The 71,203-nt window shown below is 42.7% G+C and overlaps 3 protein-coding genes across 7 annotated transcripts; 1 reads left to right on the forward strand and 2 right to left on the reverse strand.

Moving 5' to 3' along the window:
• Positions 1–2,312: 2,312 nt before the first annotated feature.
• LAYN (layilin) lies at positions 2,313–22,568 on the reverse strand. Of its 2 annotated transcripts, XM_027036473.2 has the most exons (8): positions 22,217–22,568; positions 21,545–21,568; positions 18,955–19,252; positions 12,876–13,033; positions 8,437–8,469; positions 7,735–7,818; positions 5,539–5,635; positions 2,313–3,039 (listed from the first exon to the last, which is right to left on the reverse strand). In XM_027036473.2, exons 1-8 carry the CDS (start codon positions 22,299–22,301, stop codon positions 2,676–2,678), a joined length of 1,143 nt encoding a protein of 380 aa, XP_026892274.1. In that variant the 5' UTR covers positions 22,302–22,568; the 3' UTR covers positions 2,313–2,675. The 2 variants fall into 2 exon arrangements, with proteins under 2 accessions (XP_026892274.1, XP_026892275.1); XM_027036474.2 differs by lacking the exon at positions 21,545–21,568 and having other exon boundaries at positions 22,217–22,567.
• A 3,245-nt stretch (positions 22,569–25,813) lies between these two features.
• Positions 25,814–51,269, reverse strand: HOATZ (HOATZ cilia and flagella associated protein). Of its 4 annotated transcripts, XR_003413239.2 has the most exons (8): positions 51,127–51,269; positions 48,555–49,028; positions 47,478–47,548; positions 39,357–39,455; positions 28,987–29,046; positions 28,348–28,400; positions 26,258–26,355; positions 25,814–26,025 (listed from the first exon to the last, which is right to left on the reverse strand). XR_003413239.2 is itself a non-coding variant. In XM_027036469.2 (7 exons), the coding sequence occupies exons 2-7, from the start codon at positions 48,781–48,783 to the stop codon at positions 25,968–25,970; spliced, it is 570 nt and encodes a 189-aa protein (XP_026892270.1). In that variant the 5' UTR covers positions 48,784–49,028; positions 51,127–51,269; the 3' UTR covers positions 25,814–25,967. The 4 variants fall into 4 exon arrangements, 3 of the variants coding, with proteins under 3 accessions (XP_026892270.1, XP_026892272.1, XP_026892273.1); XM_027036469.2 differs by lacking the exon at positions 26,258–26,355; XM_027036471.2 differs by lacking the exons at positions 26,258–26,355; positions 51,127–51,269 and adding an exon at positions 50,358–50,639.
• A 10,832-nt stretch (positions 51,270–62,101) lies between these two features.
• On the forward strand, positions 62,102–68,185 carry BTG4 (BTG anti-proliferation factor 4). The gene is made up of 4 exons (XM_027036378.2): positions 62,102–64,476; positions 64,934–65,071; positions 65,877–66,075; positions 67,730–68,185. The coding sequence occupies exons 1-4, from the start codon at positions 64,304–64,306 to the stop codon at positions 67,907–67,909; spliced, it is 690 nt and encodes a 229-aa protein (XP_026892179.2). The 5' UTR covers positions 62,102–64,303; the 3' UTR covers positions 67,910–68,185.
• Positions 68,186–71,203: the final 3,018 nt, after the last annotated feature.

Genomic DNA, 71,203 nt, shown 5'->3' on the forward strand with positions numbered 1-71,203 from the left:
AAATAAATAAAAAATTAAAAAAGATTGTCCAAATTTGGAGAATACAGCCCAAAGGCAGCATGTGGGGATCAAACGGTCATTTCTCATTTCCCAGTTAGAACATGGCTAGCGTTATCCAAAGATACCAAAAGTTGCAACGACACACAAGCCAAATGAAGCCCAGAGTTCCTCTGTGAGCCCTGGTTCCTCCCCAAAAGTCAGAGCTTCACCGATTGAACCAAGAGGGAGGAAGACATAAGGTCACATGCCATTGCACACAAAGTAATCACCAAGAGCCATCCGTCCAACCCAAACTCAAAACGATTTCCTTGCCGCAGGAGCTAAATTTGGTGCCGAAGTTTGGTGCACCAGTTGGGGTGAGTCCCCTAGGATCAAAAGCCTAAGCAGCTGCTTGGACTCACCGGACTTCCCTTGTTGGCTGGGAGCAGATGAACGGTGGGCAAGGAGCTCCTGGACGGCTTGCCAAATTTGTAACTGAACCCCAGTTCGTCCGCCTGAGGCACAGCTAAGATAATCACTGAGACAGCGAGTATGCGACACCGAAAGGACTTATCTGAGAGGTGACCGAACCAGGAGAGCAGAGCAAAATCCTAAGATCTACCTCCTTCAAGGAGAGTCAGGGAAATGTAAAGGCAAATATAAAGGGCCTGGGTAAAAAGCTGCAGCTGCACTTGAGTCCCGTGAACCTTTAGTTACCAGCTTCAGCGACTTAAAGCAAGTTGTTGACACAATTCACCAACTTCTGTTTGTTGTTGCCATACTTCCTTCTTCCTAGGCAATAGGAATGCTTTTTAAACTAAAATAACTGTTACCTCCCCCACCCAGTTGGAGTATGAACTTTTAAGTTCTGCAAACTTTTCAGCTGACCTATATAGACTATGCTGTATCAGCCTGAAAAATGAATTGCTCATCCATTCAACAAATATTGATGGTCTACTCTGTGCAAGGTGCTGTCTGGAGTGTGGGAGTTACAATGCTGACAGGGCCGATTGGATCCCCACCCTGATGGGGGTGCAGCCTAACAGGGGCCCCAGTAGGTGACACAGGGGAGGATAAAGGGATAGATTATAGACCCAGGACATCTGAAGCAAAATGGGAGCTTTGATGTTTTGGAGCAACGAATCGGTCCTTCAGACCACGGGGTCACTCATTTTGCTTATATGTTGTGAGTCCACAAAATACACTTCCTGGGAGCAGGCGTAAGTGATGTTTCTGTTGTCCACCCTACTCCCTGCCCCCGTGTAGCCGGCCATTGGGCAGTGATTACAACTGACTGCACGTGATACTGCTTGGACCCAGACCAGCTAACTCTGTCTAGTTCGGGGCTCCGTGTGTGAGACAAAGTGACAAACTATGAAAAAAGTAAGATATATGATCAAAGGTTACGGGGCGCCTGGGTGGCTCAGTCAGTTGACCGTCCGACTTCAGCTCAGGTCATGATCTCCCAGTTCGTGGGTTCGAGCCCCGCATCGGGCTCTGTGCTGACAGCTCGGAGCCGGGAGCCTGCTTCGGAGTCTGTGTCTCCCTCTCTCTCTGCCCCTCTCCCACTCACACTCTGTCTCTCTCCCTCAAAAATAAATAAGCATTGGAAAATTTAACATAATAAGCTAGAAGGGGTTTGCTGATGATATTAGATAAGAGCCTGCAGACCTTCAAAGTGTAAACAGCTGATGTTGGGCCAAGAAACTTTTCTGTGGATTTGAGTCCAAAAGTATTTGAGATAAGTCCCATAACACAAAGGAAGAATCATTATCATCATCAGCCAAACCATGTTGCTGCTGCCGTAAAACAAACATATGAGGAGAATAAGAGCACTACCAGGGCTGGGCACACAAAGAAGCCTAGAAGCCGAGACTCACATTCCAGTTTTAGTTTGTAACGTATTTCCAAGTTGGATATGTCCAAGTTTGGATGCGAGGAGAAAGAAAAAGAGGTCCCCTGAGGTTACATGCAGAGGAAGGGCTGTAGACACAGACAGACTAACATTCTGCTTCCTGCTTTTGATTTGATTTGATTCTTTGAAAAACAAAACAAAACAAAACAGATCTAAGATTTGTCCGTACACTGGCCAGCCTGATGCCACAGTACGTGGGCTTTGAAAAGATTCTGTAATTTCTGTCTCGTTGTGATTATATCTGCTGCCGAGATATAATATATATATGTATATATATATATATATATATATATATATATATATATATACACACACACATACACACACACACACACACACACACACACACACACACACATATATATATATATATATATATATATATATATATATATATATATATATATATAAAACAGAGCAGAGCGAGAAAACCAGAACCCAGAGATGGCTTTCCCAAGTCCCACAGCCTCAAACTTATCCCTGCCAGGGAAGTCACTCTCCCTTGAAAGTCAGATAGAACCAGTCGATTGACATTTCTTTTCTACTATGTGCCTGACCGTGGGCAAGGTGCTTTCTCATAAGGCTGATCTGGGTGAGGAGCTGGGGTTGGGGATTTGGCCAAACTTGGGGATCCAACAGGGGCTAACCGGGGGTCACATGCTTACCCCCAAGACCCGAACTGAGCATTTTCATACACATTCTCTTTTCCTCACAGAAAATAGGAGAGTTTTGCTCCTCTTTTCGTTCCCATTTCCATTTGTTCAAGTGTTTTTCATGTGCCCTAATAACCATATATTTCATTTTCCACCCATCCAGACTCCTTGCTCCTCCCCGTTCGGTCTGAGGAGAACTCGTAAATGTCATTGGTCACAAAGCCACTCTCCACGCTCGCCAGAGTCACGAATCCACTTTCGGATGGGTTCACGGCCATGTTGTCATAGTCACAAGACAGGTCATCGGGAGTGGCTTCTCCCGAACACACTCGGAATGAAATGTTCTTCAGGTCTGGCCGGGTCTCAGCCAAATCGGCTTCACTTTGTTTTCGAATGATGTTGTAAACCTCTAGGTCTGGGCTGTTCCCCGCATGAGGAGAGGGCCAGATGGTGTGCTGCTCCTTCGTGCTGGGGCCTGGCTGCTCCCCTTTCCTAGGAGGAGACAAAAGCAGGGCCAAGTATTTTAGACAAGGGGACTGAGAATATCCCCGTGTCTCCTGTTCAGGCAGGAGAAAGCCAGCCTGGGCAATCACTACACTGTCTTTCTCACCTACCGAAACTTACAGGTCAGGGCTTCGGGGTGGGGTGAGGTGGGGTAACAAAACGGGAAGTGTTGTATTCAAAGCGATTGTGTAGCTATCGTTCACTGCTGCAAGAGCATAGAACGAGGTGGTTATCCTGGGATCCTCAGAGCTCCCAGTGGGGTCCATGGATAGAATTGGATGGGGAAAAATATCACATTAAAAAAAACTCATCTCCAAGTGAAAGTGAGCCTGTCCTTCAATTCTGAATGTAGGCAACAAACTAGAGTAGAATTAGTAGTACCTTTGACTCGATCACCAACAGAAATCACAGGTTATTTTCATATCACATCACAGTTGCCATAGAGGCCTTAAAATATTTTACACTCATCTCTGTTTCAAAATTATGGTAATCATATCCACTACTAGATAAGGAAGCATTAATAAAGAAATGCATGTATTACCAGATCACAATCATTTTTGGAAATATTTTGCTAAACTGTTATATCAGTATAATGGCTTCCCTTGTAATCCAATATATTTTATTGTAATATATTTAAAGATATTGTTCTGGGAAGGAGTCCATAGGCTTCATTTGACTGTTACAGATGTCTGTGGCACACAAAAAAGGTAAAGCCCCCTGAGATAGACTCCAGCTTCAAAGCCACAATTCCCAAATCCTGGCGAGGTGTTAAATAGGTAGAGTAAGGAAGGGAAATTAAAACCAACCAACCAACCAACCAACCAACCAACCAACCAACCAAAACAAAACAAACAAAAACAACTGCGGAGTTAACAGTTGGAAAATATATTTGTAACTTTTAACTGAATTCTCTTTTTAGATCAAAGAGAATCAATTAATAAAAATAATCATAGTAAGACCTAATATTTTTGAATGCTTACTATAAGCCCATTCTGCATGAATTAATCCTTCTAATGATCCTATAAGGAAGTTATTATTAAATGAAGCAGGTTCTACTTCTGACCCTTGAATGATGAAGGGGTTAGGGGTGCCAACCCCCCACACAGTTGAAAATCTTCATGTAACTTTTGACTCCCCGGCAAACTGAACCATTGATAGCCTACTGCCGACCTGAAGCCTTAATGATACTGTAAACAGTTGATTAACACATATTTTGCATGTTATATGTATTATGTATTGTTTCCTTACAATAAAGTAAGGGAGAGAAAAGAAAATGTTATTAAGAAAATCACAGGGCGCCTGGGTGGCTCAGTCGATTAAGCGTCCAACTTCAGCTCAGGTCATGATCTCATAGTTTGTGGGTTCAAGCCCCATGTTGGGCTCTGTGATGACAGCATGGAGCCCACTTGGGATTCTCTCTCTCCCTCTCTTCGTGCTCCTCCCCTGCTTGTGCTTGTGATCTCTCTCTCTCTCTCAAAAATAAATAAACATTAAAAAAAAGAAAGTGATAAAGAAGAAAAAAAAAACATTTACAGTACTATACTGTATTTACTGGAAAAAACCCCACAACATGTATAAGTGGACCCACACAGTTCAGAACCTTGTTGTTATAGGGTCAACTCTGCATTGATATCTTACTCATTCACCTTAAAATAGTCATCAAAGGGAGTCAAATCTTAAAGTCCAATCAAGACTATAAACTTAAAAAGTCAAATCTTAAACAAGTCAAAACTTAAAGCAAATACAAAGGTGTGCACAAGTCAAATCTTAAGCATTGGTATTTTACTAATTCATCTTAAAATGGTCATCAAAGGGAGCCAAATCTTAAACTGGACCTTAGTTTTTCTGTTGTAAAATGGGCATACTGGCCTTCTTCTATGTATGGCATGATGATGGGGAATAAAAAACCAACTGAGAATAGCTGTGGGTCCCTCAAAAATGGTGGCCCATGATTCATAAATAGAGGTCCTCTAGGCTACTTAGTGGAGCTATTTGGTAGCAATCTATAATTGTATATTGAATTAAAAGAAAGTCCATTTAAGAGACTGAGATATTTCATTTTTAATAAAGTGATTTCATTGCAGATGCTTGCCAGAAGGCTCTGGAACAGTCATATTTCAATGGCTCACTATTTATTCCTTCCCCCAACTAACAAACATTTTTGGAGTGAGAGTACTCATTCATGGAAGTACTGTGCTGAGTGATGTGTGTATACAAAGTAGGCAAATAACACAGTTTCACCCCTCAAGTGTGTAAAATCTTCCTTACACAAAAATGAAAGAATATAAGATCACTCTCTTAGTCACAACTAAGCACAAATGCTTAGTACTTCTGAATGTCCTGAGCCCATCGGAGAATATACTCTCAAATCTGCAATGGTGATTCTCTTGGAGCCGCTATGGCTTTTTAATGAAGTAAACAGAGCAATGTCCAAATCTCAAAGAGTCCAGAAGATACAAAGACTCACACAACGACAGTTTTACTTGCCTCCTTCTATAGATCCAAACCCAACACACAACTGTGATGACCACAAGGAGAAGGACGATGCTGGGGATTAGAATGTAAGCAAGATTTAAGGCAGCTTCTGAAAAGAAAATTGCATATTATCAGCATCAGTGGTTTTTACGTGCTTCAAAACAGGCTTAAAAAAGCATAATCAACATAGAGTATTTCAAAGAGCGCATTCCTGGAAGGAAATTGGTATACAGTTACCCAGTTGGCAAAGTCTTCTAGTTTCAATAAGTGAGTGTTTTCTACCTATCTTGTTATCCTAAGTAATAGAGAAAAGAAGTTTAAGTGTTGGAGTCTCTTGCAAAATATCAGAGAGGCATTTTTTGAATTAAATTTGTTTTTTTTCCCCAAAGGAAAGAGATACTCTCTTTTCTTGTCCTTCCTGTCCCTTAACAAAGCAGGGGCTGCTTGGGCAGTGTTGATGTCTTTGGCTCTCGGGACAGAAATGGTAGTTCCCAAGGTGGGGTGGGGAAGAGGGAGGGAAGAAGAATTGAGTCTCAGTGCTGTTACCAGGAAAGAGAAGGTCACATGAAGCCCATGAATCAGACTGTAACCTTCCAACAAATATGACTAAGACTAATTGGATCCAGTTGGGACCAAGAGCAGTGACTGTGGAGGACATTCAGAGGTCTGTTATCCCGACCTATCCTTTAAGACTTAGAACCAAAGAATTTTCTGTCATGGGGCTTGAGAGGAATCAAGAACTGGGGCCTGACCCCTTTCTTACTCCCACTGGTCCAAGGTTCCCAACCTTCTGGAAGCTGTTGCTTTGTTTTCCTGTGCGGCTGCAAACCTAACAACCACACAAACAAAGAGCCCAAAGCAAAACCCACTTTAAATGACGCCATAAAACTGATGAGCACTGAAAATGCCACCTACCTCTGTAGAGCCCTTTGTACTTTTTTCAAAGCATTTTAACACATTTTATCGGTTGTATAATAAAATTTGACCTTGCTTCTGGAAGAGAGGCCCTAAATCTTTGGAATTTTGCAGGTAATAGGGGTAACTTTATTATTCAGGAGCCCCTCCGACCATATCAGAGTTTATGCTGGTAAGATGTCTCAGGAAGGGGGCTCCTCGGGGGTCTCAGGACAGGAGGGGGCGTGAAGAGTGAGTTCAATTTCATGGCCAATGACCAAATCAATCATGCCTATGTAATGAACACGTTGATGTGCCAGGAGGGTGATTATGCATCCTGATGCCCCAGGGAGACGACACAGAAACTCCCCACATAGGACCCTCCCGGACCTTACCCTACCTGTTTCTTCAGCTGGCTGGTGGTGATCTGTATCCTTTACAATAAAATGCAGTCCTACGTATGGTATTTTCCTGAATTCTGTGAGTTGTTCTAGTGAGCTATCAAACCTGAGGGGGTTGTGGGCATCCTCTGGATTTGTAGCCAACTGACCAGAAGTGGGGGTGGCCTGGGGACCCCTGAACTTGTGACTGACGTCTGAAGTGACTTGCTGTAGACTGTGCCCTTAACGTGTGGGCTCTGTCCTAGCTTGGCGTGGCTAATGCCAGAACTGAACTGCAGTATTACAATATCCGATTTCATTTGACGGCCACAGTGAGGCTCTCGGATACGTGAGACACATGGTGTCACTTCCGTCACGCAGAGCATGAAAACTAAAGCGCAGAGAAATGAAGTGGTTTTTAAAAGTTTCCCAGCCACATAAAAACCCAGATCTCCCTCTTTGAGACTCCAGGTGAGAGCCCAGGTGGAAATTCCATCAGCGCTCCCAGTTATCACCCCCCTTTTCTCTGATCCTTCTTGATTCCAGTTGTGAAATGTTTGTGTCCATTTCCTCTATTTGTTTCACAAGTGAATGTCAAGGTCGGACTTGTTGGCTTCACGGCCTGGGTTTTTCCCCTTTGTTCCTCTACAGCCATTCTCTCGGTACCCCGCCCCCACCCACAACTGCTGGGCGTCCTCCAGCCCTATCTATCCTCATCCTCAGGCAGGCATTTCACCTCCTGGCCGACTAATCTCCCCCTGTGGTTTCACTACAAACCCCAAAACTTCGTGCACTTTCTGCAAAGTCACAGATGCCCTGTCTAGTTCATTTTTTAAGTGGTTACAGGACAGAACAAAGTAGAAAGTGTAACCTTGGTCATCTGTGATCGGGAGAGTCCCATCATCTATTTCCCCCAGAAGAGTTGGGTCCATACCTTTGTTTCCTTTAAAAGTCTCTCTGGCATCTTCTTTCCCTGTGTCTTCTGGAAGCATGGGTGTTGCTGGCTCTGTTCCTTCACCTGGAGACAGACACACCAACTTGAGACCCCAGAGAAAAGGCCTCATAATCCAGATAGTCTCTGAGGGTGGCCAGGTTGTGGGTGGGATCCCCCAAAAAGAGGAGCAGTTTGACTTGGGCCATTTAAAAGCATAGAAAAGTTAAGGGTTGAGTTTGCCGGCCTACAGGTTTAACTGCCTTCATCTTCCTAGGGAGATCTTTGCTGCCAAGAATCATGTACTGAAATGGACAGCAGGCAGTTGGCGTCAAGGCACATAAGATACAGAGGTGCCAAAGGGAAGGGCCAATGACTCACTTCTAGGAGCATAAATTATCCGTTTGGCTCACTTCTTTTCTCATTAGATGGAATTATTCCTCTCAGATTGTCAGTAATGACAAGTCACATCCCAAAGTGAATTTGTGGTTGTTGCTTTTCAGCTTTGGGAGAAATCGGCAACACCAGGGAGACATTAATGAACTACTCGACAGGGCTGCACGCGGCATCTACCTCTCCGAGAGGCATGACTTAACACTCGCGCTCTTTCTGTTGGAAAATCTGGTCTAAAGAACCTATGGTTCTAAACCCATAAAGGGGGCCTGTGAAACAGTCCAAATGAACCCAACTCAAATGATAGCTTACCTCCAGGCTTTGTAGAAGGAGCTGTTGGCTTCTCTGTGGCAGAAAGAAACAAATATGAAAATAATAAGTAAATTTCCATGCCATCTGAATGAAACTGGCCAAATCATGGCATCCACTTATTTACTCAGTCTTCCGATAAACTTTATTTTGTGTTACTCAATGCTAGGAACTGGGTTAGCAAGCCAAAATAATCACTTTTTCACCAAGACTAGCCTTCCCCCAGCTTTACTTGGGTATTTTTAAAAAAGTATTTTAAAATTTTATTTATTTCATTAAGTTTATTTTTGAGAGAGAAAGAGGAGGGGAGGAGGGACAGAGAGAGAGAGAGAGATAGAGAGAGAGAGAGAGTCCCAAGCAGCCTCTTCGCTGTCAGCACAGAGCCTGATGCAGGCAGTCATGACCGTAAGATTATGACCTGGGCTGAAATCAAGGGTCAGACGTAACTGACTGAGCTACCCAGGCACCCCAAAGTATTTTAAAATTTTAAATATGGGAATTTCCAAATATAAACAAGAATAGAAAGGCTGGTATAATGAACTTCTATGTACCATCACCCAACATATGGCTAATCCAGTTTCAACAGTAATCCCTATCCCTCCCCAGCTACACTCAGGCCTCAATTTTAAAACAATCTAAAAAAAAAGAAGAAGAAAAGCAAAGAAAAGAAAAAGCAATCCAAGACATTTTAACAACTCTCACTAGGGATGTTTTAGAGGGTAACAAACACGATGTTCAAGCAGTGGAAGTGGTTGTAGGGGGGTAGGTAAGCAGACCACTGCCAGCCCCAACGCAGACATTGGTGATCCAGAACCTGAGTCATTCAAAATGTTGCAAAGAGCCTCAGGACAATCAGGTTGCACAGAACATCTACACTGAATACTTTTACCTTTGGCTGAGAGTGTGTGACCCTCAGGTACTGGTAGTAAATCTCTCATGCTAATCAGATGCTCTGGCATTCATAGGGATGGGGTCCTTAAGGGTGTGATTTCGGAATTCACAGTCCTAAGCCCAGGATGCCAAGGCCATTCTGAAGTTTCATTCAGAAAGGAAACTTTTAATCATCTTCCTGTAAGTGTGTGTGCAATGCAAATCCATTCATTTATTTAAAAAAAAAACACTTATATAGTTCCTGCTATATGATAGAAACATCATGTTCTAAGTGTTTTATAAAAACAAACATGATTTACCCTGATAACAGCCTAATGAGGTGGTTGCTCTTACTACGGTGATTTTGTACACGAGGTGCCTGAGGTACAGGGAGAGTAAATAACTTATCCGAATCTCATAGCTATTGAGTAGCTGAACTGGGATTTGACCCAAACGACTCAAGTGAAAATTAAAATTGCAAGGGCACAAACTCAGCTAGGTACTGGAGACGCAACAGCAAACGAGAAGAGTCCTTACGCTCTCTGGGATGGCCATAGCATATGGAAACACAGGATGATATTAACAAATACTAATTTGTGACATTACATGATAATACATAGTGTATTCAAGAACATCACATGATGTATTCATTTTCTTGTCCCTCCATGGTCCCATCCACGGTGCAAAACTGCATTAAACATGGCACAACACGAACGCAGCATTCCATCACTTCCTACGATGTATCTGCAACGCACTGCCTCAGATGATTTGTCTCTCATTTTCACTGGATACACCTACGCCTTTCGCACACCTCAGACGTAAGCCAGAGTTCAGCCCTGGCTAGCGTGCCACCTGCTCTACGTGGTCATGCTGACTAGTTTTAGATGTTATTCAACCAGTCTCATGCTACTCTGGCATAATAGATGGTGTGCCTTCCTGTTGGGACCGCCCTGGACGACCTTCCCCTAGCCCATCAGGTGCAGGGATTCATTGCTCCAAAGTGCATGTTTCCAGACCTCATGTCAATCAGGTAGTGAAAGGCAGAAACTTATAAATAGGCAGTTAAAATACTGTGCGTGTGAGGTGCTCTGATCCTCCCAGGAGGAACACCTAACTTGGTTTTGAGGGGCCCTTGGGAGGTTTCCCAGAGGAGATTTCTTTTTAACTTCTTATTTTGAAAAAATGCAGATTTATGAAAATTTGCTAGGATACTACAAGGAATACCCATATAGCCTTCACCCATAAGTTACAATTTTATCATATTTCATTTATTTAATTATTCTGTCTCTCTGTATCTCTCTATGTCTATCTATATTCTTACTTATACCTACATATACACCCACATATGTACAAAGAACACATACAGGACATATGCATATGTGGGGGGGGTTCTCTTACATAACCACAGTAACAGTGATCAGAACCAAGATATTGTCATTGATAGTCTATTACCTAATCTATGCACCTTATGCAAATTCTGCCAATTGTCCTAAAGCTGCGCTTTATACAAAACCATCATCATCCTCCAGGATCCAATTCACAATCACCCGTTGCACTTAGTCTTCTGAGAGGTGATGTTCAACGTGAACCCCAAAGGCGAGGATGAGTTGTCTGGGAAAGGGGAGGAGTGTTTCAAGCACAGGGAACAGCAGTCAAGAGCTCTTGGGCAACTTCACAGAGTGCAGAGGGGAATTGGGGGGGGGGGTGGGTGGACAGCCTCACAACGTGCACAGGGGAATGGGGGAGTGGAGGTGAAGAGAGCTGCTCGTGCAGCTTCTTGTATGGCTAAGGTGCGTGAACTCATCCTGCAGATGGGTGGCCACATAAAGACAACGTGTTAGTTTTTCTCCACGTGCTCACCTCCCTCTGCCAGATCTAGTCTGCCCTCCTCTGTGTCCCAGGAGGCTGACGTCTATGCACTGTGTTATTGGGACTCCCTTGCCTTTTCACTTCTGACTGGGCTTAGCTGATGGGAGGCAGAGGCAGGAGAGCAGAGAGAGGTCCCAGGCTTTACTCCCCAGGCTCCCTTCCTGCATCACCACCACGGTTTGACAGTCGCTGCATTTTATGGTTATGGCTTCTGGTGGGTGGCTCCTATTCCATGACTCCAAGCTCATGGGAGCTCGGGGTTCTGCTAAAACCATTCTCTCCACTTGCTCCTTTGGGCTCAGGGGTAGTAACAGCGTCCTACTGTGGCTAATCCCTGGGCACCTCACCGTCTCTTTCTCTTTGCCACACTTCTGTAAATATCCTTTTATTATACTCTCCTCATTAATCCTGTACATCTTTTTTTTTAATCTTTTTCCTGTCAGGACTCGGTGTCATTCGAGTAATAGCAAAAGCAACAAAGAATAGTGTGTATATATATGAATATTATATTATGAATATTTCATATATGTACATACATGTACATATATGCACATATATGTATATATGTATGTATATGTATATATACGCATATACACATATACACATATATACACGCTAGGTTCAAAATCCAAAAATTAAAAGGTATGAAAAGAACTTTTAAAATCTCACCTTTCCTTCAAAAAATGTTTAAAAATTACAACATTTTAAACCACAGAGCTGATAGGACAATTAACAGAGCGATGGAAAGTTTTGCTTTCACTGCTCTAAAGAGGCAACTTGCTAAGCCAGCCCCGTCTCAGCCACCTCCCTGCCTGAGTCAGCTCTGTGTGGCAGGAAGGGCCAGGTCTCTGTGGGGAGGAGTTCACCTGGGGTGGGGTGGAGGTGGGGGAGAGAGAGGAAAAACACCTTAAGCAGCAAAAACCAGAGCAAGAGCATAGTCCAATTCAAAGAGTTTAGAATGACAGGATTATTCTCACCAGGAAAGGTGAGGGCTGGGACCCAGCTGTTGGCTTTAGGGATCTGAGAAACTTCAGGGACAGATAAAAAAAATCACGAAAGTTTAGATCTAAGCCAGTTATGGTGGGGGAGTTTGGGAAACCCCAGGAGAGTGAGACTGCAGGCTTATAGCCAATTTGAAAACCTTAACAGACCTAGAAGCCAACGCCAGGTGAATCTGCAAGGTGGTTTAAGCCTGCTCCTCAAGGTGACCGCTATCTGTCCAAGGCCAGTGAAATCGGTGTACTCCATTATCTACCTCCTCGGGTCATTATTCTGTTTCCTTAAAGCCCCAGAAAATAATGTCACATGGCTGTTAGAAGACTTGCAGGAACAATGGCCAGCTTCCTTTCATATTTCTTTTTTTCCAAGTTCCTACAGCCAACCTCACATGTGGAAAGAATAAGAATTTGTCCACTTAGAGGGCTTTTTGTTTCCTGAACTTGTCATGATTCTCGCTTTGTCAGACATAAATTAGACCCCTTCTTTTCTTCATCCCTTCTCCTTAGCATCAGACACTCCTCTCCTTTGCTAGAAGTACTCCTCCACGAGGAACTGTCACTGCATTCCCCAGTGTTCAACACCGCTGGCATTCCCAACAAGCTTTCTCAGAGACCACATAACAAATTCTGGGAACTAGCAGCTGCTTATGAAGTAAGAGAGGCAGCTGGGGATTCAGCCACATGACTTGGGGAAGGATTCATTACCATCAGAATATTTGCAAATGAAATTGTTCTTCATGTTGCATTGGTCGTCATTCCACTGGAACATGTAGCGGCCCCCGATGCCAGCAGGTGCCGATGGCTGATGGTACATGACCACGCAGACCTCGCTGCCGCAAGAAGGCTCATCCACGTACCAGTTCCTGCAGGAAAGGGGTCAACAATGGAGACAATTGGAGAAGGAAGCCCCAGACTTTTCCCATCGAGTTCCAGTGAACCATGGACGTAGGATTCTGCGTCAGGAGACAGTAACGCAGGGAGGAATTGAAGTGTTGCCAGTACGTAGAACCACGTGCTTTCTAAGATGGACATCACAACCAATCATCTGACAGTTGCCACAGGCTCTCTGCGGGGAGGAATATATTACCATATGATGTCTGCAAAGCAATTATGAGAAGAAGCAGTCTGGGATGATCTTATTGCTTGCTTTTTGCGAACCGGCTTTTGTTTCTCTTTGTTGTAGAAATCAGACGCACTGACAAGAGGCATGGCTCCTCTCAGCCAGAGCTTGCCTCGCTCATATCTCTTTATGCTTTTCAACCGTCATAACTGCCTTTCTAGCCCTAGGAGGTAGAGGGAAAATTCGAGCACCTGAGCAAGACTTTCCAAAATGGAGAGGCTGTCAAGGCAGGTGAGGGGGTAGGGACAGAGCAGAGGGCCCACCTAGTCTAATTTCAGCTTTTATCTTGTTTTCCCTTCATCAGGCGGATGAGCCCCTCCTTCAGCCTCTGCTGCCACATTTCTTGCCTTTGTCTTCCTAGCTCCGTTAGCAGCCTGAGCTCCACTATCCTGTGGTACTTGGAATTAAATGGTGCCGCCACCCAGTTGAGTATATGGGTCCCATTGTAGGGCCTTGGATTCCACAGAGAGTCTGAATGCTGTGAGCACTCACTGCATGCAGTGATTCAGGGCTGGGTTTTATAGTCTGCGTGGTTACCCACCTGAGCTGCTTCCTTCTGAGGCCCCGATCTCACCCTCATGCTCAGATTATTTAGCTGGGCCCTGCTGCTTTGCCTGGACCTTGTCAGAGCCCCTCCTTAAGAGGCAGCTGAGAGACAGGTCTCCTTGCAGCACCTCAGTACGGCTCTGCTCGAGGGCTGTGTTGCCCTCCACCAAAGGGAAGGTCCTTTGCTATGCCTACGGGGTTGAATTTGCCTGGACAATAACTGAACTTGCAGCACTATTTGGACAATGTGCCTGGGCAGTTGGGGGCCCTGACTTGGGCTGGGCTCTACCCCATTAGTTACCTCCAGGCCATTTTCCAACCCAGTTGGTGGACCTCCTAACTTGACTTGCCTTGTTCTCTTCCCCACTGGCCTTATGGCTTTATGTTATTTCATTTCACTGATGATGGAATGGGTGGAATTTTATGCCTGGCACCTGGTTTGTGGACTTGAGCCAGGTCTCAGGCTTGGAATTCACTGATAGAAGAAGAGGCCAGGTCGTCAGGAGGAAGGACCCTGCAACGCCATGGTTGGTACACATGGGGATAATTTTCCTGTTCTCCCAAAGGTGCCTATGGCCATTTAGTAGAGTAACCATACACTGGGGGAAAGGAGATCCCCAAATGTCATCAGGACTGTTGGGCACAGGATGCAAGGTGACATTGATATTCAAAGACTTGAAACATCATCAAGACTACCCATTAGAGTGGGAGCATATTGAGCCCAGGTATTGAGTAGAGCTCTGGCCCAGGACCAGCTCACAGTGGGACCCACCCAGCAGTCATTTACCAGTCTGCAGATATATGACTTGAACAGCCATAATTGGTAGTTGGTATAGTCCCACGTTGGTTCCTTAGCCTATGAGGTAAGAGCTGTAATAGTGGACAAGGTCAAGTAGAAGCTTCTGAGACTTTGCTTTTCCCCAACATCTCCAAAGCAGTAAATAAAAAAACCAGTATCTTACCGAGGGGAAGATCACAGAAAATGGTACCACCATTCTAGACAATGCGAGGGTGTTATTCGCCATCGTACCTTTATTTAATTCACTAGTCCGGCTCCTACAAAAACCAGATGGATCCTGAAGGATGACACTAGAATAGCATAAATACAACTAAGTAGGAGCCTCAATTACAGCTTCTGTGCCATCTACGGTGTCTTTGCTAGAGCAGGTTAACTTGCCCTTGGGTACCCACAATACAGATCTGGTAAACACAATATTTTCCACCAGAAAGAGAATAAAAAACCATTTGCATTCACTTGGAATGGACAACAATACACATTTGTCATCTTGCCTGAGAACTATATTAATTTTCCAACCCTCCGTCATAATGTGGTATGAAGAGATTTGGACTACCTACACATTTTGCAGAAAATCACACTGGTCTGCTATATTTCTGACATCATGCTAATTGAACCAGAAGAGCTTAGGAAGACTCATGTGCTCCAGAGGATTACATGTCAACGCTATGAAGATTCAAGAGCTTGCCACTTCCATGAAAATGTGTAGGTTTCTAGTGATCTAGGGAATTCCAGATCATCCCTTTCATATTAAAGGACAAATATTGCATCTTGAAGCATCTTAGAATAATGTGAAGTAGGAAGCGTAACACCTTTGGGTGCTGGAGACAGCATACTTCACACTTGGACAGACAGCTCTGGCCCATATATCAGCTGACACGAAAGACGGCCAGCTTTGAGTGAGGTCAAGAGCAGAAAAAGGACCCTGAAGCAGGTCTAGGCTGTAGTGCAAGCAGACTTATTATGTAGCAGATCCTATTAGCAGAGGTATCCAGATGGGAAAAATAATGCCACACAGAATTTGTAACAAGCCCCAATGCGAGAATCACAATGTAAACCCCTAGGATTCTATAGCAAGGTCATGTCTTCTGAAACGGAGAGATAATCACCTTTTGCAAAGCAGCTCCTGGCTTGCTACTAGGCAGGGAGCACCAAGAGACCGTGCAATTCAACTTACCCATTGTGAGTGAGGTACTATCGGACACACCCAGTCCTGGGATGGGAAGGCCCAGAATCAATATATATTCAGGACCAAAGGGCACTGTATGAGCACGTAGAGCAGGCTGCCATAGCCTCTAGCACTGTCATTCCAAAGACTCTCCATCAGCTTACACCAATAGCTGCATAAGGGAACCCCTTATGACTAGTTGATAGAGGTGCCTGAGTTCGGTTCATGGATAGATCAGCCAAGAATGTGAGTACAATTCCAAATGGACGGCTGCTGCACTACAACCCCACTCAGAGTTGGCCTTGAAAGACCGAGTGGTAATGGGACATCCTCCCATTGGCCAGAGCTTAGATGGTATACTTAGTCAACTACCTGGCACAGAAAGAGAAGTTACTGGAGGTCAGAATATATAGGGACTCAGGGGTAAGGCACAGCACTTGGCCAGCTGATCAGGAGTCTAAAAGGAGAAAGAGGGGAAGTTTGGGGATAGGGAACTCTCAGCTAGGGAGATGTGAACAGACATACGGGAATAGGCATGAAGTATGAGGATCTATCACACGTTAAAACCCGGCAGAAAGCCTCTAGCACTGAAGAGGCACTAAACGACCAGGGAGACAAACGACTCGGCCCGTTGATGTCAGCTAGCCTGGTATCAGCTGCCTTGGGGCCGGCACAACAGACACTCACTACAGTAGCCGTGGTGGCAGGGATGGAGGCTATGCATGGGTTCAACAGTACCCACTCCCACTCACCAAGGCTGATCTAGCTACTGCCAAACATTGACCCTTCCAGCAACGGAGACCAAAGCTAAGTCCCTAAAGGAACACCAATCCTAGAACACCAGCCTGGCGTTCGGTGGCAAGTTGACTGCACTGGACTCCTTCCATCCTGAAAGGGGCAAGGATTCACTTTGACAGGGATAGACGTACAACCTGGGTACGGGGTTGCCTTTCCTGCCGCAGGGCCTCAGTCAGCACCGCTATCCAGAGCTTACGTAGTATTAGATCTACCAGGACACAATCCCAAATGACACCTCATTGGACCATGGGACCTACTTTATAGCAAAGGAGGTGTGGCAGGGGCTCGTTGCTGGGGCATTTACTAGTCATATGACATGTTGCAGCATCTGGAAGTTGCCAGCCTGACAGAATGATGGACGACACAGCTGAAGCACTAGCTTAGAGGCAATACTTTTGCAGGGAGGCAGGATCATCCTCCAAAACATCCTCCAAGGCTCAAGTATCATACCGTGTCCCCAAGAGCAAGAACACATGGATCTGGGAGCCAGGGGGTGGAAACAGGAGGAGGCTTGCTTACCATCACTGGTAGTGACCCTCTGGGGAATCCGTGCTTCTTGTCTCTGCAATGCTGGGCTCTGTGGGTTTTAGATGTCCCAGGACCCAAAGGGGAAATACTTCCCCCAGGAGATCTAGGAAAAGTCTTTTTTTTTTTTTAATATTTATTTATTTTTGGGAGAGTGCAATGGGGGGACAGGCAAAGAGAGGGGCCAGAGGATCTAAAGCAGGCTCTGTGCTGACAGGCTAACAGCAGCGAGCCTGATGTGGACCTCGAACTTACAAATCGCGAGATCATGACCTGAGCCGAAGGTGGACGCTCAACCGACTGAGCCACCCAGACACCCCTGGAAAAGTCTTATTAAACTAGGAGTGATGGCTGCCACTTGGGCAAGAGGAGCAGTGATTACCTTTGTAGGAGGAAACGGGCCCCCATTGCAGGAGGATGTAGCTATGCTATCACCTATCCTGGGCAGGGAGAAATGTTTGGCATCCAGGTTGTCTCCTTGGGTTCCTGTGGGTATTCACACACCCATTTTGGATGGCAGATGTAAAAGTGCAGTCACTCCAGCCTCAGAAGTGCACATTGACTGGGGCTTCACATTCCTCAGGGCTGAGGGTCTGGGTCCCTGCCACGAGGTAAGCCATGGAGGTTCCCTGAGCAGAGAGAGAGGGGAATCTGGGCTGCAGTAGAGGAGGGAGGTCACTGAGTATCAGCTGTGGCCCTGGGACTAGCGACAGTGATGGGAAGTACAGTTCATCCTAAGAACTTGCCTTTTTCAAGTTTCTCCCAGGAAGAGAGGCCCAGAACCCTGTAGGGGCTACTCCTACTCCTGGAAGGTGTGGATGTGGTCAGCACAATGGGTAGACTTTGATAGAGGATGATCAGCTGTCTTAAATGTAACAGGTAAAATCATGTATTTTAACCTGCATTCTTTGTTTTTTTTTTTGGGGGGGGGGGTTAGGGGAGGGGCAGAGGGAGATGGAGAGAGAGAATCTTAAGCAGGCTCCACGCCCAGCTCAGGGCTCGATTCCATGAGATCATGAATGACCTGAGCTGAAATCAAGAGTCAGACGCTTAACCGACTGAGCCACCCAGGCTCCTCTAATCCGCATTCTTTTGACTGATCATGAGTTCAAACTTTTTTCCCCCATGTGACTGTTCACCAGTTAGATTTTCTATTTTTCAACGGTCTGCTCAGGTCTTTGGCCTCTTTATATTTTGGGCTTTTACTGACTTACAGAAATTCTTAGCGTGTTAATGACTTCTATAAACTCTTTATCTAGTAACACTGTAGTTTGTTACACTTTTCCAGTCTATATCTGCCTCTTGACTTTGCTATCTTTTGATGTTTATCCATGTCACTGCATTTCTCAGGGAGGGACCGTGGCAAAGCCATGGTGCCAGGGTGCGGTGTGAAATCAGTAAGTCCTGGTGCTGTGGGTTTACAAGGGCCCTCCAAAATGCAGGATCCCTCAAGTCCCCTCTTGGTCCATCTGGGCCCTGTGGTCGGGAGCCCTATATTGAGTCTTAGCTCCACAGACCTTCAATTTCACATTGGGGTTCTAATCCAAAAGGCTGGACAGCCAGAACCATTTCACTTCAAGCATCACCTGCTATTAAAACAACGCTTCCGGGCCACGGCCACCTGGACAGAGCTCTTGGGACATGAGTTGGGCACAGATCCCACCACCTTCACCACACTGCTTTGGTCAGTGGCTGCTCTGGTGCTGTCCCCTCAGGGTTCTGCCTGGCTGGGTCTTCTCCTCTTCCCCACTGACCTGGCACCATGGATTCAGCCCAATCCCTTTCTGAGTTACGTCAAGTGAGTTGGCTGCCGTGGATTCCACACACTTACCTGAATGTTGACGTGCTGCCATCGGTCCAAGCATAAAGGTCCTGGCAGGCTGTGCCATTGCTCTGTTTCTCCTCACGCCTCCTGAGCCCGATCCAGAAATCGCCGTCAGACGCCAGGAGGTTTTCAATGAACTTTTCTATCAGTCTCTGCTCATCCTCAGACTCGATGCTCACCAGCTGGCCTCCATCCCTCCTGCAGGCTGCCTTGGCTTCCTCAAAGTTCAGTCTTCGAGAAGCGTCGTGGAAGTAAATGACTTTATAGCAAGGCTTCTGTGTCCCTCCCCGGCAGACCGGCTGCCCTAGAGAAAATAGAAGCCAACCTATTTCAGGACTCCCCGAAGTATACCAGGGCATGGGAATGGAGCTATCCCTGGGCAGGGATTCTGATTACTCATCGGTGGACTGTGTAATGTCATTTAGCTTCTCAGAGCAAATTAACACCCCTTCCGGCATGGAGATGCAGTGATGTAAACCCTGACGCTTATATTGTGTAAGAACTCCACGTTTCGTTCGTCCCATTACAGATTCTTGAAAAGCAGACATTGTTGACTCTCCTTTAGAACACAGGTAGATGAAGATTTATGGTTTCACCCCAAGCCACACATCTAACACTGGCACATCCTCGGGAAGCCTCAGGGGATAGTGTGGTTCAGCGTGAGCTACCTCTGTTTGGTGCTTCCTTCAGGTAAGAGAGGTATTCTGAAGTTGGGTGTGGGCTCCTCTATCCTGGAACCCTCTGCCTAGGTAGTAGGACTGAGATGTCACCCAGGCTGTGGTGTGAGCGGAAGCTAAGAGCATCAGGTCGGTGCGGGTTGTCTGTTGTTGAACTTGCCTCAAGACACAGCTAAGTTGTACTGAATTCCTACCATGTGGCATGAACTACGCTGAGGGCTTTTGCATTTACATATGTTATCTCACTGAACTCTCCTGATCATCCTGTGCTGTAGATTTGCTTATGCCCCATTTTACAGATGGGAAAACGGAGGCTCAGAGACATTAAATAATTTGGCTAAAGTCACATAGCTATCAGTATCTTCACTGGAGTCGGAAGGCCATTCTGGTTACAGAGTCAAGCCCATAACCATCGAACTATGCTGCCCAGTGCCCACGCCACCGCAGTTTCAGGCTGCACTGGGAGCCTATGTGATGTGTGGTATCTGACCAACACGAGAAGGACTGAGCACCACCTCAGACAAATGTGTGGGATTCTACTGAGGAGGAACAACACCCCACCCTAGCTTGCGTTTGGGTGCCTGAAGCCTTGCTGCACTGGAACTTTGTTCGACCAGCATGTACTGAGTGTCCACTCTGTGCCTGGCACTGTGCTAGGGCCTGGGAATACAGATACAAATACGAGCTCCTAGCCTGCAGAAGCACACAGCGTATGTTTCTGGACCCAAGCGTACAAGTGAAAACCACATTTCAACAAGGGGAGTCCCTCGCAATGTCAGAGCCAGACTGTGGGCTGTGGGTGTGAATTTCTACCACAGACAGAAGGATGAAGGATTCTGGTTTGGGAGCCTCTTCCCAGCCCTCAAGGAACGTTCTCATCTTCCTAATTTGTTTTGCAGCCGTGCAGCGAACAGAGAGCTTTCGTTATTCCCAATAGCGTCCAGAATATGGGGCAAAGGCTACACTTAACGGCATTTTCAGCGCTAAATGGGAAGGGAGCACATACAGATAACCCAGAAGACTCCTGCGAATTCTTGTTTCTATTGCTTCTTTTACCGCTTTTGTAAGGACATCCTCAATAAGCAACAAGTTATAAGAGTTTTGCATCTTCTCCCTTTTCTTTGTTATTCTTCTGTTATTGCTAGAACTCTAAGAGGACTGGCACATTAGCAAATTAGGAGGCCTCAAAAGCAAGACATTTCGCACTAAGAAGGTGTTCCAGGGAGGGTGAGGGCAGAGAGGCTGTGGCTGGAATGCTGCCTGGAGAGGATATCGGCCCAGCCCAGCTCTTGTGATTCTTTAAAGGTGGCTCCAAATGAGGGGGCGGACGGAAAATGAGCCCCAGGGACCTACAACCTGGCCACAGCATGACAGAAACTGGAGTTGAATTTACTGGCAGTCCCCACTTTTCTGCCCTTGGTTTACCAAGGGAAAAAATAACACCTTAAACGAATTTCCTGGATGGGCCAGCCTGGCTCCTCAGCGCAAGTCAGCGGGTGAGTGCCAGACAGAGAGCCAGAGCTGGAAGGATGCCTGAGGCGCATCTGGTTCCCCTGCCTTCAGGAAGTGTCTCTCTCTTCTCTTTTGCAGGAAGGGGAAGGGCGAGGGCTTCTGTTCCCCACGACCTAGGACAAAGCCTATGCAGCCCTGATCCAGGCAGCTTTATTCAGATGCACTCCCACCCCCCACCTTCTGCCACCAGGCAGTCCACCCCCATCCTGAAACCAACTGCGGGTCCTTTCCATCGGCTCCGCAAGCAGGGATAACGCAGTGGCGGCTGCAATTCTCAGCCACCCTCTACGGCCAATCTGTCGGCGCCCGGGAGACCTGAGAAAGGGGCACGGACATTCTCTCCGCCCCCCCCCCCCACCCCCGACATGCAGAACAAACGCAAGAGGCTAGAAGCCAGATCACTGTACCTCCTCTGAGGTCCAAGTCCGAGGCTGCAGTGGCACGACAGGAGGAAGGAAGCAGACAGTCATTCCCCTGAGTCAGGCGGGGCTTGTCCCGCGCTAACTAGGGTTCTTTCCCGATCTCTAAGCGCTCTGGTTCCAGAGCTGGATCTGGCCATCCTCCCCCCACCGCGCCCCCCATCACCCCGAGAAGAGACTAGAGGTGCCAGGCTGGGTGCCCCGCGCACAGCCGATCCAGAATCCCCACTGTACCCGCCGTCTCCAGGAGCAAGAGATCTCCCCAGTGGGCTGGAGGAGAGTTGGTGAGCCCGGCCAGCGCCGGGGTCCTGGCAACTATTGGGCTGCACTCAGAAGGGGGGCCGAGGGGGCACCTCCTGGGGCAGATTTGCGCCCCCACCTCCCGCCTATGTCCCCCACCGCCCGGAACTCAGGGCGGGGAACGGCCTTTGGGGGTTCCGGGATACCCAGGGACTCGCGCTGGTCTTAGCCGCTGGGCTAAGCAAGCCGGGCGCGCAGGAGGGCTGGGTCCACCAGCGGGGCGGGGACGCCCCCAGCCCCTGCAGTGGGCCGGAGGAGAGGCGCCGCCGCCTCGAAGACGGCCAGCAGCAGGTGGAGTGCAGGCGGTGCCTCTGCGGAACCGGACCTGGAACCAGCCCCCGCCCCAGCGCGCTCACTCACCGCTTAGCAGGCGACCGGTGGCGCCCCGGGGCCCCGCCAGCAGCGCGGCCAACAGCATGGCTTGCAGCGCGGCTCCCGGCTGCATGGCTCGGCTCGGGTGCGCCCTCGTTCGCCGCGGCGCCTCGGCGGTGGAGCGGAGGGACCCGCAGCTGCGTGCACGGAAACCGCAAAGGCGGCGGCGGCGGCGGCAGCATCTCCCGAGGACCCACGGAGCCGGCACCCGAAGGAGGCGGGGAGGGCGCGGAGCCAGCGCACCGCCCCCCGCCCCTTGGGACGTCACCGAGCCCGCCCCCCGACGGCCTCCTCCGGAGAGCTCAGTGCCAAAGACCCGGCTGGCCGGAGAGGAGCGAGCCGGGGAGCGGAGACCGCTCCCCGCTCCCACCCCCATCCCCCCCCGCCGGCCCCGCCCCGAGCTGCCCACGGAGATCCTGCGTTTGCCCAGGGCGCAGGGCCGAGGACCGTCCCAGTCTGGTTTATCGGAAATCTGATGAAGAGAGCACTGTGGCTAAGATCACGACCGCATCTCAACCCCACGCCCGGGAGACTTGGCCAGATTCACCCAGCGCCCTAGGCTCTGCAGTGTGGCCCAGTGGGACAGGCGAGGCACCGAAAACCTCCCTGGGGCTGCGTAGGCTGCAGTCCGGGTGCTCAGGGCTACCCCCGAGAGAGGAAGGGTGGGTGCAGAGAACAGATGCTCAAGTGGGCAGTGTGCCAGTGGTCGGACAAGTTACGGGGCAGAGTGGATAATGTCCAGAGGCGGTGGCTAAGTTGGAGTTCTGGCTGAGAAGAGTGTCGCTGCACCTGAAGCCAGTGAGTGTCCCTGAACCCAACCCCGGAAAAAATACCGCTCTTTGCAGAGCACCTGTTGAGGGTGGGGGCGGATAGTAGGAGAGGGAGGAGCCTCCCTAGGACAGAGCGATCCCTCTGTGAAGATTTCCTCACCAACTCAGCCTCGATGCGTGTGCTCCCTCTTCTAAACTGCGCAGTAGTCGTGTTTCACATTTGCTGCTTATAGTAAACAGTGTTTTCAAACGTACTCCAGTAACGAGGCGAGCCTCCTGTACCGAAACTAAAGTGCTACTAAGTGGCCGAAGGTGCTTCGGATTTCCTTGCCTTCTCCCCCGTGCAGCTGTGGAGCCATGCAGAAGCCCTGTGTTGGCCGCGGACTTCGGGTTTTGGTTTCAGCTGGAGCCACCGCAATTCTGGAGGAAAAGGACTGAATATAGCCCCTGGGTGGGTGGGTGTGGGTGTGGGTGGGAGGGAATCTATTTCAGTCTCAGCTGCTAATGTAAGGAAGCCCTACCACTGTAGAAAAAAGGGTCAGCAGGAGGAGGACTGACCTTTCATGGCAAGCTTATTTACAGCAGTCTTTATGTCTGAATTAGATCTCACATCCAACCTTCATCCTTTCTAGAAATTCCTGGTTCTCAAAATGAGGAGGGGACTGCTACCGTGAACAGCAGCGCTGGACGTGGCATCTGATATTCTGCTTTTCCTGAAAGTCTGTGTGGCCTTTGGCAGCTCCTTTGTCTAAGTATCAGTGAACTCCTGGTGTCACTAAAGGTTACCTTAAGAGATCTGAGAAGGTCTGACGGGGCAAACAGACATGTAAGTGTGCAGATACCAGGTTTTTAAATGTCCATTGAAAAGGATTTCTTTCCAGTATTACAGCATCTGTTACAACATAGGGGAGCTGTTATGTTGGCTCCAATAATTAAATTGTGCCCTGACTTCTCCCTTTGATGCTCTGGCCCTTGGTTCACATTGCCTTTGTTAAGGTACGTGGTCAGCCTAATGTGATAGATTACAACAGCAGCTCCGATTCTCCAGAGGCCCTGTGTCCACACCCTTCACCGTGTGACTTTGCACTTCTACTAAAGGGGCTGAGTGGATTTCCCTACCCCTTGTCTTTGTGTTTGACATGTGACTTCTCTGGCCAAAGGAATAAGTCAGAGGTTTCTGAACCTAGCCTGGAAAAGGCCTCGCATGTTTTTGTTTGTTCTTTTGTTTCTCTGCCACAGTCTGAGAGGAACCTGGCTCAAATATCCCACTGGTCCATGTACATCCCAAAGAAGATGACCCATGGAACAAAGCTGCGTCAGTCAATGGACAGACCTGAGAAGCAGACCTCCCCGGTAGAGCCGTCAGCCCCCGCCCCCCACCCCCACAGCTACCCTGCTGATGTGTGAGCTGTAATAAATGTTGCAGATCACTTTGCTATATTGTTGCAGCAAATACCAGCCATTACACCAGGTAATGCAGAGCCCTGCCAACTGGGGAAGGCTGGCTGGCTCACTTGCAAGAATTTTTCTTGGTGAAATTATCTTGGTCCAGGGTCCCATCCTTAGATTGACAAGCCCAAACACAATCTAACAGACGATATACATACACACTTATATACATACATGTATATATATTACCCATATATATACATATACACACACACACACACATTGAGAAATATTATCGTCAAGCAAACCGATCTTGGCATTAGTGTGTTGAGAACATACTCTACCTCCAGGCAAGAGATTTCTCAGCGAGCATGGAATCACAACAAAGGGAGTTAGTTATGTGATTTGAAAGTTTAGGCTTTGACAGCTTGCAATGTCCAACTTTACAAGAGATACATGTCTGTCTGGCAGACAAATCTATCAATCACCCTGAGGGGGTACCTTTCATTCTTGATAGTGCTGAGATGGGATTGCCAATCGGTCATTTTCTAAATTTCCCTTTTCTAGGCCTGGCTACCTTCCTTGGTTCAAAACATTTTTCTCCAAAGAGTGTTGTGGCAGAAACAACTAGTTGTCCACCAGTATCCATTTGCCACTTCTTTTAGTGAGAGTCCTAAATATTAACGAGGCAGATGGTCCCCCACTTAAAGACCATTTCCCAGTCTCCCTTGCAGTTTGGCGTGTCCCTGTGATTGGGTTCTGACCAGTGGGTCAGCCACTCTTCTGTGGGTGCTGTTGGGTGGGAGTCGCCTCTGATGGGGGTCATGTCCATTAGTGGCAGGTGGGGGCCAAGAGCGAAGTGAATGGTGGTCCTTAATAGAGCAGGGAGCTTCGGCTGAGCACGGAGCACAGCGTACAACCCTAAGACTGCCAGTTAGGCAACACAGAAGGGACGAATCAAATACCTAACCCTCTCTTTTCCAGTATGTGCCTTTGAAAGTGAGGGAGGTTGGCAATGGGATTACGTGCATGTGTATTAGATCTCTCAATGTTAAGCCAGCTATTTACAGAACTAGACATAATTTCTGACTTCAGACATGTTCCAGAAACTGAGTAAACTAAATTTTTGAAAATGGATTTTATTTTTATTTATATGTATTTTTTACAGCAAGAAGACTTTAAGGTTTTCAGGAAGGCCCTTTCATCCCCATGTCCTTACGGTTTTTACTAATGGTCTCAAGCTGGGGCATGTGAAGCCCCTGTTTCTTGTTTATCTGATATTCATAATACAGAATCAAATCTGGCAGTTCTGGATATACCCTTCAGATGAGAACAAGATACATAGGAGTTAGAGAAGTGTAAGATGGGAGAGATGATCGTGTAATGCCAAACACAGAAGGAGCCACCAAGTAAAACAGACACAAGCTTTCAATAACTGGTAACATCCCTAGAAGCCTGTGCATTTAACTTTTATTTCTTTGTCTATCTTAGCAAGGTGATCCGAATGATCCTGACTTAAGAGAAGGTTGTTTCAAAAGTAAAGATCTATGTGAGCCATCCTCTCCCATTTGTCCATCAAGTTAGTCCAAGGCTTTGACCTCCTGTTGGTCTTCCTTGTCTGACTCTGGTATCACTTTCCTGTGGGCAGTAACATGAATCAGTTTTAATACACAGAACTCTGTAGTTGTAAACACAATGTAGCAGGGAAAGGCTTTTCAAAGTTTCCCCAGTAACTGTCTTGGATTCTGGGGATGCATTAGATTTTGCAACCAAGTATCAATGTGCAAGTGGGAGGAGGGGTCATTATGCAGTGAGGTGGGATTTGAAGGGCTTGGGAGAAGACTGCCCACCCTAAATATATTTTGCTCACCTGAGAGTGACACTTCTGAGATTTCATCATTGATTATTGATTTCTTTGGATTACCCATTGCTTCTTCTAGTCAGACCTCTTTTGAGATGCAAATATTTCTGGGGTGGGCAATAAACATATTGACACTAAAACCTTACCAGGAACACACTTTCTAGTTCTTTCTGCCCTAAGAGGACCTAGATTATCATCAGATCTGTTGCAGGAGCATGGTGAAGGTGTATCTGTGTGTGCGGGGGGGGGGGGGGGGGGGGGGGCAGGCTGGGCGGACACGAAAGGATGGAGGGAGGAGGAAGAGGGCAAATTTAAGTACTTTACGATTGTATCTAAAATATTTCAAAAATTTTTAAATGTTTACAATGTGCACTATAAAAGCATCACCTTCTAAATTAGCTAATACTGAACTACATGCTCTTTTTGAGCTAAAATTTTTTGTTAACAAATATTTTCTGAATTCCCACCTGCAGCCAGTGTGTCAGGCACTTTGGGTGGCCCAGTTTCTCACTGAGCTTACAATGCAGTGGCAGACAAACCCACAGTACGTGAAAAGTTAAATAATTTAGGAGTTAATGAGTTGGGTTGATTATAAAACACGGGTGCAAAGTAGCGTGTGGTTATTTGCCAAAAGAATGGTACAGACAGTGACTGCAGAAGAAGCTCAGGAAAGGAAGATCCCCGTGAACAGAATGACATTTAAGGCTCCAGGGCTGAGGAGGGAAAATGGGTAAGCTCAAATACAAAAGGAGTTAGGCAGACATGTAAAGCATTATCTGCTCAAGCCTGAAATGATTTTGTAGGTGAATCAACATGGGTGGTAGCAGGAATGTTCTGAGCATTCCTGTAAAAATATGCACAGAAACCTGAAGTGTCCAGACCCATGAGCCGATGCTAGTTAAGTACCAGTCTTCACCCATTATTTGAATCAGATAAATGAATCTTCCCCTCGGACTAGTTTTGCTTCACCCTTAGAAGCTAATTCAAATCATCTGGCTAAAAAGTAAGAAATTAAGTTGCTGAGTATTATGTGGACAACAAAGCCAGGTGACTAAATGATCTTTTCATTTCTTTCAGAACTTAAAAAAAAAAACAAAAACTAGTGTGGACATATTTATTTTTATTTATTTATTAAAAAAATTTTAAATGTTTTTATTTTTGAGACAGAGCATGAGCAGGGGAGGGGCAGAGAGAGAGGGAGACACAAAATCTGAAGCAGGCTCCAGACTCTGAGCTGTCAGCACAGAGCCTGACACGGGGCTCAAACTCATGGACTATGAGATCATGACCTGAGCTGAAGTTGGACACTTAACCGACTAAGCCACCCAGGCGCCCCTAGATATATTTATTTTTAAAAGAGCATTCCTTTGATAATATTAAAGGGAGTTAGCCTCAATACCAGTAGGATAAGAACCAAAATTCTATTACTCTCTGTTCTTCCTTGAATACAGTATGCAAATAAATATTTATAAAATTAATGTTGAGTTAGCCACATTAGTTTTCAGTCATAATAACAAAAAAATGTAGAGTTTTTTTTTTAAATAGGGCTTCTTTTTTTAAATAGGGTGTTTCCTTTAAACTCTTCGGGACCAAGTGTCTCCTCCTGCTCCAACATGATTGCAGGGATAAGGCTATTAACCCCTCACCGTGAGGCTAAAGCCCCCACTACATGAACCCAGGTTTCGCATCCTTCGATGTGGCTTTGGTGGGATCAGAGCTGGTAATCGAAAAGACCCGCTGAGTTGTTAAAGATGACAGGGCTGGACGTGGGGAAGGGAGTGGGGAGCTGAGAGGGCGTGGTGGCGGGTGGGTACCGTAGCCCGGAATGAGAAAGGAGGGGAAGGGAATGTGTACAGAGATTCAGGCTTCATTTGTTGTCCTGATTGCACCACTTCCTGCTGGCATATTGCGCAGATACGCAAGTGGGCACACAGGCTTTAAAGTGGAGGGGGAGAAGGTTTATTCAAGGCCCCGTAAATACAGTGGGTGGGTTTTTAGAAGATTTGAGGGCAGGGGGCAACGGGAGTACGAAAAAAGAAGTGCTTGTCTATGGGAGGAATCTAGAAAGGTAAGAATATTTTTGACAGAAGTAAACTTACTTTGCTTTGTGTCCTTTGGCCTTTGGCTTGTAAGGAAGGGAAACCAGCTCTTTCTGAAAACAAAAACAAAACAGAACTCAGAAAGGAAAATTTTTAATTCTTGCGCTGACTGAAATTTCCTTACTTGAAAAAAAAAATCTGAGGGAGAGTTACCATGGAGTTTACACAGACTAGCTTCTTAAATCTGGAGACTGTGAGGTTAGAAATGTTCCAGATTAAGAGAGTTAGGGTTCATTCACGAGAGCAGGTGTTTGTACATCCGTAAGTTTAGGGGGTGCTATTATTGTTTTCCTATTTTTATTATGTTTCTCTTCATTTAGCATTTGTTTTGGTATGATCTAAGCAAGACCGATCACTGGAAAACAAAGATCAGCACTGCGGGGGCCCATGGGAATATCCTATAGCCTTATAATGCGTGATGGCAGACCCACTGACCATAACACCTTGCTTCTATGCCAGCAGACCTGCGTTCTCTGGAGATGGCAAAACTACCTGATGTCTATATCCTGCCCTCACTCCAGTAGATAGAAGGCTCTGGGCCATGAGTATCTACATATCTGGGGACAATCTATAAACCTCTGGGAATGTGCCATAATTCGCCCCTCCAGACCAATGTATCCGAGAGCCTATCGATCTCACCGAGATCCTTTCTTCTCTTTGTTTTCTTAAGAGTTGGAGAATCTCATCTCTCCTTTTAGCCTGTTTAAAGGAAAAAAAAAAAAAGTGAGTGAGTCTTTGACTCAATAATAAAGGTTTTGCCTGTGAAGGGTGGATATCATTGCATTTGCCTTCCGGTGTTCTTCGGAAGAATTTAAAAGTATTTAATTTCCATGATAGATTTATACTTTTCATGTGTAACACAGTTTATTCCAGAAGATGCTACTTCACAAGATAATACGATTTTCATACTAAATGGAAGGGGTTTTTTTTTGTGCCCATCTAATAATCTAATGATAACCTTTATTAAGACTTTGCTACACAAACTATGCTGAGAACTTCATGTACATAATGCCATTATTTTCTTGTAATAACCCAGAAGTTCGTCACTACTGTTACCCCACTTGATAAAGGAGGTAACAAGGTTTAGTAAGGTTCAATAACTTACCCAAGCCACGAAATGGCAGATCTGGAGTCAGTCCCAGCTCTATTGGACAACAAAGCCCAAGCTATCGTCCACCCCACTAAATTGCCATCAAGTGGTAGTAAGCCGCAAGATCAGCAAACTCAGACAGCAGGCCACAACCTAAGTCTGTGACAAGACGGCTCTCAGCAGTGCGCACATGGAATGGAGCCTCAGTCTCATCTCTCCTCTGCCTTAGACACTGAGACAAGGACACCCTCAGGTAAGTTTTCCTATGTCTCAAAACACTAATTTAGTGCAGGCATGAAGACTTACCAACATATAGACTATATAAAAAGGGGCAAGTATGGGTACAAAATTTCTTTCATAAAATCCAGTTATGTTCAGTCTTGGAGACAGCCAGGGAGAACATTGCATCTAGAGCATTTGAGAACGAAAGAAGGACCTGAAAATCAGACAAATAAAACTTGTGGCTCTGAGTGGCCGAATAAAATGAAAGCAGCTCTGTTCAGATCAAGGCTACAACCAGGAAATAACTGGGAACAGACACAGATTTGTCATAGCCAGGTAAAAACTCGGAAGTCACCCATCCATCCGAATTGACTGACCACTGCGCTCTTTTCCTAGGGCTGGGGTAACGAAGCACCATGAACCGGCTGACTTAGAACCACAGATATTTATCGTCTCACAATTCTGGAGGCCGTCTCGCCATTCTGTCAAAAATCAAGGGGCTGGTGGGGCCAAGCTCCCTCTGGGGCGTGTAGGGGATCCCCCTGGCCTCTGCCCAGCCTCTGGTAGCCGCTGGCCGTCTGTGGCGCTCCTTGCTTGCAGTTCTAGAGCTCCAATCTCTGCCTTCATAGGCATGTTGCTGTCTCGCTGTGTATCTCTGTCTTCACGTCTTAGAAGGACACTTATAAGGCCCACTTTACTCCGGTAATAGCTTACCTTAACTAATTTCATCTACAGCGACTCTATTTCCAAATAATTTCACATTCTGCAGAATACTGGGGGTTAGGACTCGAACATATCTTTTTTTCAGGGGAGACGCGTTTCCATCCGTGACGAGCACCTGTGATGTAACATCGCTGTGCTAGGGGCTAACAGCACAATTCCTGCTTGCAAGGTAATTGCAGACGATGCTTTCAACTGTGCCATGAAGGCGTTTGTATAGGCTGCAATCAAGAGACCTGACAAGGGACCCTTAATTCAGACTCGGGGGGTGTGTGTCTCTAGGGGAGACTCAAAGATGTCCCAGAGGCGACAAGCTTGTTCCTCCAAGTGGTGGTCACCAGAAAGCAACAGACGCAGGATGGGGATGAAAGCTTTTGAGGCGGAGGAAGCTGGGTGTGCCAAGCCCTGGAGGCTGCTGCATTGCTAAGCAGTAGTTCTTCAGGACGAGTCTTCGGCCGGGACCCCGCTGGCAGGCGAAGCTACAACCGTGGGGTGAGCTCCACAGAGACTGGAGGAAAGGAGCCCAGGGGGCAGGAGACATCAGCAGCTGGGCCAGGTCCACCTGTGCCTTGGCTTTGCCTCGTTTTGCTCCCGGCATGTGAATCTTGCCTCTTATAAGCCTATGAAGTTCTTATTTGGGGACAGGATTTCTACCTTCCACTTGAATTTTAGGTCTCACATAACATCACGGTTATTGAAAGAAAACTAATTCAGGATACTTGCAAAAACGAAGCTGAATTTCGTAACACCTGTCAAACTTGCTAGGGACTGGATAAAATAATGTCTGTGCATAAGGACCGGGGATGTTTTTAATGCAGATGTTCAGTGTTGATTTCTTCTCCAACTTTCCCATTACACATGTGCTCGACGGGAATCAATGGCTCCCGTACTGTGATTACACAGCACTTTGTACCTTTATGAAGGTATGGATCTTACTTTCCTTGTTTTATCTCACAGTTGCTACCATGACTCTTTCAGGGGATTATCCTTCTTTTTATCCTTCTTTAGAGCCTAGCGGTGCCTTGCAGATGATACTCCATGAGGTTTTGTTACGCTGAATTGATTGAGTCACAACATGTGAAGGAAACTATTGCTCTAATGCACAATTATTGGCCTAAGGGGGAAATTTAAAAAAAAAAAAAGAAGAGGAAGAAAAAGAAAAATGTTTTAGAAAGTCAAATTAAACAATGGATAGTTCTGAAGATTCTTTATGGACAAAACTACATGATTATTTTGTGTGTAACAATGGGGTAGCCATAGGCAAGTTGTATTGACATAATGCTTCTCACGTACAGACACATATTTAGTTACAAGATCTAAAATGATAGTAAAATTAAAAATTCACCTGTCTTAAAAAGAGAGATGCGTTTATTCTATGATCAGTCCAGACCAAGTGCATATTCGTGGTAGGAGAGTCACTGGCTCTGGAGTTTGGCCAGCACTGAGGCACCAGCACCATGGTGTAGAGTGTGCTCTCACGGCATATGTAACATCACCCAGGGCTTTAATTATAGAATTTTTTTTTTTAAGTGAGGGATGGAGCAACTTGGCTGGGCTGGTCAGCTGGGCACCTGCTAGGGGGCCCCTACCTCACTCATATGGTGGCTCCCAGCACCCCCTTCCTTGAATCCCTGCTCACCTCCTTCCCTGGCCCTGACTTTCTTGGTAAAAAAAAAAAAAAAAAAAAAAAAAAACTCAAATAGATTTTATGTTAAAAAAGACATTGATTTGTCCTTTTATTTCAGGTCCTTTTTTTACTATAATGGATTTTAGTGCCTGATCAGTTTTATAATATAATGCACCAGAAACAAAGCTTTCAGATAGGATTTGATTTCTGCTTTCTGGATGTGCTTCCTGGGAATGAATAAGAAAAAACTACCACAGGCAACCGTGTCATCAGAACAAAAACAGTGCCAACTATTCTAATAAATCTCTGCCTTGATAATTAAACAAATACAGCGGTAAGAGAAAATCTCTACAATTTAGCCTACTAGTAGGGATAAATAATTTACTTGTTAATTTCATAACAACAAAAGACTAATCATTTCTACGCACAGTGTTCTGGTTGTATTCATTAATGGGATAAGAAATTTTAGGCATATGATTTATTAGTTCTTCAAATAATAATATAGGGAGATCAGAATTTAAATTTAAATATTTAAAAAAAAATTTTTTTAACGTTTATTTATTTTTGAGACAGAGAGAGACAGAGCATGAACGGGGGAGGGTCAGAGAGAGGGAGACACAGAATCTGAAACAGGCTCCAGGCTCTGAGCGGTCAGCACAGAGCCCGACGCGGGGCTCGAACTCACGGACCACGAGATCATGACCTGAGCCGAAGTCGGCCGCTTAACCGACTGAGCCACCCAGGCGCCCCTAAATTTAAATATTTTAACATAGTATTTTTTTCTATATTTATACATTTAATTTATATACTATTCTTAAAAAAATAAATTATGGACTAAAACTTGGTTCCAGGAAACTAGGATACTTAATATCTCATAGATGGTTAATACATTTTGGTGTCACTTCAAGAATTAAAGGGCTTAGCTTTCTCTTTTTGGCTTTTCAGAGCCAAACAACATGGGCAGCTCCACAGACTATGGAGTCAAACACTTGGGTTGGAATCTCAGTTCTGCTGTATGATTAATGGCAAGTAGTACCTTCACTAGCCCTCCCTGTTCTTCCTTTCTTCCCTCTGACAGTAATCACTAACCCACAGGTTAGAGGTTTGTGATCCTGGGCAAAACCAAGAGCCACTTTCTGAGTCTTGGATTTCTCATTTCCAAGCAAGGTTGTTGTGAAAACTGGAGATCATACAAACTGCTTTACCGAATGCATGGCATATGGTAAACATTTAATAAGCGGTAGTCATTATTATTGTTATTATTACTCTTATTAGAGAAAAATTTTCTTCCAATGCTTTCAAAATGTGGAAAAGTGGGAAAAAGAGGATGGATTGCCCATCCTCTGTGGACAGGAGGATACTGATGATTCCATCTCTGGCCTATGGGTGAGCTGCTGGATAGAGTTGAATGGAAGAAAGGGAAGATGAGGAGGGTTAGTGAAGAGATTATTTGCCCTTAATTATGCAGTGCAAATTCCTCTGCCCACAAATTTCCAGTGCATTATAAACTTTCTCCCTAGTTAATCTTCAGTTATACAAGAAACTCTTAATAAATACTAGTCTTTGAAAGAAAGGTCCTTTCTTCTCAAGACCTGGTTCTCATATGAACAATCCATTTCTTCTTTGGATTATGATTGAAATTTTTTGACTGAAACATTCATCAGAAATAGCATACGTGTGTAATTCTCTGATTACTTATCTACATTACCAAAAGAATATAGATGACCACAGCATAAGCTGAACTACTGAATTTAATCTTAAGATGATTTTAGAAGATTACTGAATTGATTTTAAAACCAATTCTTTGCCTAGTTGCCTGGCAACCATCCCAATACTTAGAGAATCTAGAAACTCTTGGAACCAGTAGGGTATAGTAGTTAAGCACCTTGGTTCCATTGACAGATAGACCTGGGTTCCAACTGCCTTTGCTAGATTTTAGCTGTGTGACTTTGAAAAAGTCACTTACATGTTTCAGCCTAAGCTTCTTCATCTATAAAATAGGGGTAATTGTGGTAATTCTCCGAGTTGTTCTGAGGATTACATAAGGAGGTGAATAAAGGATTTACAGCATATGTGCTTTCTTTAGTTCCCAAAATATTATATTATACAATGATTTTCCTTTCCTTCTGAAAGGAAAAAAAAAACATGAAGAAAATAGCCTAAAAAATACTGGAGTAAATATATTAATTTACATGGAAATTTAAATTTTTTACAAATTCTTTCCATTGAATATAAATGCAATATATACTCATGGTCTAAACATCAGAAAATGAAAAAAAGTACATAAAAATAATATTTGAACATATCCATTGCTGGATCTAAAATCTTAATATAAGTTTAGAATTTTAAAACATGTAGAAAGTTTCATGAGAACCTTAAAGGAGCTCCAAAATAAGCAATCTAAGGACTTAAAAAATTATGCATCAAAGGGCTTAGAAAGGCAGCCAGAGCAGCATTGGGGTAACTTAATGACCACAGTAGAAAAAGCATGCTCAGCAATGGCACGAAGGTAACAGGCCAAGTAAAAATAAATGGAGACATGGAAATAGGAATGAGCTGAAAGATGCTTAAAGATGATGATAAGCTTGTCTTTCCTGGGGCAAGATGCGTGTTTTGGGGGAAGAGGAGTATAAAGCGTAGGATAGTTGAATGGCATCATATTGAGGAACTTGACATAAAGACAGCTCTGGTTAAGCTTGGTTTAGTAGAAAATGGGAACTATGTTTCTGACCACAATATAATTTAGAAAATAAAAAGAGATATCTTAAGAATATTTCAAACATTTGGAAATTAAAAAGTATACTTCTAGATGTGATACACACACACACACACACACACACACACACACACTGGAATATTAGTGATCAAAAAGAATGAAATCTTGCCATTCGCAACAACATGGATGGAACTAGAGTATATTATGCTAAGCGAAATAAGTGAGTCAGAGAAAGATGCAGATCATATGATTTCACTCATGTGGAATTTAAGAAACAAAACAGATGAACATAGGGGAAAGGAAGGAAAAATAAAATAAAAACAGTTTTGTATGTTTTTTTTTTTTTTTAGTTTATTTGAGACAGAGAGAGAAAGAGAGGCTGAGAAAGAGGGAGAGAGAGAATCCTAAGCAGGCTGTGCACTGTCAGTGCAGAGCCCAACATGGGGTTCAAACCCACGAACTGTGAGATCATGACCTGCGCTGAGATCAAGAGTAGGACACTTAACCTACCGAGCCACCCAGGTGCCCCACAAACCATAAGAGACTCTTAAATACAGAGAACAAACTGAGGGTAGCTGGAGAGGAGGTGGGTGGGGGGATGGGCTAAATGGGGGATGGGCATTGAGGAGGCCACTTGTGATGAGCACTCAGTGTTGTATGTATGTGATGAATCACCGGGTTCTCCTCCTGAAACCAATATTACACTGTATGTTAACTAACTTGAATTTAAATAAATAATTTTTTTAAAAAGGCATATTTCTAAATAATTCTTGGGACAAATTAGAAATCAAAATAGAAATTTAGAAATACTTAAAATGGAATAATAATGAAAATACTATCCAGCTTGTGAGGTGAAGCAAAAATAGTATTTTGAGGGATATTTATAGTTGTGCTTATGTTAGAAAAGACATAAAATGGACAATTAAGAAACAAACTGAAAAGAGAAGGAAGGTAGAAAGAAAATAAGAACAAACCCAAAATTGAAGGAAGAAGTGACACAAATCAATAGTAAGGTAGAAGCCAAAAATATGATGGAGAATAGTAAAGCCAAATGTTGGTTTTTGGAAAAAGACTATTAAAATAGATAATCTTTTGGAAAAACCATTGAGAAAAATATACAAATGATTACAAATGAAAAGAAGCAATAACTAGAGCTATAGCAGAGATTAAAAAGATGACTAAAGGGGAGCCTGGGTGGCTCAGTCAGTTGAGCGTCCAACTTCAGCTCAGGTCATGATCTCACAGCTCGTGAGTTCGAGCCCCGCGTCGGTCTCTGTGCTGACAGCTCAGAGCCTGGAGCCTGCTTTGGATTCTGTGTCTCCCCCACTCTCTGCCCCTCCCCTGCTCCCACTCTGTCTCTCTTGCTCTCAAAAATAAATAAGCATAAACAAATTTTTAAAAATGATGAAAAAACACTATGAATCCTTTACACCAAGAAATTTGCAAATGTAGACGAAATGGACAATTTCCTAGGGAAAAAAAAAAAAAACTTAGCAAACAGATCCAAGAAATAACAAACCGTCTCATCCATCTAAAACCCAAAAACAAAATTAACAAGCAAACCAAACCTATACTACTCGCTCAGTTTAGGGTCATATTTGTAATTTAAATTTTAATGATGACTGTAACGTTGGTCACCATTTAGCTCATCAGTCGGGTTTGCCTTGGCTTGAGTTGGGTCTAATTGTCGTTGCTATTTACCACCTCTAATAGCGTGTTGGCTTCACTTAGTTAGCTTCTATACTAGAGTCTTTTTCTAGGTTTCCAAGAACTATTGCAAAGGGTCTGTATAGCTGAAAATATTCCTGTCCCAGTGGATTTTTTGATAGGGTTCTGGTCGAGAACCACTGATCCAGACCTTCACCATGATGTTCACCTCTTAATCTATACTTGCATAGAGAGGCAGTATTTACCTGCAAGGGTTAACTAACTTTGGCCACACGTTTTTGGTGAACTTTCCATAGTTGATATTTCCAAATTTATTTTCAGTGACAATTTTTTTTTCAGGTGGTACATAAAATAGGATTATGGGGAAACATTACGAGAGTCTCCTTAACAGTATGGGCAAACCAATCTTGATTGTGTCTTTTAATTGGGACATGGGTACCTGGGGGACGGCGCCTTTTGTCATCTACTCATCATGTCTGGATGACAATCTACATCATTTGATAATCTGTATCATCACCCTTTCTCATTTAATCCTAAAGCTTGGTTTATACCTGGCTGTACTCTAACCTTTCAATTAGGGGTTAAAAGAAAATAGAAAGGGAGACCAGAGAAGATAAAACAGACTTTCACTGAGTCACTGCTGGATGACAGGCTTGTGCAAGGGATTACTCATTAAACCCTCATAACACAGTGAAATGGGTATTATTATTATTATTACTGCTTTACAGCTAGAAAGAACTCAACCACATAAAAATTAACCACTTTTCTTGGGGTCACGTAACTAACTAGTAACTGGCAGGACCAAGGATTCAAGCTCATTCCCAACACTGTTTGTTTGACTCCATATCCTCTGCTTCTTTTGCTACAGTACTTCGAACACATCCTGGAGATTTTGGAACACTGACACACACACACATTTGTGACAGATGGTTTCTTCATTCAGTCTTCATTTTGAAAATGAAGAATTAATTCAGATTAACCATGGTGAATAAGACAAATGTAGTCTGCTCTCAGAAAAACTTTATATTCTAGTAGAAAATGGGAACACACAGAGTGGGGAGCTAACCCAGCTTGAGGTCAGCTTTGATCAAAGTTATTTATTTTATGCTACCATGTAGCACTTTGCAAAAAGTGGTTGAAGGGCAACGAATAGTTGAATTACAGTAGTACTTTTAAACTGATGAGCTAAGATCCTATTTAATATAAATATAATTTTTATAATATATTATAAAAATAATATAAATTCATGATAGGATTTTTGATTAAAAGTTAACTATTAAATGGGAATCACACTCCAAATTTATAATATTCAGCCAAGGCTCTATAGTTTAACACAAGTTAAGGACATTAGCTGATCTTTTTTCTTGAGACTCCTAAATTTAACTTTTAATTCTATGCCTATGATTGGGAGTCCAACAGGAGCACTAGGGAATTCTAGTTCTTGTTCTACAGATGCAATCCTCAGTAGGTTCCGTGTCTCTTCCACGTGCCATGCCAACTTGAGGAAGGTGCAAATTACCAGTGGCTTTAGGTACAACTAGGTATGGGTAAAAAGTCTCACATCTCGGCTGATTCCAAAAGGCGGTATGTAACTGCTAGCATGTTGATTTTGATAACAGAATGCTTCAACTATGAATTTACTCTATAAATTTACTACCATCCCCTGTGCCTATGAATTGAACTCTGCTCTGTAGATTCTATGATTTCTGTATAGTAAATTTATACCTGCTATGTAGTAAGATACTGAACTGTTGGACCTCAAATGATCTACTATGTACTTTCAAAGACAGCGTGAATAATCAAGGAAAAGGCTTTCTCCAGTCTGAATTTTAGGAGGCAAACCCACCAGCAGTAATCCACGAGAGTGGATGGAGGATGTCAGAGGGCTATTAACTGGAGAAAGAACGCTGACTGGCAGGAAAAAGATGCATATCTAAGCACCTTTCCATACCTCCTGGAAATTGCTTGATCCTGGCTCAGTTCCAAGCTCTGACATATATAATTTTCATTAAAAAATGACAGCTTACTAAAATGAGAAAAACATATCAGTCATTACATAAGAGACAGTCAATACACAGTTTTTCTTAAATGTAGATTCCAATAAAATATTAACTTATCTATTGTGAAGAATAAAAAGAAATCTATTTTCTTGGTTCTGTTACACATATTTTAATGCAAATCAGTACTAATTATCTGTAGAGCATAGCTCTTGTTTTAAAACATTCACGCAAAACAAACGCACGAAAGTACAAGTGATTTTTAAAACTGCTTAATGTTGCTTTCAAAGGCACTTATTTTTTTAAAAAAGCAATAAGTGAATTTGAATTTTAATGTTGGGGAAAATAGGAGCACAAAATGAACATTGCATTTGAAAACTCACTAGAGCATAGATGTATTAAGGGTACTTCTACATGTGATTGAATTATAGACTATTGATGGCTCAGTCTGCGATAATTATTAAGGTTTGTCTTCAGCAAACAAGTAACTACTGAGTCTCTAAGGTTTTCATCATATTGATGTGTATAGATAAGGTGAGTGTGTTCATAGCGCTGGCCTCCTCTTTCAGGAGTGTCTTTCCTGTCCTGCCCATTAGGCTGCAAGAAGGAGGGGGTGGGGGACTTCCCACTGGATGGCTCTCCAATCTCATCCCTGGCCCTTAACTTCCCTGAGTTTCGGGCCTGGCAACTCCACCTGCTTCTCTCAAAGGCACCCCACACTTGTACAGTCTAAGCTGAATTCTCAACCCCTCCCCACTCCAACAAAACAAAACACCAACGCAACACCTGAACTTCATCTATCCAATGCTCCTTGTTTCAGAGAACGGCACCTTTTGCGCAATCCAGAGAACTCGGAGTTATCTTCGATAACTTGTTCAGTCTCACATTTCCTATCAGTATAGGACTTAAGTCTTGGTTATTTTGCTTCCTAAATCTCTCCCAAACCTACTTTTCCTAATCCAAGTTTACCATCACCTCCCAGCTGGATGATAGCAATGGCTTCCACTCTGGTTCGCCCACTTCCGCTCTGGCCACTTCCAATCCATTCTCAGTTCTGTCATATGTATTCTAATGGAAACCATTCTCTGTATTATAGTCAGTCTCCTGACTTTTCCAAACAAATCCAATATTATCATCCCCCCCCGATGTAAAACCCTTCAGTGGCTTCTTATTGTTCTTACGGTGGCCTACGCTTTGCATTGCTGGCCATTGAGCTTCTGAAATGCCCTATGCCTTTCGAAGCACAGGGTCTTTGCAAAGCTGCTTCTGCTGTCTGCAATGCTCTCCCCCAAAGCTCCCAACACCCCTGCTTCTGGCCTAATGAATGCCCACTCTTCCTTCAAATCTCCGGTTAGTCTTTGCAGAAATCCTTCCTGTTCCCTTGATTGGGTCAACTCTGCCCTATTCAGTGTCGGCCCAACATCACGTAGAACTCTTTCACAAATATTGCTCTCCCTGATTAGACTGCAACTTTCATATAAGGATAGAATTTGTATCTTTACAACACGTTGGTGACTCCACCACTGGACTCCAGTGCCCAGCACAGTGCCAGGAACACAGAGGTACTCAAAAAATATTTGTTGAGTGAATCTTGCCCAGTTCTTCCAAAACAGATTCTCCTAAGTTTTGTCCTCATAATTCATTGTACTGTATGGCTTTGCTTGCCTCTTCTTGCCTGAGCTTGGCCTTGCCTCTTCAGCTATGACTGTTGACTTGCTTACATCTTTTTTTAAGGCTACCAAGTTTTCGGCGGCTTTGGGCGAACATTACGTAAAGTTCAGCTTGGCCCCATCTGACTTACATTTCAGTATAGAGCCTCACCTGTATGGGGTGGGCCCTACACAATGTTGAATTCAACCTCGCGTTACAGGCGAGTGTCTGTACCCATGCCAACATTTACATTATGTCTGCTGGAAGCATTATGGTCATAAACTCCAAAGAATGCAAAGATAATACATAAAACATGATAAGCATCATTAAAAGCTATATTTTTTCTTTCTGTTTTTAGTTATTCAGTGCTCTAAAAATGTATCCTTTATAATAAAAGTTTCAAGACTTAGATATACTGTCCTAAATAATAGCTAAGTTTTCTCTAATAAGTTACTGAATTAAGGTAACTATGAAAATATGTCTTTTTTCCTCAAAAAGTTATTTAAGTGTTTATCTCTATAATAGAACAACTGTTTGTAGGTTGATTTTTTTAAATGGTTTTTATTTATTTTGAGAGAAAGGTGGGGGGAGGGGAGGAGCAGAGAGAGAGAGAGAGAGAGAGAGAGGGAGAGAGAGAGAATCCTAAGCAGGCTCCACATTGCCAGTGCAGAGCCCAACGTGGGGTTCAATCTAACAAACCATGAGATCATGACCTGAGTGGAAATCAAGAGTCAGACACTTAACAAACTGAGCCACCCAGGCACCCCTGTAAATTGATTTCTGAACATTTTTTGACTTGGCTATAAAAAATTACCATTGGTTAGGGCACCTGGGTGGCTCAGCGGTTGAGTGTCAAACTCGGTTTCAGCTCAGGTTCTTGATCTCACGGTTTGTGGGATCAAACCCCAAGTCAGGCTCCACATGTCAATGTGGGATTCTGCTTGGGATTCTCCCTCCATCTCTCTTTGCCCCTTCCCTGCTCTCACGCAGTGCACACACATGCTAATAAATAAACTTTGAAAAATGCCATATGTCAATTTGTTTATCTTGTATACTGATGGCTTTAAAGTAGTTTTCTGGGTATGGCAGCGGGGAGTAACACAAATGTTTAACGCTGTGATTGTTGGGGAGAGGGTTTATGCTTCTAGGACTCTGCTTTCTTGTTTATAGCCAAGGCTTTCTCTTGTATCAGAGTTCTAGTACATGGAATATTGTCTTCTGTGTTCAATTTCTTTCTTGTTTCCTTGTCTAGTACCCCAGATACTCCAGGACAGTGGTCCTGCCTTATTTTCTACTCTTGACCTCGTATTCTAATTCCATTTCCATCTGTTGCCTTTTCCTGGTATCACTTCCTTTGGAAAACATACAATGCTCATCTACTGTGACTTTGTCCTATCAACTGTATTTCCACTATTGCCTTGTCAATTATTTTAAAACCTACATAATCCCATTGTGTTTCATCCTACACTCAATAGTTTCATTTAGTCATGTTTCACAAGCAGATAATTAGTATGGGTTCTTGACCAGGTGTATCTTAGGGGTTAAAATGTTTTTATTCTGTTCCTAAGGTGAATGTATATAGAAGACAAAGTATGTAAATCTTAGGGAAGAAAGAAGAAAAGATTTGGGACATGTCCCTGTTGAACTCTGGGGCTGTGTCTGTATCAGGCAATGAATTCGTGTAAATGATTGCAAATCTCGTCTATCTGATCCCTTTTCCTCCAAGTATGTTTTCACGGACTGTAGAAGTTGCAAAGAAGATTAACAGGGGAAACTCATCTGTCAGCTGAAAATGTTTCCCAAGTCTGAATAATGTTTGAAAACAAAGTGTTTCTATAGATGATATAAAAGAGTAATTCATACATATTTATGTAATCTTTTCATTATCATTTGCTACCAAAATATTTGCTTGTTACTGTGAATGCACAGTCTATTTTTATGATTCTTTCACTTGAATTCTTTGACAAATTAGGAACAACAGGAATTTAAATGACTAAGTATCTTTTGTTGGTGAAGGAGAAACCTACCATTTCCTAAGGTTCTATGGAGGAAAAGGAACTTCGTTAATATTACATTAGAGCAGGATAGCAAAACTAAAAAAGTGCTCGATAACACTGTTACTGAGAAAATTTAGGTGTGTCTGGGTAGCCAATTCTGATCAATTTGACAGCAAAGAGGATTTTTTTTTTATGTGAGCATCATGGTAAGGACACTGAGAAAATTTCCTACATCTTTTGTTTGGATCTATGAAACTGATAAGTATCCCTTTTATTACTTTGAAGTATAGGATAGTATATAGGATATATATACAGGATATAGGATAATGGAGAATGCCGTTAAGGTTTTCCACTTTCATGCTGTTTCATAATTCAGTGAATAAAAGTACTGTGAAGCTTCTTAGATTCTTCTCCTAAGAATGTTCTCATTGCATGATTTGCTTCCGGTTCATGGAAATGCCATATATATGCAAGCTCACTTTTGAGGAAGACTTACACTATGGTCAGTCTTGGCTGCATAGGTTATGTGAGAGGATGGACTAAAACCCCATTCCCTAAAAAGAGTATATCTGGGATGTTGTTCTGTAGATGAATAATTTCCTTGTAGAAATCTTCAGTTTATACATACTCATGTCAGAACTCTGATTTCAGATGGACATTTCCAATAAGTCATCTATTTATATGACTTAAAATACTGTTCTGATCTCTTCTTCCTTCTCCCAGCAAATGAATTATTTATAATTCTTTTCATAAAGAGATAATCAGCTAAAGAGCGTTCTTAAAGGTGGCAAAACTAAAAAGCAAATTAGTTTTATGACTTCAAAAAATTAGCTGACTATTCATTTATTATAATGTTTGCAGACTACTTTAGAACTCTCAAAGGAAGAATAATGGTCCAGTATAGTGCTATAAGGTTTCCTTTATGGACAGAGTAAGCCATTTAATCTTGACAGACTCAACTGTTTTTGATTTTCTGCCATGGATATCCATCAAAGAAACAGTAGTTGTGATTAATAGCATTTTGACCACTAACCAAAAGCATTTATAATGTATACCTGGAGAATATTCCAAAATGGAGGATAACGTTACAGTTTTTAAAAACTTCAACAACCAAAAAATCAATATCAGTCGGGAGAAAAAGCTTTTATAAAGGTACTTTTAAGATATATGGAAATGAAATTTTTAGATTTTTCATTAATTTTAAGGAACAGCAGAAGAAAAAACCTTTCAGAGAATTGATGGGAAATACTTTCCCCCTATTTTAACATGAAAATCACACTAGGTATTTACTTACCAATGTATATGTTCAATATATGTAGAACATTCTCTGAAATTAAACAGATCATTGTAAAATTTTTATTAGCTAAAAAGGACCACCCACTGCCACTTTTTTTTCTGTCATCAAGCTAAAATTTCTAGAACGGTGATGGCAGCAACACGAATGGGGCACAATAGACTTAGAAAAATGGTAGAATCCCAAAACTGACTCTATGTTTTCATAATTACACGGAGTCACAAAAATTTCTCCCACCACATAGAGACCCATGAGATAAAGGCAAAACTGAGAATAGAAGTGATGTGCTAACATACTCCTAAAGCCAACCTGCAAACAGATTAGCTTTGGGGAGTATTCTTGCAAAAATTATCAGCCTAGAAAAATTTGCCAGATGGATATACGTGGAAAAGGCTAAACAAACTGGAAACATCATTGTATAGACCATATGTTCACTCATTAATTCATTCACTTATGCATTTATTTATTCAATCAACAAATATGTATTGTGTTTCAATAACCAGAAAGGCATCGGGCTTAAGCACTATGAAATGACCTCTCTTCTCACAGAGGAGAGGAGGATTCACATTTGTCGAAGGCAAACTACGGCCAGGTGCGTCACATGACTTGTATCAGTGTATGAAGTGGCCATCTTTATCATTCCTCTTTTTCTATCTAAGGAAGCTGAGCCTCACGGTTACATAGGTTGTTCTAGGTCATGCAAATAGTAAGTGGCAAAGTTGGACTTCCAAACTGGCTTTGTTTCTGAAGTCCACTACACCATGGTGCCTGTAATCTGGCAGGGAAGACCGGAACACACACAAAGGCCCATAGCACGGATCAGAGACTGTGATAAACGCCGTGAGAAAGATCTATGTGCCTTGCCATAGGAGCATGCGGGGGGAAGCCGTTCATTCTTCTAGCGTCTAGGTCGCCTCTTCCGGCACAGAGAAGCTGGCACTTGAGCTAGGTTCTTGGAGGTAAATGGGGAAGAGCATTTCAGGTAGAGACACCAAAGCGCATTGCAGGTTGAAGAAACAGCTTACAGTCTCACGGGGCTGGAAACAGTGTTTCTCACACACGTTTTATTTACACTACAGTTTTGAATTCTGACTTATTTGGGAGCAGAGCCGAACGGTGCCATGGCCAAAATCATTATCACACAAATGAGTCTCATGGGCTTTGAAGTGAGGATACAGGCTTTGAATCTAGGCTCTGCCACTTACCACTTATGGGAACCAGAAGATCACTTGAGCCTTGTTGGATTAAATGGGAATCATCGTCATGAGACTATTGTAAGGCAAATAGGAGCTGATACAAGGGAACTGCTCAGCTTAGTTTCTAGCACATGGTATATACTCACTAAATTGGCCGTTATGGACACTACATCACAGTAGGATCTGAAATATACCGCAGGATTCCTTTGCCTTTTGTACCAGGGCACTGTCTGAACAGCATTCTACTATGCTGCACTGACTAAGCTCTTCAATGTACTCACAAGGCATAGCTTCAGTGACATTCTATTTCTTTCCTGCGGGCTTGCTGTTTTGTTGGGCCTCTTCTGCTCTCAACAAATAGAATCTTCTTTACCGCATTGCACACCTACTTGAGCTGATGTCCCATTTGGCAGATATCACAGAATAATCTGTCTATTTAGGCTCCGCAAAAATTATTTTACCCATTCCCCACTTCGCTAGTACCTACGGGGAGGCTATGGAGTGTGCCCTAGCCTAGCGGTTGCGAACCGGTTGTGCAGTGCGGGCTACACTGGGGGTGGGGGAAGGCTCAGGGAGGAGGAGGAGAATGGTACAAGTCGGTCAGGTTATGGTCAGATCGAAAAGGAACTTAACATACTGAAGGATTTGGTCTTCATCCTGCAGAAATGGAGAGCCAAGGAAAAAAAGGAAGTAGGTGGATGGACTGAGTCGTTCATCTCCCCACTCCCCACCCCCACTCCTATGTTGAAGCCTTAACCCCATGTGTAACTGTATTCTGAGAGAGGGCCTTTGGGGGGGGGGTAATTAAGGTTAGATGAGGTCATAAAGGTGGGGCCCTAATATGATCGGACTGGTGTCCTTGTAAGAAGAGGAAGAGACACCAGAGTTCTCTCCCTGCGCCATGTAAGGACCCGGTGAGAAGCTGGCCATCTACAGGCCAGGAGGAGAGGTTTCATCAGAAGCCAACTCTGATGGCACCTTCATCTCGGACTTTGAGCCTTCAGAACTTTGAGAAGATAAAATTCTGTTGTTTAAGCCACCTAGTCTGTGCTATTTTGTTACCCTAGCATGCTGATACAGAAGGAGAGAAGCGTAACTGGATTTGGGTTTTAGGAAGACAACCGGTGCGCTGTGGAGGACTGCTCTGCGTATTCTTTGGTCGAATCGATATATTCTTTGAAACTCAGCTCCTTTGGGGAGATTTCTTGATTCCTTAAGCTTCATTTTGATGCCTTTCAATGTGTTCCCACAGTGTTATGTGCATACAACTATCATGATGATGTATCATAATTCTTGTCTTTAGTTGGCTGTCTCTACCACCAGACTGCACACTCCTTTAGATCACAGACCACATCTTTCTCTGTATTCCCAGCATCTGGTATGGTACTTGGCACTTGGTACTTCTCAATAAATATCTGTAGCATTAAGTAATTAATGTGGAAGAACCCGAGGCAAGGAAACCAGTTCTAAGACTACTGATATAATAGTCCATTAGCAGGGGTGCCTGGGTGGCTCAGTCAGTTAAGCGTCTGACTTCAGTTCAGGTCATCATCTGGTGGTTCGTGGGTTCAAGCCCCACATCAGGCTCTGTCCTGACAGCTCAAAGTCTGGATCCTGCTTTGGATTTTGTGTCGCCCTCTCCCTCTGTCCCAGCCCCACTTGTGCTGTCTCCGTCTCTTGAAAATGAATAAACATTAAAAAAAAAAATTCATCAGCAGAACATGCAACTGTAACTCACATCATCTTAATTGTTTGGCAAAAGGTGATAAAAATTGACAATAGTTTGTCTTTAATCTTTTGTTTTTCATATCTTCCAAAAATGAAATTAAAAAGTATTGAGGAAGTTGACTTGAATGATTTTTACCTCACTAAAAATTAGGTTCCATCCCACCCATTAAGTCCTGGTATAAATACACAGTACCTAATAGCCTCAAGAAAGAAGAAAATGCTGACTATTTATAATCACCTCATTTGTTTGGAAGAATCACCAAAAATCTATACAGTGAATTAATGTAATCAGCAAACTGAAATGCATTATTCTGTAATCTATGTAGAATTCCCGATAAGTCTTTCAGAGTTTGCCAGTACACCAATGATTAAAGATATTGGGCCCAAACCAATCTTCTATCTTTGCTTTTATAGTGCAGCAGCAGTTACAGGAATGGAATTTATTCATTAACCAAACAAAATGTTCCTATAAATCACCATATTAATTGAGGAGTTAAAGTCTGTGCCTGTGCCATTTAAGCAAAGGAGGGATGTTGCCAAAAAGAGATATGCTCAGTGGATTTGACTGTGCTAATGTGTTCAATTTCACCCTTTGGTCGCTGTGGTTCTAGATGACAGACTCATCCCTCTGATCATTTAATTCTGACCTATTAAGATAGCCATTTCTATTAGATTTTTCCAGTTCTTACAACGTTCTTAGAACACTGTATATGGTTTGGGGATTTATTGGATGGCAAATGTGTGAAGCCATTTCCCCCCATTTCCCTCTGATTCTGTGGGCTTTTGCAGAGACTGAGAATAGCCAAAACTTAATAGAAGTTTTTAATCTTTAATTATAATTCTAACAAAGGTTCTCTAATTGCTCAAGCTGACAAACAAGAAGTAGAAAATTTTTACATACATGTGTTTAGAAAAGAATAACTATATATATATATATATATGTATAATTTTTTAAACGTTTTTTAATTTATTTTTGAGAGACAGCATGAGCAGGGGAAGAGCAGAGACAGAGGAAGACACAGAATCCAGAGCAAGCTCTGGGCTCTGAGCTGTCAGCACAGAGCCTGACGTGGGGCTCGAACTCACAAACTGCGAGATCATAACCTGAGCTGAAGTTGGGCACCTAACCGACTGAGCCACCCAGGCGACTCAAATGACTAGGCTTATTTAGAAAATAATAATGAATTTCTAATGAAAATCAGATGACCTTGAAATATTGGCCTACCTTTTGGAGATACTTTTCTTTGTCCTCAGATTGCTGAGTCTTTAGGGTTTCAGCAGTGATGTCTGGACTCTCTAAAGGAAACAAAGTCAAATTCAACCTGAAATAATTTTATCCTGATTTTATAATAAGGTTGATATGAAACTGGATAAATATTAAAAGGTAATAGAGCGGGAAGGTAGACACAAATATGTACTGTCTTGAAACTTTATAAACCAGATTCATAAATAATCGGAGACTGAATAATTGGCTATGGCCAAAGGGAACCTCTAATCTCTTTAGAAGGTAAGACAAGAGTCCAGAGACAAGAGAAGGTCTCTGAAGAGAACACATTTGCAGTATCAGAGCTTCCAATTTCTATATTCCTATTCAATGTGGTAGGGAATTTAGACATTCTCCTCTGGGTAGATAGGGTGGTCTCTGAGACAGAGCTTTGGTATGCAATTCAGAAAGTTATGCCAAAGTGTAAAGTCATCTCCTTATACCTAGTACCTAGTTTCTGAAGAATCTAGGAATCAGGATGTTGAAATGCATAAAACTTGGTACTTAATGTTTTTTCCAGCGAAAAAAGGCTGGAAGTAAATTTTCTCTAAAAAATACGGAGGGGAAGTAAAGCAATTATTGGAAAGATGACGGCATGAAAGGTATTTAAGCTCTCTAGACCTATAAAAATTGCATAATAGCAGTTTGCATATCTGCTTACTAATGTCTTACACGTCTGGGAACTTGGCTCCCAATATTGATTCTGCTTTCAACTTTCTCGGAGGCTTTCCTGTGTGAACTTGATTATGTAAACACCCCATTCAGTCAGCATGTAACGTTCCCCCAGATTATTCTCTACCGTTTAGCCAAAGAGCTGCCATAACTCAAGAGGTACTTTCAGATGTGATGTTAGGTATAATAAATACACCAGTGGTGCTTTTGAGGAAGGAGTGCTGAGAAGTTTGAAAAGCTGTGGGTATAGGGTTTTAGACATGTGAAACGAAAGATTCTTATTTTAGAATTCAGTTCTGCAGTTACTTCTGGGAGGAGCTCTGCAATCCTCCAGGTTGGTGATGATGACAGGAGGCATCCACTCACCAGTTGCACCGCCCCTGGAGGCCCTGGCCACCCGCAGACGCTGACTGCTACCTCTGGACAGCACCAACTGAGATTCGTTGGTGGGATACATCGACGCGGCCACCCAGAACTGCTTGGCCAAGCTGGAGTCCTGTTCTGAAGATCCCGTGAACACCAGTAATCCCTGAGGGCAAATTTCAACGGACTCCTTTAGGCCAGGGCGACCTCTGCCGTCGGGCTTTGTTTCCATGGCAACTCAGGACGCTTCTCCAAGCTCCCTCGGCTTCTTTCCCAGCCCCGCCTTGTAGAGAACGGTCAGATTGGCAACAACCACGCCAGAAGTCCTTATTTTTCCTGGATAGGTGTGGGGGTGCAGCGCCTGCACATGGGCTATCCGAAAGCCCACGTCTTCGGGGCCACAGGCTTTAGGGTCGGTCCAAGCCTTGCGAGTCCAGACAGCAGAGTCAAAACATCAAGTTGGGGGCGTTTCTTGTCCTGTTGGGAGTCAGTGGGGCAACACTTCAACGCTCTCACATCCCCAGTCAGACTTCAACCCACCTCCCACCCAGCTCCCTCTCCCCCAAATATATCTAGATATCTAAATAAAGCTTTCAATTTCTTTGCTCTGCCACCCGAACCCACCCGCTCCTTCCACACCAGATTGCCACAGCTCAGCATGCCCTATGTGGATATTGGTTGGAGAATCCAACAGGGAGGCTAACATCCTAGCCTAGGGGAGCCCAGAGGTCCAAACGGGGCGATAAGCACCTAGGTGTAAAATTTTTGTTAAAGAGTCCCCTCCGCCCTATCCTTTCAGGGAAATCTAATGGAAGAAGCTGAATTTAGATCCTAAGTGCATTTACTCATCAGTCCGGCTAAAAGCTGTGTGCTCTGCAAGAGTCTTAAATGATTACTTAAAAGAAGGGGCTATGGCTCATGTGTGGACTCGGTCCAAATAAACTGTGAAAAATGTTCATGTATTCTTAGAAAAAAAACCATTATGAAGTGTGAGCGAATCACTTTCCTGGGAGATTTTGTTAATCTAGGAACAATTTCACTATTTCAGCCAACAGCAAAGTTGTGATTACCATGGCAGGAATTGACATGGATGGCCTACAGCCAACTCAGGAAAGGAAAGGGGACACCTGGTAATAACCACAACTTACAACTTGATGGCACTTTTTAATCTTTCAAAAATTTTCATACAGCCTCACAGAAAGATAGTTTCAAAAGTTGATCACAAGTCTATACAATGGCAATAGATCAACTAAGCAAAAAATTATATTCCCCAATATATCTAAAATTTTGGGGGGTTAAGCACCTCAAGGAAGTTGAAAAATTATAAAAACATATATATATATAATACATTGTATATTTAGCAGCTAAAATACTGATTTCTCTCTTGGCTAAGCTATTCATAGCCAATGGGGAGTATCTGGGTATTCCAGCCCCCCTCCCCCACCCCAAACACACTGATGTGCATAGGCAGCTCATTTGGACGATTAACAAATCTTTTTACCTGGCCGTGTGGTTAGTGATTGGTACTATTAGCAATCAGCTAACTACACTGCCTAGTAACTAGACTCACAGAGGGGGTAAAAAAAAGTTCACTTCCATCACACACTGCAGACCAAGTTGGTGCCCCAAACGTGGTGATAGGCAAATCATGGTTTCAGTTGTAGCTCCCTTTAGTTGGTGGGTTGGTGAAAATGACCTTACTCATGGGAAAAAAAAAAAAAAAAAAAAGGCACAACGGATCACATCATACAGCATTAAACGTCAAGTTCAGGGCTCGTCCCGAGTCTAGAAGTCATTATAGCTTACATTAATGCCATTCAACTGTCCAGATGTCGCCCTGCTTGCAGGAGATGGCCCACTCTCGCAGTGACTCCCCGGGGTAGCTCACAATTTAACTGCACGGAGCAGCGGCCGCCCCCCTGGGGTGCAGGCATTTTCCCCCCGAGAGCCGACCATGTGCTCCGCGAGCAGCGCTGTGCCCCGCAAATGCTGACGCATCGAGTCTCGAAGCGCAGCTTTCTCCTAACGCTCGGGATCTGCCGCTTGCCGCCGAGGGTGGCTGGCGTCCTCCGGCCCGCGGGGCGGCGGGTGATGCTGTGCCTTGTTTTGATGGCAGTGGAGTTAGTGATTGTGAGCACCAGAGTACAATCAGCTAATTACACTGCCTACAAACCGAGCACCGGGCGCCCGCGGGCTGCAGCTCCGGGGAAGGTCGGCGGCGCCCACGCCTTGGCCCCGAGCGGGGTCCGGGCCTCGTTTCCCCTCTGGCGACGCCCGACGGTGCCCGGACGCGAGGACCAGGGCGCGGGGTCCCGGACTCCCCGGGTACCCTCGCCCGGCCCGCGGGATGCGCTGGCCCCTGCCCGGGCCCCCGCATACACTTGGCGTGGCAGGGCCAGCGGGCAGCGCTCCGAAAGGACCTGCACCTGCGGGCCGCACCCCCCCCCCACCCCCCAACCCTAGGTGGCTTCATCCCAGCCTCTGCCGAGGCCCCGCGCCGGTCCCCCGTACCTCCCGGGGCCCTCCCCCTCAGGTTCCCTTCCTTCTCTGTACGCTTTCTGGGGCCGGCTCCCACCTCCCTCACTCCCGGGTCCGGTGCGCCCCAGAAAACGTTTCTTCAGGCCCCAGCCCGAACCCTAGAGCCGGCTCTCTCAACCCCGTGCGCCCCGCAGCTCCGAACGGCCGAGTGACCGTGGCCGTAGCGGGCCAACCGCCCTTGGAACCCCGAGGCGGAGGGGGCGGGGCGCGCGCGCGAGGTGGGGGTGGGTTGGGGGAGGGGCGGAAGCTGCCAGAAGGGGCCGAGGGCGGGTCCTTGCGGGGAAGAAGCCCTGGAGACCGAGGCACAGATTCCTGAGAAGTTTCTCTTCCTGATAGGGCAGGAGGGACAAAGAGCTCCTTTTCCCCTACCCCTCCCCAAGAAGCCCCACACGCCCACCCAGTTTTCATGCCCATCTCCGTCAGAGAAAACAACTTGGCCTCGTACCAAATTGTAGGCTCTAATTTTCCAGATGGAGATAGGCCTGGGTGGCCTCTGGCTTGTGGGACGACTGCCTTTGAGAATCCCGTCCGCACGCTTGCCTTCTCCTTGGGCTCCTCTTACAGTCTTGGAGGGCCATGCAGTGAGGTGGAGGGTTGGATCTTCTAGTCAAATAGCCAGTCAGCCAACTCGTTAGTTAGATCAAAGCTTGGGCCTCACATATTTATTTAATTACCTGGTATATATTCAGCACCTAAGGTCACTTATTCTACCCTCCATGTGTATAATCTAGGTGGTAACACAAAGTGAACACATTGTTTATCCCTCAAGGCAGTATATAATAAATTACTAAACTGGGCAGAAATAGAAGAGGGTGGGTTGGGTATCAGTGAGAACTGTAATTGTCAGGGAAGGTTCATGGAGGAGCTGAGGCTTGAGTAGGTCCCCCAAGCAAGACTAAATCTGGATATTCAGGGAGAAACAATGTCTTGTGACCAGTTACATTTTTCTTATTCTCACAACTCCACATGTGATCATGTAGATGTATTTATGTGTGTATTTGGAGTAGACTGGACAAAAAGGACAGTTCAAGAGGATTTCTGGGAGACCTGTAGGAATACTTCTTGTCTTACTTACTCCATGCCCTCTTTTCCTTCAATGAATAAGTCAGGAGAGGATAACCTCAGTTTAGTGAAATTCAGTTGGGAGTAGCCCCCCACCTCCCACCCCCAGTATGGTCTTCATGCATCTGGTATAGAACACTCACTGTTGACCCCAAATGCTTGGTTCTAAATTATTTCCCACAGAGGAAAACTTCCCAGCTATAGATTGATTCCCTAAACCCAGCAAATGGTTTCATAGATGCCTCTAATAGCGTGAATTAGGAGCAACTCATCTAGATCATTTAAAACAAATTCTAAACTCATACTATTAAACCACCAGAAGAACTTTCCAATGATGAGTTTTCAGTATTACAGCATTATCTTTCAATACGAACACACATTTTTTGCCACACGCATCATTTATTCTGACAACACCAAAGTGAAGAGTAAGAAACCAACTTTACTGTACCAAATGTATGGTACAGAAAACATTAATTGTCAAGATCAACTTATAAAGTTAAATTGCAAAAAACAGGTCATTTATAACTAACAATAATTTGCATTCATCTTATGGTTGGGAGAGGCACAATGTTGTGGAACATATTACACAAATCCCTCACACTTCTTTAACATGTACAGTAAACCAAGCCATACTGGGCAATATGCTGGAATCAGAGCTTATTAACCTGTGAGCTTTCTAAAGATAACTATAGAGCCAATTTTGTATTTTGTAGTTAAATATACACGCATAAATAAGTGCAGGAGCGAAATAGCTTTCATTCCATTAACAACATGCAGACTTACAAGTTTTGGTTAGGACGTAATTATAAAAGCAGTTCTGTTTTTTCAAATTGCGAGTCAATTTACCCAATACAATATTAAATACCTCTTCCTGGTTGATGTTTTAGGATCATTAGTTGCATCTAACATGTCTTACCTGAGTTGGATTGCTGCCATCCAAAGCACTGGTTGCAGTAGATGCCTTGAAACTTATATTTTTAGGGCTGTTCTTCAAGGATGATAAAAAAAAAATAAAGAAAACATATGTAAAAGTCATCAAGATGCATTGTCTCCAGAAATAGATTTTTTTTTTTAAACGCAGTTCATTTTGCAGGTAGTGCAACTAAAAAAAGTAAAATAACAAGAAAAAAAATGTGTCTTTTTTTTTTTTTTTTTAAAGAATGCTTGTTCTTAGGGTTGCTGTTGACTTGGCCTGTAGTTACTAGAGAAACTCCAAGGATCTCATTCCCTTTATGGTTCATGTCTAGGCATGCCTGGAGACCAGGGAGACCCATGATTTAATCTAAGTAAGAATGCTTGTGGTGTTTTAAAATACCAAACAGAAGATTGCATTTGTTTTAGACAAAACCAGGAAGGTACCTTTCAGGGAGAGTGTTTACTGTTTTATTGAATTTCTGAGCTTTTGGTGATTAGGGTGATGGGGAAGGATTGCTAAGGGGAGGCGATGAGAGTTAATGATCAGGAGGAAACCAAGAAGAGTATAGAAAACATACACCTTCTGCTTTAGCTTTGGAGAACTTGCATTGATTAAATTTACCACTCCTAGATGAAAGACTAGAGTGATGGGGATTGGGAATTACAAAAGGTGGAGACAAACTTACTTTCTTCTTTTAACACACACAGACACACCATCTGAACATATTCTATCTTCCATAGCTTTTGAAGGATGCCATTAGAGAGGAAGAAGTGAAAAATCAGACTGACTAGAAATTTATTGGAGTTTAGCAGCTTATTTTAGAAAGATTTTTTTTAATTTTTTCATTTTTTTCAAATGTTCATTTGTTTGAGAGAGAGAGAGAGAGAGAGAGACTATGTGCAAGCGGGGGAACAGCAGAGAGAGAGACAGGATCTGAAGCGGGCTCTGTGCTGACAGCAGAGGTTCTAACCCACAAACCATGAGCTCTTAACCTGAGCCCAAATCAAGAGTTGGATGCTTAACTAACTGAGCCACCTAGGCTCTGCTTAGCAGCTTATTTTTAAACCTATTTTTTAATTGTTCATTTATTTTTGAGAGAGAGAGAGAGAGAGAGAGAGAGAGAGAGAGAGTGTGTATGAGCAGGAGAGGGGTAGATAGAGAGAGGGGGACAAAAGATGCAAAGCAGGCTCTGTGCTAAGAGTAGCAAGTCCGATGTGGGGCTCGAACTCACCAACCGCGAGATCAGGACCGGAGCCGAAGTCATATGCTTTACTGACTGACCCACCCAGGCGCTCCTAAACCCACTTTCTAAATGCATATTTTCTCTTAGGAAATATAACACCATGTTTTGATTTTTATATAGACCAATAAATGTCAGACTACCTTATTACCATTCACGCTACTCTATTAAGAACTAGCGTATATGTTGATGCAAGACTAGATTGAAGTCAACCTAGTGCCTTTGAAGAGCTAAAAATTAATGAATCTGTTTAATTATGACAGGAGATTTTCTTTCCAGCTAAAATGAGCTGTCAGGAGTTTTTATAATTTCATACCTCTGATTCCATTTCCTTGTGCTCTCATTAGTAAGAGTGCCCCAGATTCATTAGCTTATTTATATTTATTGATTAATCAATACTGTTGCTTTCAATATGAAAATGTTCAATTAATTTATCTTTTAGTAAATCAGAAACAATCTAAAAAATAGACTTCGTAATTAAAATTGCTTGAGCTCTTTGTTAAGTCTTTAACAGTATGAACAAACATTTTTCTTATTAACCATCTTGAAAGAATGCAGTCCAGGGATTTATGGTTTAGTTGGAGAGATAGACAGGTTGTATACACAGCTAATTAAGAAAGGGTCTAGTAATTATATTAATATTAATATATACAATATACTATTCATATATTATTTATATGTTTACATTATATATAATTATTTAAGTACCAAGATGGTTAGATTAATAGATGCTTCAAGACTTCTTAATACTAATGTAAGCTTCATTGTTCTTTTAAAATTAATTTTTAATTTTTTAATGTTTAATTAATAATAGATAATTATCTTGACACACAACTGAAATCATACGGTATTTGTATTTCGGTCTGACTTATTTCACTTAGTATAATGCCCTCTAGGTCCATCCACATTGTCACAAGTGGCAAGATTTCATTCTTTTTTTTATATGGCTGAGTAATATTCCATGGCATATCTATATATGCACCACATCTTTTTTATTCAGTCATCTATTAATAAACACTTGGGTCCTTCCATATCTTGGCTGTTGTAAGTAATGCTGCCATAAACATAGGGGTGCACTTATCTCTTCAAATCAGTGTTAATTGTTTTCTTCAGATAAATACCCAGAATTGGAATTACTGAATCATATGATATTTTTATTTTGTTTGAGCAATCTTCATAGTGTTTTTTATAGTGGCTGCACAATTTACATAAGTGTCATTATTGCCAGTATTTAGGAAAAAAGAAAAAGCAAATCACCAAAGGTGGGGACATGGAGAAGGCTATATGGAAAATAAGGGATCAATCTGGGTCTTGAAGAAAGAGTAGGACTCAGAAAAGGGGAGAAGACAGAGGTGGATGTTCTTGGTAGCAGGAACAACTCATGAAGGAAACATAACGATCAAATTCATGGAGACCATAACATACACGGTCAGTTGGGAGAGCAATGAGTGTGTCCGCACTTGGGGAAATAAGATTAGAGAGGTGGGTAAGTAAGAAATAGATCGTGGGGGACTTTAGGTGCCAGGCCAGAGAGTTTTAATCTCATTCTTCTGATGGGGCTATGACTTACATGATGTGTTGTTCTATGGAGATTAATAAAGTGGCATAGATTAGAAGAGGAAGAGACTGAGGAGCCTCAACGTCCATTTAGGCAATTATTTTAATGGCCTTGGCATGCAATGATGTAGAAAATATGGTATGAATGGGAGAGGCTTGGGGAAGGAAAAAAGTGCCAGGACCTGGTGACTAAAGTGGAGAGAGACCAAGATGAACCTCCAGTTTCCAATGACAAATGAAGACGCTGGGAGGCAAAAGTAGTCAGAGGCTAATCAGGATGCATTTACGGTCAGGCATGTTTAGGGGATGAAAGGACCTTGGTAAAGGTGGATATTTGGGGCTGCAACTCTGGAAAGGAGAGATTTAGTTATTCTAAAGGTGCAATAGTTAAAGTGCCAAGGATAAATGAGATCTCTAAGACAGGTATGATGTCTTATTTTTCACTGACCCTCCAGCACCTGCTGGAGGCTTTATAAAACGGCTTTATAAAACAGTGCTACTTACTTAGGTTATTTAAAAAATACACTTTCTGGGGCTCCTGGGTGGCTCAGTTGGTTAAGTGTCAGACTTCTGCTCAGGTCATGAACTCATTGTCTGTAGGTTTGAGCCCCGCGTCGGGCTCTATGCTGACAGCTCAGAGCCTGGAGCCTGCTTCAGATTCTGTGTCTCCCTCTCTCTGTTCCTCCCCTGCTCGTACTCTGTCTCTCTGTCTCTCTCTCAAAAATAAAGAATAAAAAAAATAAAAAAAATACACTTTCTGTCAGAAGTGGGATTTCTGCTAAAACATCTGTATTTTTTCTTCATTAGCAATGATGTGCATTTGCATATGGACATCATTTGCAACTTAAGTAAGGGAAGCTAATGAAATCACATCGGTCTGATGATAAGACTGGCTATAACATCAAAAAATGTAGTGAGTGTTATGTTCAACATAGAGGACATTATAAAATTATTTTGCCTATTTTTAAATTATTAAATGCATAAATATTTTCATCTTATACCGAGGTTTAGCTAAGATCAAGAAGACAAATGCAGAATCAGATTTTCAAGGTTTACTGTTATCGATGAACCTTGGGCTTGAAGGTACCTTAGCGATCCAGCTGAAATTCCCTCACGCTAAAATGAGGAAATGCAGTTCCGGAAACTGCTAACTTGTGCAAGGTCATTTCGGTCATTTTCCTGTTTTCCACCATTTGACTCTCTGTTACAGTCTTAATCAGAAGGTAAAATAGGTCTTTGATATACTTCCCCTTATTTCTGTTCTTCATCTACATTCGAAACCTCATGGTCAGAAACCTCATGTTTGCCCCGTTTCCATGTTTCCATGGTGCTTCCCCTCGGGCTCCCTCCCCTATTTCCAAAACATCTCCAGACAGAACAGGATTCTTTCCTTGTACCGAGGATAACTCGTTTGACATTTTCAGAAGGAAATCCTGAAAGACAACGTCTAGTCAAGGGACTAACTGCCTCATAATGGGAATTCTATTTTATTTTTATTTATTTTTAATTTGCTAAGGTTTTATTTATTTTGAGAGAGACAGAGATAGCGTGAGTAGGGAGGGGCAGAGAGAGGAGACAGAGAAGCCTAAGCAGGCTCTGGGCTGCCAACCCAGAGCCCAACCGGTGCCTGAACTCAGGAAACCATGAGATCATGACCTGAGTTGAAACCAAGAGTCTCACGGTCAACCGACGGAGCCACCTAGGAGCCCCTCGTAATGGAAATTGTAGACATGGCATAAAAGCGGTGCAAGAGATGTTTTATTTCTATTTTTTGTCCTTAAATTTCTGCATCCATTTTCTTAAAAAAAATTTTTTTTAGGTCTGTGTATTGAATTTGAGAGAGAGAAGGAGATTGAGAGTCCCAAGCAGGCTCTGTGCTGTCAGCACAAAAGCCAACATGGGGCTTGAACTCCCAAACCATGACATCATGACCTGAGCCCCTCCACATCCATTTTCTATTCTACTTAAATATGAGGTGGTTTAGGGGTGGCCGGGTGGCTCAGTCAGTTAAGCCTCCGACTTTGGCTCAGGTCACCATCTCTCAGTTTGTGAGTTCGAGCCCTGCGTCGGACATTGTGCTGACAACTCAGAGCCTGGAGCCTTCTTTAGATTCTGTGTCTCCCTGTCTCTCCGCCCCTTGCCCACTCAAGCTGTTTGTCTCTCTCTCAAAAATAAATAAACATTAAGAAAATATATGAGGTTGGTTTAGGCTGGCCCAGTCTCAACCTTCTGCTAAATTCTAATATCCTGCCATTGAGCATTATTACTCCCTGCGTGTTTAATTGCCATGGAAAACAGAGCACTCAATCTGAACCGAGCACTGTTCTTCTGACCCCAGCTCTTCTGCTGAACTCAGTTATTGCAGTGGTAACATTATTGTCTTGGTTACTAATGCTGGAAACTTGGAGTGATTTTTGACTATCCCATTTCTCAAAAGGTTGCATCCAAATAGTCACTTGTATACATATCTGATTTCCTTCTCCAGATTATAAGCCTCTTGAAAAGAAAATTGAATTAAAAAAAATTTTTTTTTAACATTTATTCATTTTTGAGAGAGTGTGAGTGGGGGAGGGGCAGAGAGTGGGAGACACAGAATCCGAAGCAGGCTCCAGGCTCTGAGCTGTCAGCACGGAGCCCGACGCGGGGCTCAAACCCACCAACTGTGACATCATGACCTGAGCCCAAGTCAGATGCTCAACCGACTGAGCCACTCAGGCGCCCCCGTTGAATTTTTTTTTAACCCCATGGCACTGAGCAGCATCTAATATGTAGTAGATGGTCAGTAAATAGTCATGGATTGAATATGAATTACAATAGAAGGTATAGATGTCATTATGTATAGGAGGTGATTTAAATAAGGTGTTTAAAATCATCATAAACAAGTAACTGAAGGAAGTGTTGCATGATGTTTAGTTTCTATTTGTTCTTTCTGAACTCTAAGTACATTGTTATTCTGCTGTTCTATTCATAACATTAAGGCCTGCCTGGGCCTGTTTCAGAAAATAATGCTAGGGAGGGTTCAAAGCCTCATCAGCTAATGTGTTTCACCAGCTCAAAATGCAGTACAGCAGTGTGGCATCCGGGAAGGTGAAATAATCAAAGAATGATTAAACACCTGGCACCATTTTAGTATTTTAAATGCAAACACTAAACCATTTGAAAAGGAAAAAATGGAGGATATGTTAATGCATATTGTGCCTTTAGTTTTAACGTAAATTTTATTTCAGCAATATGAGTAGTTGTCCTGGTTTTCAATTTTTTTTACTTCTAACATAAATTAAAAAAAAAATTAACCTTTGCAAATCCCAACAAAGCCTAGAAAAGATGAGAAGAAATGATGCAAAACTGTGATAATAATCTGTGTTAACCTTAAGGCATTGTGAAGCAATCAAGAGTATAAAATAAATGGGAAATCTTAATAGCTAGGAGCTCTCTCTCTTAATGTGCTTCTACCTGTGCTGCATATAAGAATCATTTGCGGAAGCTTTTAAAAGTCCTGATGTCCTGGTTGTACTCTATCCCCCTTAAATCAGAATCTCTGGGGGGAGGAGTCGGGCATCAGTATTTTTAAAAGATATTAAGGCGATTCCAAAGTGCAACAGTTTGCCAACCCTGCAATTGAGTAAGGGGAATAAGAAATATGCCACGGGAAGCCGAAATCAATAAGATGCTATGAAAAAGAAAGATCATTAAGGTCCTGGTTGCAACTTAATTTTATTTTTACATGTTCTGGGCATAGAGTAGATAATTAAATGCTAGTTGAACTAGCCTTATTGAATCACATCATTACTTGCAGGTGCTCAGGGACCATTTCCATTGTCCTTATATTATCATTTCTCATACCTCCTAAGCATCAAAGATATTACCCTAGCCGGTGCAATCCTATCTGTGTTTCCAATAATAGTATCGATATTTCATCTCAGTTCGTCACTGGTGACCGTTTTAAGTTATACCACTCCAGCGTGCCCACTACCACTAACGATGAAGTTTTTACCCCAGCCAACAGGGGAGTAATTCATTTCCAAAATTCTACTGTAGAGTCTATTTCCTTAAAACATCTGTCTCAGATTGGCTTCCTCTATTAGAAACAGACTCTGAGACGGGGGGACTACATGCAGAAGGTTTCTTAGGGAGTTCTCTTGAGAGATACACCTGCAAGGGAATTGGAAACATAGGACGGAGAGAGGGAGAGGCGGACTAGTGATACACTTGCAACTGAGGACTCAGCCTATTTTATGGGGAGCTCTAGAGATGGGACGGCTCTTCAGAATTGCAAGGGGGCCAGGTTTTCGTATCCCCACATTATCCCATCAATGGCTGCAGGTGGCCCCTTGCAGAGGAGGGGAGGATATCTTTTCTGCGAGGTAGTTTCCGAGAGTAAGTTCCAGTGAGAGACACAGCTATGAGCCATGAGCATCTGATAGTTCCAGCAGTTGGGAGAGGATGGTGTTGACGCTGAAGAGGGGAACTGGTTGAAGGGCCTCGGTATCTGTTAGAGTGTCCAGAATGACTTCTCTTTGGCCACTGGGAGCCCTTCATGTAGGCCCTTGTATCTGTTGACATGACCCGCTAGTTTTGTGTAGCTTTCTTGCTTTCTGGTAAAATACTTTCTAGGCTCATCTAATAGATTTCCTGAACTCGAACTGGAATCAGCTGGTGTGCTAAGGGTTTGTTCGTTTGTTTTTTTAAGTGAGAAATGGTATTTAGAGACCACAAAATGAGCCATGGGATTGTTTGTTGATTCTAGGCCTTTCAGTAGGACAGAATTAACATACAAATTTTGGGGGGGAAAAACCCTCAAGTTTATGTTACTATTACCATTTCAAATGTAACATAGGATTTTTCTTAATTTCCTTGATTTTACACTTTTATCCTTTTTCCTTACGTTAAAAATCTTAGTTCATAACAATAGCAAATGTTTATATGTCTCTATTCTATTCTTTTTCTATGTAAAATTTCAAAAGAGTAATACTAATATTACTGTAAACAGGCTGCAGAATGACATTTAAAAATGTATATCCTGGGGCGCCTGGGTGGCTCCGTCAGTTGGGCCTCCGACTTTGGCTCAGGTCATGATCTCGTGGTCCGTGGGTTTGAGCCCCGTGTCGGGCTCTGTGCTGACAGCTCAGAGCCTGGAGCCTGCTTTGGATTCTGTGTCTCCCTTTCTCTATGCACCTCCCCCTCTCACACGCTGTCTGTCTCTCTCTCTGTCTCCAAAATAAATAAACATTAAAAAAATACTATAAAAAATGTGTATCCATCCAGCTCTCTCTAGAATATATTCCAATGTGTTCTAGAGTCCCTTGGATTTTGTCAAAGCACTTTGCTTGATCTTTATTCCATTCAACTTGTTAGTAACAAGACACATTCTTGTCAAATTTACAAATAGCAGGTAGTCAAAATGATGAGAGAATTCACTGAATGACAAGATTAGGGTCACAAATAATCTTGATTCCTTATAGTGATGTTCTAGATTTAACACAATGAAATATGATAGGTAAACTGCAATATGCAGTTGTCATTTAATCCGTAAAGCATCAGAAAGACTTAAAAAATTTTTTGTTATTGTTTATTTACTTTTGAGAAACAGAGATAAGAGCACGAGTAGGGGAGGGACAGAGAGAGAGGGAAACACAGAATCCAAAGCAGGCTGCAGACTCTCAGTTGTCAGCATAGAGCCCGAGTCGGGGCTTGAACTCATGAATTGTGAGATCATGACCTGAGCTGGAGTTGGACACTTAACTGAGCCACCCAGGTGCCCCAGGAAAGACTTCTAAGAAAATAAATATAAAGTTATTATTTATTAATAAGAAAGGCTACCACTTTTTGAGCACTTACTATAAGCCGGGTGTTCTACTGGATACTTCATATAATTTTATAATTTAATCTTGACAAGAAGCTCATAAGGCAATAGTAGTAATATCTATCGTTTACAGATCATTTACTGAGAACTTGGTGCTCTTTGAGGCATCTTATACTTAATTCTCATAACAACGCTACAAAGTGTTCTAGATCTGGAAGCCTGATTCCAAAGCCTTGGGTACACTTTTTACCCCCTTTTTCACAGATGAGATTTTGAAGATGAGAGAGATTGAGAAACTTCCCTAAATTTCTGGTTAAAGATGGGCTGGGATTCAATCCCAAAGCTTGATTTTACAGCTGATTTCTTTCTTTTTTTTTTTTTTTTCTTTTTTTAATGTTTATTTTTGAGGGAGGGAGGGAGAGAGAGAGAGAGAGGACAGAGGATCTGAAGCCGGCTCTGTGCTCACGGCAGAGAGTCCCCTGCAGGGCTCTAACCCATGAACCAGAGAACCCATGAACCCATGGGCTCTAACCCATGAACCTGAGCCCAAGTCAGACACTTAACTCACTGAGCCACCCAGGTCCCCCTAGTTTCTTAACTGCTCTGCCTTCCTGTAACAACTGCTAGGCAGGCTCTGGACTGGGTGCTTTGAAGTGTTATTGATTGCAATCTTGTTAACAACCCTGGGGCGGGGGGGGGGGGGTCACTCTTATCCCTCCCATTTCGTAGATCAGAACCTGTTCAGGAGGTAAGAAAGCTCCTCCAGGTTACAAAGACAGTGAGTCGTTAAGTTGCAACTCACACCCAGGTCTAACTCCAAAGCCCATATTCTTCAACATTATGCTATGCAGAAAGGGAAAGATGTAAACAAACAAACAAACAAACAAACAAAAAAACCCCAACAGCACTAGTGAAAGACTACTTGCAAGTTCAGCACGAGGCAGCGGTGGGATATCGCTGCCAACAAGGTGAATGCCACCCAAGGCTGTGTTCTAGAAATACAGTATTTGTAGTAAGGGTGGAGACAGTCCCACTATAATCTGTGATGGCAGAGCTTACCTGGGCCATTGTGTGTCATTCCAGGCTCCACACTCTAAACGAGCATTACTGACATGCCTGAAACTCATTCATCCACAGGGGAGGGCCGAGCATGAAGTGTCTGAGTAACGTGTCTATGGGAAGAACTGTTAAAAAGTCGAGGTTGGCTGTGCAAGAGAGAAGACTCAGGAGGGATGGAATAGCTAAGGTTTGAAGCGTCTGCATGTGATGGAAAGTTAGATACAGTCAGTGGTTCCAGAGGGAAGAGCTAGGGCTTCCCTTAGGAGGGAGGAGGTACTGCCTGGTATTTGCAGGTTTCTAGAAATGAAAAGGGCTTCCTTGTAAGAGAACGAATTCTTTGTCATTGATGAATAGCCTGAATGACCTCTATGTCAGGTGAGGCGGTCCTTAAATTTTAGCGGGTATAAGAATCACCTGAAAGAGTTTGTGAATTACAGATTCTCAGACCTCACCTACAGAAGTATCAATTCAGTAGACCTGGGGAAAGGGCCACAAATCTGCATTTTTAACAAACAACCCAGTGGCTCCAAATGAGGTGGTCAGTGAAGTACACTTTGAGAACCAGGGAGACTGGATAAACTCCAAGATCTCTTCCACTTATTTGACAAATAAACATTTTAGTAAAAAAATGAGCATAGTCAACATAATGATTGTTCAGAGAAAGTTGCCTTCCGTTTCAGAAAAGATCCAAGGCAAAATTCTTTAATATGTTGACAGTTACAATTAGAGACAAAAGTATTGGGATGTAGGATGTTAGGATATGGAAGGGGAAGGCTTGATTCTCAATCTGTGTCATAAGAGATAAGATTTTAATAGCAAGACAGAAGAGACAAATCCAGGTGGAAATCTTTGACCATTTTAAAGAACTCATTCTACATCTACCAGGGAGCAATCTGAGGGGGACCTGGAAGAAGCTATCTAATTAACCTAAAGGAAAGCGCCTGTGTAAGGTTAAACACCTGTCAGGCTTTTGACCCAGGCTTATATAAACTTCAGCCTAAAACTAACAAAACAGGTGTGGGGGAGAGTGTTTTCTACCTGTGGCCCACTTTTATTTTTGTTGTTGTTGTTGTTGGGGCTAAAGCACCTTTTCTGGCAAATATAGTGTATGTTTGATTAACCTTAACTTTTACTTAAAGCATGCAACCTGAGAGTCACATTTTAGAACTACTATACCCTGAAATGTTCTGCTTTCTGTAAATACCTTTTTAAAAAGGGGTGCTCGGGTATAATTTACTGTCCCGTATCCAGACTTTTTTTTTTTTTTTTAACTTAAGTTGCATACTGGTGTTTTATTTGTTTCTTAAGTATATTAAAGTTTTAAAAAGTGGGGTTTTTTTTCTTTGAAAACATTAAAAACTGGCTAATTGAGGAATTGGTGTTCATGGCTGTTTTGGTAGTGGGCCCTACTGACACGCTTATTCAGTTGACGAAGAACCAGCAAATGATTTCTATGTTTCAGGTATATAAAACTTCCAAGTGGCAATTACATGTTGATTGTAAGCTTGATCCTGTTTCTAGTTCATTTATTCTCACTTCCTTTGAATGGTTGCAGTCCTCCTCCTTTCTCTTGAATCATGAGAGATGAAATTGCAACAGCCGTTTTCTTTGTCACAAGATTGGTGAAAAAACATGATAAACTGAGTAAACAGAAAATAGAAGACTTTGCAGAAAAGCTGACGACCATCTTGTTTGAAACCTACAGAAGTCACTGGCACGCCGACTGCCCTTCTAAAGGGCAAGCGTTCAGGTGAGAGCTGGCATATAGGATGACAAGGGGAACTAACGAGCAAGCAATAACCATTGGCAGTGATTCTGTTGGCGGTCTACGAGTAACAAAAGCTTTATGGCCTCAAATTTATTTGAGCTTGGGCTTGGAAGAAATGCAGCAGGTGGCAGTGCATAGAGAAAACTATACAATTTCAACGTCGTTGAAAACTGTAGTGCAACCCCCCTTACGTGGGGTGGATTAAACTATCTCTGACTTGTGTTTACCGTGAAAGATCGGCAGAGGACATTCGGCAAAACTAATTGCGTGACTTAGTGATGTAACGTTGTGAGTAGCTGATGTTGATGGTTCTACTCGGAAAGCCGTGGAGGGACAGGGTGGGGGTCAGCGGTATGAGAGCAGTTGGCCCACCACATGATTCCCGTCTACTAAGGGGCCTGTCACCAAGTGTTTGTTTCCCTTTCCTTGCTTTCTAAAGGTGTATCAGGATAAATAATAGTCAGGATAAAGATCCCATTCTAGAAAGGGCTTGTGCTGAAAGTAACGTGGATTTTTCTCACCTGGGACTTCCAAAGGAGATGACCATATGGGTAGATCCCTTTGAAGTGTGCTGTAGGTGAGTAATCGCACTGGAGGCGGTGTGCTCTGTGATCCCTGGAATCATGGGTTATAGAGTCAGTTCTGTGCACCTTGGTGAGAGATGATCCACTAAAGCCCTGCATTAGCGGTGAGGGCCCTGGCTGGTTAAGGTTTCAGATGCAAACTTGCTTAGCACAGACTTCCAGTAGGAGTGGACACAGTGGAAGCACAGAGACTTTACACAGTACAGTCAAACCTTGGATTGTGAGTAACTTGTTCTGCGAGTGTTGTCCAAGACCAGCAAACATTTCTAATAAATTTTAACTTGATATGAGTGATATCTTGCAATACGAGTAGTATGTGATGCCTAATGTCACATGATCATAACTGGGCCAATGGTTCTTGAAATTCTCTTTGCTATACAAGTGCTTTGGATTACAAGTGTGTTTCCGGAACGAATTATGCTCGCAAACTAAGGTTTTCCTGTATTTGAAATTTGACTTCAATCACTGCACTGTATTGCCAACTATAGACTGTAAGGCCTAAGTATTACAGGCAATATCAAGGGGGCAGAGGAATTGGAACTCAGTTCATTAGTTGAATCAAAAGAGACTAGTTTTTCTTTGTCAGAGAAATTCACCAAGAATACCCTCACTAATTGCTACCCCGTGGAAGCTGAAGGTCACAGTGTCTTGCAATTTGCTTTGCTGTCAAGCCATTTCAATTTGTTTCTTAAAATAACTTTTTGCAGATTGGTTGAGCGGTCTGCAGAAAAGGTTAGAAATGAAAAAAAAACTTGGATTTTTGAATCCTTAATAAAGAAATCTTCTTTTCCTACTTAGGTACGGTGAGAAAAATCATCCATTTACAATTGCTTCTTTTAAAGGCAGATGGGACGAATGGGAGCTTTCCCAACAGGTCAGCTGTGCTGTTAATCGAGCTACATTAGACTATGCCTCTGGCATTTCCTCTGATGAAGAAAGTTGTAACAAAGAACCGCAGATCATTCCTAAAGTCAGCAATCCAAAGAGTATTTATCAGGTGAAGTGTGGTCCAGTTCTCGATGCTTTTTTTTTTCTGTCCTAATTCTGAAAAGAATTTGTTCACTGTAAAAGAAACAAATGGAAAACAGAAACAAAACCGTAAAGATTAAAATGACATTATTAACATTCTAGGAAAATTTTTTTCTTCTTTGTGTAGTTTCTTTACTTGGTGGAGTCCTCAGGAGTTACATAGGACTGTTTCTCCATATTATTTGAACAGAAGTTTCCTTTAATCCAAATTCCTTCATAATTAAATATGAAAATTAGCAGACTTTCTTGCTAGTAGAAAATAACCTACCACTTGTAGAAAATTTGGAATATTAAGAAATGGTCAAAGGTCTGTAATCTCACCATGAGAACAGTTGTTCTAAAAAAATACATAATTTAAATACATATTAGATTAATTAAATATATATCAAACACAAATATATTAATATTATATATATTATATATACATACTACATATATATATATCTATATATATTTAACCACAACCCACAGAAAGGTAAGCATATTTATATGTTGGAAATAGGTTTAAAGAAATAATACTTACCCTTACTTGGCATAATGTCCCCAATATTTTCTACTAAATTGATTTCAACCACCTAAATTGATTTCATGACTCAAAAATGGTTGCAACCCACAATTTGAAAAACATTACTCTAGACAGAATCTTGACTGACACTGTATGTATATACTTGTTTGTACGTTTGCTGAAATTAATCACTTCTGTTGTAACATTAGAACAATTGAAATAACATCTTGGCATTTTTTTCCCTTGTAATTTAACCGATCAATTACTGGCACTCATCTGGATTATTTCCACATTTTCATGATGCAAAAAAAAGTTGATAACTTGTAGAGATGACTGTATCTTAAGTTAGTGTGGAGATTTGATTCTCAGACATGGAGTTACTGGGTCATACGGACATTACCCTGTTCGGAATATATGCCAAAGTAGCATCTAAAGGTTTTGTTTATTTGTAGTCTAACTAGCTCTATGTAATGAAAGTGTCTCTTGTATCATTTTTCCTAAAATTGGTTATTCTTACTTAAAAATAATTTACTAAAGATGCTACCTGTTCTAGACACGGTTACTTTAAGTAACATTAAAAAACAAATCTCCATGTGCCCAAATGTTTTGGGTACTTATTAGCATACGAATCTTCTCCTCACGAATTATTTGAGGTCTTAATGTATTATTATAGGCTCTTCAAAGGTTAGAAATATTTTAACCCCTTTTCATATTACTGGCAAATAATTTTTCTATAGCTTGTGTAGTTTGTAAATGATAGTTTATTGTATAGTTCTATATGTGTAAAAGTTTAAAATCATATATTGAAATAGATGCCCTTAATTCTATTCTTATGCTTAGAAAGATTTCCTTCCACCTAGGGATCAGATCTGTAGTCAGCTATATACTTGGTAGAGCAACGTACTTTAGGAGTGTGATCTGTAAAACATCTGTATTGGTTATTTGGGATGTTGAAAATGGATATATCTAGACCTTAGCCCAAAAGATCCCGATTAGGCAGTTCGGTGTTAAGCCAGAGAGGGAGGGTGGGGTAGAGGAGAACCCAAGAATATACACAAATTTGAAGATGTGTTTTTAAGTATTTTTACCTACTTTGATACTTTTTTTTTTTTTTCAGGTTGAAAACTTTAAACAGTCCTTTCAATCTTGGTTCCATGTCTCCCGCAAAAAGAATATGGCAGATGGCCGTATGGGCCTCCTAGGAAATGCTTATGCATTGCATAAAAATCATAAGCGTCAGAGGCCTGCTGCTATCTACCGGGTAGACAGGTACCACTGGGTCAACACTAACCGATAATGCAGTGGTCGGGCACTTGAGGGATAGAGCTCAGAGGAGCGGCTTCATTTTCTCTATAACAAAAGGGAGTCTAAAATTGAGAGGCCCATGAAACAGAAAAAATAACCATCTCAGGGACTAGAGTGGCATAATGGCAAATCCTCTAGTGCAGATCATAACAGTGTTCTTAGCTATACTTTTAACTCTTAATTTTATGTGAAGTTTTATGTAACACAAATGTATGTACTCAGTAAGGTAATGGAATGAAGATAGTGACCTGTGATGAGATTCAGTGAATTATGAAAAGTAACGGTTTAAATAAACGTACTATGTTTTTAATAACTTGCTAGTTCAGTTTTTTGTTTTTGGTTTTTGATTTTTTTTTTCTTTTTGTTTTTGGGTTTTTTTGCAAGAAAGCTTCGAAAGTTTATGTTTCTTCATTAGCCATTAAAACAAATAGAACTTCACTTGGCAAAGTGTGAGCCTCATGATAGAATCTCCTGGTTCCATTTTGTTACCTGCCATCACTGCTCTATTTCACAAGGCCATTGGGAGCTTGTTTTAAGATTACTCTTTAAGATACAAAATTCCCTTGCTTGCGTGTCTTTCAAAAATTTTCATCCATTTCTAAAACTCTTAATAGACTTAATTACGACTTTCATAACAGTGACAGCTGCTCATTATAAGGATTCAAGCTAATTTAAAATAAAAAAACTTGATAAAAAAAATTCAAGCTAAGCACAAAAACAAAACAAAATGCGCCAAGAAAAAAAAATCCCTACCATCCAGCCAGAAACTACCATTATTAACATCAAATGGTGACCATCTTTTCAGTCATCCTACATATATAAGAACTGATACACAATTAATTTAATAAAACCATGCTATAGGAGTTATTAAATTTTTAGGACCTATTTTAATTTTTCATTTTAGTTATCTCAGCAAAATGGAGAAACTGAGAGTGAAATATTCATGAAAGTTTCTACCACAATATATTTTATTTTCCAAAGGTTTTCTCTGAAGTAGAAAAACAAAAAACAAAAAACAAAACAAAAAAAAAGAAAAAAAAAAGAAAAAAATGGGGAAAAAAAAGAAAATACTAGGAGGTTGGAATCATCTTTAAAACTTTTTGACAATCTTATACAGTATTAATTGTTGCTATCAAGCTGCAGAAAGCATTCTTAATTTTTTTCCTGAAGGACAAGTTGTGAGATATTAAAATCTTAGGTTATGCTTTCTTTCTCTTATAATTTCATAAACCTTACAGGAAACTGTTTTTGGCACTACACCGTGGAGAAAGCGGAGACCAGTTGGATTTCCCCAACCCCCACCACTCATATCAACATCTTCGGTGGCTTCCTTTGCCTGTCAGTCTGAGAGCCTTTTCCTCTATATTAGAAATCTATGTCCATGTGTCTGTCAGTCATTTTACATCAGTTTTTCCCAGAATACGGTGCCCCTTTCTCATCCGAAGATGTAATTTTTCTAGACCAATCTTCTACAATATTAATAATTTCTCTGTCCATCCATTTCAGGGATACCAACTCTCCTGATGCTGGATCATTACTATTTGTCTATCTGATTGCTTTCATATCTTTATTTCCTTTTTTTAAAACCATGATTGTCTTAAGTCTTCCTTGTGCCAGTTTGATTCTTCCTCCTGTCTGGTCTTTCTTGTTTCTACTTATTTCTTAGTTCCATAATGATATTTTAGATTTCAATCAGTGACTTTCTCTGTAGGAGGTATTCACATGTATAGTTTGAGCAGAAAATGAAAGAAAACTGTATAAGATAGTTACTATACGTAAAACAACCTAATACTTAGGAAGAATGGGTTTCTAAGAACTTTTACACAAGGATTTTATGAACAAAGTGTCTCTTGAAGTGAGTGAGGTTGTTTTGTTTTGTTTTTTAATGTTTACTTATTTTTGAGAAAGAGCAAGTGAGAACATGAGCAGGTGAGGGGCAGAAAGAGGGAGACACAGAATCCCAAGCAGGCTCCAGGCTCTGAGCTGTCAGCACACAGACATAGACCGTGTATGTCTGTGTATATGCGTGTGTACACAAATAATACCTTGAAGATAACTGAAAACTTTTAAAAAGAGACAGCAGTAAGTGCACATAATGCGGCAGAAAAGAGATCATGATCCCCATCTTGTAATCTGTGGCATTTCCATTAAAAATCGGGTGCTTACCAAAAAGCTGGCAGCTGTTAGCGTATTAGTGGAATCAGATGGAAGGCCCGAGAAGTCAGCCAGAAAGTTAATAGGATCATGTTTTGGCGTGCCCCACTCAGCCAAGAATGAGGAATATAGAGGAAAGCTCTTTAATTCCTGCATGACTTTTTCATTGTCACCTGTCTCAGAGGCCCTGGACCCTTGGCCTAACTACTTTATATAGTCTTATGCGTCTGGTTTAATTCATCTTCACTCTGCTTTTTTGGGAAATGCATTTTGTAATTTATGCAAATAGCTAAATAAAGTTCTCTAGGATATGCACCCATTATTTATCATATCAGAGTAAGATTTACCTTCTCAAAGCACTGGAGGAGTCTTTAATCCTATGAAAGTACTATGCTTTAACTTGAGGCGGGGGGCGGGGGGTGCTTTGTTTATGAATTGCCAGTTCATCAAAGAGACAGGAGAATGGTTCCCTCACAGGCCAGTCTTAGGGCAACTACATGTTACTGGTATCTGTGCTACGAGGGCAGTAGCTACTTTTAATTGAGCTAATAACTAAGGAAACAGTTTTAAGGCTGACACATGTGGTACTTCCTTTGCCTGATGGCTAATGTTTTAAACTGAGTCTTTGAGATGACTGAGTGACCAACCGCTAGCAGCAAAGAAATAAGGACTCACTGTCTGTGTAAGACGGCAGAAATTGAAGATCTGTGTGCAGTGAATTGACTTGGAGATGCTCTCCTTGTGGCTGGACTGAAAACTCTCTGTTAAACCTTAATTATAAATCTTTTTTAAAATTTGTTAAACCTTTTTTATTTTTCATTTTTAAATGTTCATTTATTTTTGGGAGAGAGTGGGGGAGGGGCAGAAAGAGAGGGAGAGAATCCCAAGCAGGCTCTGTGCTGTCAGTGCAGAGCTCAACGTGGGACTCGATCTCATGAACCCTGAGCTCATGGCCTGAGCTGAAATCAAGAGTTGGACACTTAACCAACCGAGCCACCCAGGCGCCCCTGTTAAATTTTCTCAACTAGCCTGCTCCTTTGTCACTTTGCTTGAAAGACTCAATAACAATTGTTACATAAAATAAACCTCGCTTGCTACTCATCTGGAAGTACAATAAAGAGAATTATCCATG

Source organism: Acinonyx jubatus, chromosome D1 (assembly GCF_027475565.1).
Source record: "Acinonyx jubatus isolate Ajub_Pintada_27869175 chromosome D1, VMU_Ajub_asm_v1.0, whole genome shotgun sequence".
Classification (NCBI taxonomy): Eukaryota; Metazoa; Chordata; class Mammalia; order Carnivora; family Felidae; genus Acinonyx; species Acinonyx jubatus.

Coding starts and splice junctions, on each gene's coding strand:
- HOATZ (XM_027036469.2), bottom strand. CDS start 48,783: ATGGAAACAAAGCCCGACGGCAGAGGTCGCCCTGGCCTAAAGGAGTCC. Junction 39,456..47,477: donor AAGAAAAGTATCTCCAAAAG/GTAGGCCAATAT, acceptor GGTTTCCATTAG/AATACATATGACAGAACTGA. Junction 26,026..28,347: donor GCCAAAGGACACAAAGCAAA/GTAAGTTTACTT, acceptor TACTGCCCACAG/GAAAGTGATACCAGAGTCAG.
- LAYN (XM_027036473.2), bottom strand. CDS start 22,301: ATGCAGCCGGGAGCCGCGCTGCAAGCCATGCTGTTGGCCGCGCTGCTG. Junction 21,569..22,216: donor CACCGGTCGCCTGCTAAGCG/GTGAGTGAGCGC, acceptor GTGCCACTGCAG/CCTCGGACTTGGACCTCAGA. Junction 8,470..12,875: donor CATTTGCAAATATTCTGATG/GTAATGAATCCT, acceptor TTTCTGCCACAG/AGAAGCCAACAGCTCCTTCT.
- BTG4 (XM_027036378.2), top strand. CDS start 64,304: ATGAGAGATGAAATTGCAACAGCCGTTTTCTTTGTCACAAGATTGGTG. Junction 64,477..64,933: donor TCTAAAGGGCAAGCGTTCAG/GTGAGAGCTGGC, acceptor TGCTTTCTAAAG/GTGTATCAGGATAAATAATA. Junction 65,072..65,876: donor CCCTTTGAAGTGTGCTGTAG/GTGAGTAATCGC, acceptor TTTCCTACTTAG/GTACGGTGAGAAAAATCATC.